At 37.6% G+C, this 56,897-nt stretch overlaps 7 protein-coding genes and 1 long non-coding RNA gene across 22 annotated transcripts; 2 read left to right on the top strand and 6 right to left on the bottom strand.

Annotated features, from left to right (window-relative positions):
• Positions 1–3,974: 3,974 nt before the first annotated feature.
• LOC147522481 (uncharacterized) lies at positions 3,975–4,875 on the bottom strand. Its single transcript, XM_086560181.1, has 3 exons — positions 4,771–4,875; positions 4,623–4,697; positions 3,975–4,521 (listed from the first exon to the last, which is right to left on the bottom strand). Exons 1-3 carry the CDS (start codon positions 4,858–4,860, stop codon positions 4,030–4,032), a joined length of 657 nt encoding a protein of 218 aa, XP_086416307.1. The 5' UTR covers positions 4,861–4,875; the 3' UTR covers positions 3,975–4,029.
• A 156-nt stretch (positions 4,876–5,031) lies between these two features.
• On the bottom strand, positions 5,032–5,919 carry LOC147522480 (uncharacterized). Its single transcript, XM_086567859.1, has one exon. The coding sequence runs from the start codon at positions 5,917–5,919 to the stop codon at positions 5,032–5,034; it is 888 nt and encodes a 295-aa protein (XP_086423985.1).
• A 3,125-nt stretch (positions 5,920–9,044) lies between these two features.
• LOC147522479 (uncharacterized) lies at positions 9,045–11,142 on the top strand. The gene is made up of 4 exons (XR_015195307.1): positions 9,045–9,324; positions 9,483–9,648; positions 9,945–10,498; positions 10,899–11,142. It is a non-coding gene; the product is annotated as an uncharacterized LOC147522479 (long non-coding RNA).
• A 2,815-nt stretch (positions 11,143–13,957) lies between these two features.
• On the bottom strand, positions 13,958–14,890 carry LOC147522478 (uncharacterized). Its single transcript, XM_086567849.1, has 2 exons — positions 14,690–14,890; positions 13,958–14,545 (listed from the first exon to the last, which is right to left on the bottom strand). Exons 1-2 carry the CDS (start codon positions 14,888–14,890, stop codon positions 13,958–13,960), a joined length of 789 nt encoding a protein of 262 aa, XP_086423975.1.
• A 7,203-nt stretch (positions 14,891–22,093) lies between these two features.
• On the top strand, positions 22,094–32,195 carry LOC147522477 (protein HOTHEAD-like). Its single transcript, XM_086567843.1, has 3 exons — positions 22,094–22,268; positions 29,792–30,436; positions 31,357–32,195. Exons 1-3 carry the CDS (start codon positions 22,094–22,096, stop codon positions 32,193–32,195), a joined length of 1,659 nt encoding a protein of 552 aa, XP_086423969.1.
• Positions 32,196–32,460: 265 nt separating this feature from the next.
• LOC147522476 (myb family transcription factor PHL8-like) lies at positions 32,461–45,809 on the bottom strand. Of its 15 annotated transcripts, XM_086593653.1 has the most exons (7): positions 37,034–37,623; positions 34,038–36,179; positions 33,871–33,947; positions 33,727–33,784; positions 33,567–33,651; positions 33,425–33,494; positions 32,461–33,300 (listed from the first exon to the last, which is right to left on the bottom strand). In XM_086593653.1, the coding sequence occupies exons 2-7, from the start codon at positions 34,168–34,170 to the stop codon at positions 32,716–32,718; spliced, it is 1,008 nt and encodes a 335-aa protein (XP_086449779.1). In that variant the 5' UTR covers positions 34,171–36,179; positions 37,034–37,623; the 3' UTR covers positions 32,461–32,715. The 15 variants fall into 15 exon arrangements, 1 of the variants encoding a protein (XP_086449779.1); XR_015213078.1 differs by lacking the exons at positions 32,461–33,300; positions 33,425–33,494; positions 33,567–33,651; positions 33,727–33,784; positions 33,871–33,947 and adding exons at positions 36,788–36,930; positions 42,717–42,892; positions 45,671–45,809 and having other exon boundaries at positions 34,947–35,693; positions 37,034–42,483; XR_015213081.1 differs by lacking the exons at positions 32,461–33,300; positions 33,425–33,494; positions 33,567–33,651; positions 33,727–33,784; positions 33,871–33,947 and adding exons at positions 36,788–36,930; positions 42,717–42,892; positions 45,671–45,809 and having other exon boundaries at positions 34,947–35,145; positions 37,034–42,483.
• LOC147522475 (uncharacterized protein At5g19025-like) lies at positions 45,625–46,770 on the bottom strand. Its single transcript, XM_086593661.1, has one exon. The coding sequence runs from the start codon at positions 46,454–46,456 to the stop codon at positions 45,815–45,817; it is 642 nt and encodes a 213-aa protein (XP_086449787.1). The 5' UTR covers positions 46,457–46,770; the 3' UTR covers positions 45,625–45,814.
• Positions 46,771–48,697: 1,927 nt separating this feature from the next.
• Positions 48,698–55,848, bottom strand: LOC147522474 (uncharacterized). The gene is given in 9 exon segments (XM_086593629.1): positions 48,698–49,114; positions 49,200–49,326; positions 52,343–52,462; positions 54,692–54,847; positions 54,959–55,060; positions 55,137–55,160; positions 55,162–55,202; positions 55,283–55,458; positions 55,536–55,848. Coding segments are annotated over 9 exon segments (969 nt in total). The 5' UTR covers positions 55,655–55,848; the 3' UTR covers positions 48,698–49,010.
• Positions 55,849–56,897: the final 1,049 nt, after the last annotated feature.

Here is a 56,897-nt window from a genome sequence, read left to right as displayed (position 1 = left end):
TATTTATTTGTTGTAATCTCTTTTGACTATATTTTGTTCTCTGAGATCTCTTAGTAGTTGAGATCTCTTTGTATTTATTTGTTGTAATCTCTTTTGACGTACTATATTTTGTTCTCTATACTCTTTGGTATTTGAGATCTCTTAGAAGTTTTGTTCTCTGTACTCTTTGGTATTTGAGATCTCTTAGAAGTGAATTTTACAACGATAATGAATGAACTCATGTATCAATTAAATCATCTCACTGCAATTTCCATCCATATTAAAATCTCACTGCAATCATCTCACTCATGTAGCCAGCCCCGTACATAACTAGGGTATGCCCGTGCCTACATCCCACGAGACCTCGCCGCGCCTGCAGCGCTACCCGAAAAATGAACAATCATGTTCATATATGTTTTGGGTATGAACATTTATTGTTCATATATGTTTTGGGTACGAACAATCAATGTTCATGTCTGTTTTGGGTATGAACATTTATTGTTCATATATGTTTTGGGTATGAACAATCAATGTTCATATTTGTTTTGGGTTCATGTTTTTTTTTGGTATGAACACGGATTGTTCATACCTTCTTAATCAATGTTCATATCTGTTTTGGATGTGAACATTTATTGTTCATATCTGTTTTGTTCATAACCATTAAGTATGTGGTACACATATCAATCTTTGTCTATCCATTGGTTGCCCAGGTGTGTTTACCAGAACTTTGTCCTTTTAAAATGTGTCCACCTGCTACAAAACAGAAACGTCCACCAAACTTTGCAGTTATGTGCAGGAGCTTTTGATTATCTTTTCTTAATCCCAAGCAAAGAAAATATTATTTTGTGAGTATCCTATATATATTTGGGAGCTAGAATGTGTATGGGTATCTAATTACCTGAGACCGAATCGGAATTAGAACTGTTTATAGCGGTTATGGGTTTAAAAATGTTAATAGCGGAATTAAAACCGAACCGGAATTAATTAATACACTATATATGTTAAAATTTAGTGTGTAATATATATTGATATAGATCGTATGTATGTATGTATAGTATAATGTACTCTTGTTCGATTTAAAATGGAAATTAATACATCGCATCGCATAATTTATGAGTTGTACTTAAAGTTTTTCTAAAATTTCAAAGATTATCGAATTTATGACCATTATAAGTGTTATTGTCGCACTAAAACTAACTTTTTATATCTTACGTAATTAAAAACGTAATTTTAGTAATAATAATATATAACCCAAAAAAACCAAAACCAACTTAATTAATGGGTATAGTTTTGGGTTTTCTTAAAAATAAAATAAAATAACCAAACTTGATAGGAACCATTAAAAATAGAATGCAACTTCGAAAACCAGTAAAACCGACCCATGAAACACCCTATTTGGTACCATGATCAACTGATCTTTGTTTAGCCTTAGGGTGCCCAGTGTGTGTCTACCGCAAATTTGTCCTATCTCATTTTATTATATTTTGTATTTGAAAATGTGACCTCGTGTTATCAAAGAAAAACGTCCACCAATCTTTGAAGTTATGCTCGCCTCTCACGCCCATTAAGACCTCGACGGCCTTTGCATCGCTAACCCGAAAAATGAACAATCAAAATGAACAATGAACATTTATTGTTCATATATGTTTTAGGTATGAACAATCAATCTTCATGTCTGTTTTGGGTTCATGTTTTTTTTGGGTGTGAACATTTATTGTTCATACCTATTGTTCTTAGCCTCTAAAGCACGGACGCACCTCCTAATAGGTTGTGTCCGTGTCTGACGCGGACACGGACGCAGCATGGACGCCCGTCGGACGTGGTCAACATGGTCAGGACGCGGGTCAAGACGCGGTCAACATGGTCAGGACGCGGATTTTGACCTAAAAAAATAAAAAATAAATCAAAATAATATTTAAAAACTCAATTTTTTCATTTTTTTTTTGTTTTGTTAAGACTTATAACATGTTTTTAAAGTTTGATTAGGAAATATTAAACTTAATTTTGTGGCTATTTATCTTTAATAGTTTTGAATTTATGAATGTTGATACATTTAATTAAGTTTTTAATGTTTAATTTATATAAAATAAAATTATAAATATTAATTAATTTTCGCATCCTTTGCCGCGTCCGCGTCCTACTTTTTTGAGATATAACCGAGTCACCACCGTCGATTGAAACCGCGTCAAGCGTCGATGTCCGCGATCGATCCGTGTTAGGTGCAACATAGTTCATAGCTAATGTTCATAATTTGGAGTATGAACAGTTATTGTTCATATCTGTTTTAATAAGCAGTTGATGAAGAACAACTATATAGTTGATTGAGAAGTTATATATGTGATAAAATATATGAAGAAATGGTCACACACCCCATGCTTTCCAACAATAAATATTCCTTATGGGCTTATTAGCGAGTAAAGTGTGTAGGAAAAGATGGCTTTGGATTGTGCTTTTAAAAAGACTTATAGATTACAAGAACTTGAAGGAGAAAAGACAATGGAATTAGAAAGCCTGAAATGAAGTGCACGTCATGTTCAAGTGAAACGTATCAGGGATGGTTAAAGAAGTTAAATGGACTTGTATACAAAAGGGTATGCCCGTGCCTACATTAATGACGCAGCGCTGGGCGCTTCCGAAAAAATGAACAATCAATGTTCATATATGTTTTGGGTATGAACAATCAATGTTCATGTCTGTTTTGGGTATGAACATTTATTGTTCATATATATTTTGGGTATGAACAATCAATGTTCATATTTGTTATGGATTCATGATTTTTTTTTGGTATGAAGATGGATTGTTCATACCTTCTTTAGGTATGAACAATCAATATTCATATCTGTTTTGGGTGTGAACATTTATTGTTCATATCTATTTTGTTTATACCTATTGTTCATAGCTAATGTTCATAATTTGGGATATGAACAGTTATTGTTCATATCTGTTTTGGGTTCATGTTTTCATAGCCACAATCAATGTTCATAGCTGACGTCCAGCATGGGTAGATATGAACAATCAATGTTCATACCTATTGTGGGTATGAATGAAAATAGAACCTGTCAAGTCTCACAGTTCAAACCAAAAACCAACTTCATTCTAGGCATTTTTCACCATAAAATAATAATAATAATAAAAGATTCTAGTGCCTCTTCAAAGGAAACTAAGGCATGTGTGAATATGAATACTAAGGAAGCTTTTCATCACGACAGCAGCAATCCGCTGAAAATTTCCCAGACAGGGTAAATTGCACCATACAAAGTGACTTCTAACATCCAACAACCAAAACTAGGCGGGACATCGGGATCATCATCATGAGAAATTCAAAATGTGGCTATAAAGAGATTGTAGCATTCGCATGAAATTTCCGTCTCAAGCACATTGGCAGCAGTAGTTGAAACTTGGAACCGGAGAACACACTATTCCCAAATTGAGAGTGAAGAATGCAATTAGTAACCTCTTCAACAACCCAACCAAGCCATCCATGCATGAACCTCTAGCTGGTGGACATTAATCACTTATCTTAAGTTGTGGGTAGTGTTGTAATCTCTTTTGACTATATTTTGTTCTCTGAGATCTCTTAGTAGTTGAGATCTCTTTGTATTTATTTGTTGTAATCTCTTTTGACGTACTATATTTTGTTCTCTGTACTCTTTGGTATTTGAGATCTCTTAGAAGTTTTGTTCTTTGTACTCTTTGGTATTTGAGATCTCTTAGAAGTGAATTTTACAATGATAATGAATGAACTCATGTATCAATTAAATCATCTCACTGCAATTTCCATCCATATTAAAATCTCACTGCAATCATCTCACTCATGTAGCCAGCCCCGTACATAATCATAAAGATAACAGAGATCTCAGGATAACAACACTGTCATAACATTGAGTTCTCCTATTTCAAATGTCATAAATATAACACTTCCAAAATAAAGACTACAAAATAAAAACATTGAGACTTCACATCTTGACAAATCATAAAGTTTAGGTTCCATAATCCAAAACATCACACATTGTCATAACAAAATGAGATCAACATGTCAAACAAGAGACATTACTTCCAAGGTGCCCTAACTGTATTAGTTGTTGACTTCTTCAAACCCAAAGTCTTAGTCCTAGGTTTAGGTTTAGCTGCTTGGGCATCAGGTGCTGCAATTGGTGTTGTATTATCCCTTTCTGGTGACTCCATCAACAAAGCTGGCAACCTTCTTCTAGCTTGAGGGTCAAATAGTTGTTGAGGTCTAGCTCTAGATGGTGTACACCTTACTTCAAGAGGTTTAGGTTGAGCTCTTCTGGGTGGTGGAGTCCTTGTTGGTGAATTACTAGTATTCCTTCTTGGTGTAGACCTCGTTGGTGAAACATAAGCATTACTCTTCCTAGTTGATGGTTGATCTCTACTTCTTTTCCTCGAGGAAGAAGCTCCTGGGGCAGATGACATGGTAGTTGAAGCTTGCGTACCTTGAACCACTTGAGTATGATCAATGTCAGTAGTAGTTTGAACACCAGGTTGTTCATCAATATTGACAGGTGGTCCTTGTCCTGACATCTGTTTAAACAACACCACCAATATTGAGATCGATACTGAGATCTTTAAATTTGACCTCCAATAAAAATAAGAGGTCTCAAAAAAAATAAAAGAATACTAACCATATAAGTATTCCCAGTTTGGGGGTCATCAAACACACCAATTCCATTTGGTAAACCTTGTTTTCTCTTGTATTTCTACATAAGAATGGAAACACATTAGTGATTGCATAACCAAGATATGAGCTTCAACCCTAAATGATAAACTTACCCTCCTGCTTGTTGATGGTGCATTGTTGTTCTTTTTAGGTCTCCCCCTTCCTCTACCACTCTTGGCTTGTTCTTTATCTTTATTTAGCATAGGTCTCCCTCTTGTTTTTCCGTGCTCTTTTTCGTGGAACATAACAACCCCTTACTCCAAATAATGACTTAATGAAGAACAAATAAATAGAATATAATAACATAAAATATTAAATGAATAGAATAGAATAGAATAACATAAAATCTTACAGTTTTAGGTACTGGTTCTTCTTCAATGTTTGGGCATCTCCTTTTGTTGTGTCTTGGCTGGTTGCAATGAGTGCAAGTCATAACCCCCGTGGGTCCTCCTTACTTGAACTCTAGGTGCTCCCGGTTTTACGACCATTGGGTTGTTCATGCATTTCCCTTCTCCTTTGCTTCTTAGGCCTTTCCTGTGCATTCTTACGTGTCTTGGAGGTAAAAACTTCTCACCACTACCCACTGGCCATAACAATTCACCATTAATGGGCTGCATGAAATGTCCATAAACCTTCAAGTTTGTCTCCTTCTTAAACCAGTGTTCCACATAATCATCAGGGTCCATATTAAAAGTGTACATGCATGAGATAGCATGAGGGCAAGGTATTCCACTCAATTCCCACATCCTACAAGAACATGTTCTCTTATGCAAATCCACAACATATTCTTCCTCTTTATACTTCACCTCAAACTTTTGTTGCCCAGTGTGAAATGGCGACCAAAACCTATGATTATCCTTGCTCTTTTCAAGCTTCTCTTTGATAATTGGACAAATTTCATCAGTCCATGAAGCCATTATCTCCCTTCTGCTCTGCATTCTTTTCATAGCATTCATCCTTATCTCTTCAAGCATCCCAATGATTGGTTTGAATCTAGCATCTGCTATAGTGGAATTAAAACTTTCAGATAAATTGTTTTCAACTGAGTCACAAGAGGACTTGAAGCTGAAGAAAGCTCTAGACCATGCCTGAGGAGTCTTTCCCATTATGGGATCCCTAGCCCTGAAGTCAATGGCATTCATTTCAGCCATCACCTTGTCAAATGCCTGAGGTGTGGAACTCTTGGTAGACTCGGAAAAGAGACTTGGTTGTGCACGGGGTAGGTTTTTTCCGAAGTTGGCATAAATATGCCTTGCACACATTCTGTGCTCAGCAAAAGGGAATAAGTCAGCTATGGTGTGCACAAGACCCTTCTGCTAAAAGTGATTCTAGTTCCATCACCTAAATCCAAGTCATTGTCCACGTTCAGTAGAAACCACCTCCAACTGTCCTTGTTCTCACATTCAACCACTGCCCAAGCAATTGGAAACATTTGGTTATTCCCATCTCTTCCAACATCAGACAATATTTCCCCCTTGACAAAACTTTTCAAGAAGGCCCCATCTAAGCCAATGATGTTCCTGCATGCCTCCTTCCACCCACTCTTCAATGCATGGAAACGAACATACATTCTATGAAATCTACCCTTTCCGGTTCCATCAGGACTCTCTTTAACTTGAATTTTAACAGTACTACCTGGGTTGCTCCGTATGATTTCTTGAGAGTAGTCCCATAATTTACCATAGTGCTCGACCAAAGATGCCTCAACCTCACCCATGGCAAACTTCTTGGCCCTATAACACTGGATCTTACTAACATGTATCTTATAATTCTCTCTCACATCCACTTTAAAGTCTTCCAACTTCCAACATGGATTAGCAACAATTCTCCTAACATACTTTGTACACAACCACCTTGAGTTTGCAATTTTTATCTTGAAATGCTTGATACATTTATGTTCATTGTACAAACTCTTTATCTGAAAACTCTTCTCAGCTTGCATATAAGCAGCCTATAACCTCCACTTGCACTTTCTACCACACTCTACAAGCAACCATTTAGTAGAGCTCCTAGTGAACCTAAGAGGACAAAGATTGGCCACTGCATAATCAATTAGATACTCCTTAAGTTCTTCACAACTACTAAATCTCATTCCAAGAACAGGTTTCATCTTCATTGAGTCATTCTTTTTATTGAAAACAGGAAACCTTGCTCGATTCCTCTTAAGCACGCCATCCTCATCACTTATAGGACTATCATCATCAGAATTAAAACCTTCATTCACATCAACTACTACATGATCAGTGACCTCTCTTCTGGTATCTTCTTCTTCAACGATCACTTCAGGTGCCTTCTTCTTAGGTACCTTCTTAGCAGCTTTCTTAGCTGTATTTTTTTCAATTTGGGATCTCCTATAATTAATCAACACCTCATCTGCATCACTACAATTCCCCATGCTATCAATCTCGACTCATTTGTCTCATCAGAGTAATAGTCATCAATCTCATCATCATTATCGGTCCGAACAAACATCCCCAAAAATTTTCTCTTCAACACAATTCTCAACATAAACTTCAATTGCTCCTTGTTTTTAATTTCCTCAATCATCAAATTTATTATGCGACATCATTGGAAACTAGTCTAAGACCATTTTCCAATGATTTCCAAGGAACATTGTAATATAGAGAAGCAAATGTTTGGTAACCCAACTCTTTAACAATGCCAACAAGTTCAAAATATAATAACTTATCAATCTCCAAGTCGTTATAATACATAGTCTTCCCATTTTCATAAGATAAAATAGGACAATGCAAAAAAAGCCCCACCATGGTGCAACTCTAGTGAATATGTATCATGAATCACTGCAAACAAGTTCAAAATATACTTTAAAGAGAATATAAACAATGTTTTTGGAGACTTTAAACATTGTTTCACATGCATCCAATCAATATTTTAATGTAAACCCCTAAAAACGGAGATAGTGCTTTCATAAAAAAAAAATATATGCTTTATAAACAATTCAAGTTTTATAAGCAATTCAAACAACAAAAGAGACAAGAATCTGCTTTTATAAATCAAACAAACCTAGAAATCAAACAAATCAACCAAAACCATTTTTATTCAAACAATTCATGCATCATAAAACAAAAAAAGGAGAGAAAAAGCTTACTCTCGAATTAAACCAACGATTTTAATATAAACCCTTAAACAGAGATAGTGCTTTCATAAATAAAAAAATATGTTTTATAAACAATTCAAGCTTTATAAGCCATTCAAACAGAAAAACAAACAAGAATCTGCTTTATAAATCAAACAAACCTAGAAATCAAACAAATCAACCAAAACCATTTTTTATTCAAACAATTCATGCATCATAAACGAAAAAGGAGATAAAAAAGCTTTACTCATTCGAATTAAACCAACGCATTTTAATATAAACCCTTAACCAAAAGAGATAGTGCTTTCATAAATAAAAAAATATGTTTTATAAACAATTCAAGCTTTATAAGCCATTCAAACAGAAAAACAAACAAGAATCTGAAAAACAAACAAGAATTTTTATAAATCAAACAAACCTAGAAATCAAACAAATCAACCAAAACCATTTTTTATTCAAACAATTCATGCATCATAAACGAAAAAGGAGAGAAAAAGCTTACTCTCGAATTAAACCAACGCATTTTAATATAAACCCTTAAACAGAGATAGTGCTTTCATAAATAAAAAAATATGTTTTATAAACAATTCAAGCTTTATAAGCCATTCAAACAGAAAAACAAACAAGAATCTTTATAAATCAATCAAACAAATCAAACAAAAAACCAAATTTTTTATTCAAAAACAATTCATGCATCATAAACTAAAAATGAGAGAAAAAGTTTTTAAACAACTCGAATTAAACCAACGTAATCCACTTTGAAATTCCCAAATTTATTGGGCTACTCACCACCAACCAATTTAAAGTTTAGGATTTTGGCGTTCTTTAAAAAGAGGGAAGATGAGTTTCTTTGGTTAAGTCTTTGGGTTTTATTTTTTATCTAAGCCCCTTTTATTTCAAATCTCAATTTCATCAAACATCTTAAATTTCGATTTCACTATAATTTCGGATTTTAGTTGACATTTCAAGAGTTGGTGTGTTGAAATGTTATGTGGATTTCTCAAGATTAAAACTAATGCCACATAAGCAAATTTAGATTTGGGGAAAATTTTAACGACCCACGTCAGCATGCCATCCAATTAATTTGACGGTTTGACTAAATTGAAATGTTTTGAAAGTACAATGTTTATTTGAATAAAAAAAAAGTACATTGTCTGTTTTGAAACCAACTGCAAAGTTTGATGTATTTTTTGGTCATTTTCTCTTTCTTTATACTGCATTTGACATGGCCCATTTGACATCATAACTGTTTGATACAGATCTTTCTAAAACTCAACCAATCAGCCCATTTCGACTATGAAGAGTTTGCCACTGTTCCTAAGCTAGGACTATCCTGGATTAACTCAAGAGGCCTAGTGGCCAAGAACTTTTTCTCATATGATTTGGATCTCATGTATGTCCTTACGCTATTTTTGTAAGGAGCACAGACCTAGTTGGGATGTTGTGGGTCATATAGATACTCCCCCACGTAACATGTCCCTATAAAAAGATCTCGTTCAGGCTTTACAGAACTCTCGTCTGATTTAGTAGAGGCTGATGTTGCTCACTGCCAGTTGATTGTGGTTTCCAAGTAAGCTTCTCTGCCTTCTTTTTGCTAATTGGTATTTCTGTCTCCCTAAAGTAATTAGTATAGTGAAGAATAAGTCTTGCAGAAGCTTGTTGTGATTCCTCACAAACTTTGATACACAATCTAATTGTTTGATTAATCGTGTGAGTCATATTGCACAGATTCAAAGAGAAGCTACAACAAAACACATCTGGAAAGGGGGTGAAAGAACAGCTACAGTTGTTGTTTGGGATCTATGCCCTCTCTCTACTTCATAAGCATCAGGGTGATTTTCTTTCCACTGGTAGCACAACACCTAGGCAAGCCTCACGAATGCAAAGCTCTGATGTCTGTGATTCCAACAAATTTTAAATTGTAGAATAATCTTGCATTGCATCAACTCCCAACCACAGATACGGTTTAACACTTAGCTCTATTGGACTATAAACATTCCATAAAACAGTGGGTAGTAAAAGTGACAGTAACAGGCTAGCATTTGGAATTGCTTCTATGGCTACATAATTAGCCTTGATCTTAGGTCTCTATAAGCCTAGTAAAAGTGACAATATGTAACAGGCTAGCATTTATAAGTTCGTTTTTTAAGGTATTTTGTTTATTATTAATGTGTGTTTAAAATTGTATAGGGGAAAGTTTGAGTTCGGATGTTGGATTCGGATGATGATGAATTGGATATTGAGGAGGAATCTAGAAAGATTGATGAGAAACGGGCGAGGGAACAAAAGGATGCTAAAGTTGAGCTTCAGCATAATATTAAAGAGGAGTATGATGAGTTTCGTTTGCCAACATAAGAGGTTTGTTTATTTTAGTTATTAGTGAGTTATGATTTTTGTAAATGTAGTTTGAGGTTGCTTTTTGGATTTTGGTAATGTAAAAATTGGATTTTGTAACCATTCAATCGTAATTATTATGATCACGACATACAATAAGATGGTCTCTGCATAATTTGGATAGTACAATTAGTGCTTTATATTTACACAAATATAACTTTCTGCAGGTGGGACGGCAAGTACCAAAATTCCTCCAATACTGAAGACTTCAAAGTCCACGGGTGGATTAGCACAGAGCACGGATCCACCAGTGGGATTTTGACAAATTACACCAAGCCATGCATGAGTTACGTTCAGGAGGGCCTTAGAAGCAGCAACTCACCTCTCATGCTGGTCCAACCACTCTCTCGGTAAGAATCTCCATCATCTCATCTTTTTATGTACATTAGTAGAACATGTGGCATTACCTCTCTGGAGTTTCTGGACATAGCTTATAGAAATTAGAAATATATGTTACGCACTTATACATGATGAATGCGACTTGATTAGATACAATTAGGCAATGTATAGCAACCCACGTTCAACGAGTTATGCAGAGTAGATATCAAGCCCAAGTTATTTTATTTTCTTCATATGGTATTTTTTAGAGCAAGTAAAAACAAAGTGAGATGCTAATTTAAGTTTTAATTGTAGCACATAGAAATGCTTTTGCTATGTGCTATGGGTTTTTTCCATTCAGCTAGGTTCTGACTTTTAGACTTATGGGATTTTGACTTTAATATCATTTTCTTGTAATTCATTTGTATGTAGGTATTTGTATGCAGGTGGATGTTCATGAAAAGGTTATTAAGGCTAGAGTTTTGTGAAGCTAGGACTTCAAATCATTTTCGAAAGTATCTAAGTGCAAGGGAATGATAAAACATAACGGAGAAACATGCGCGAGGTGAACTAAGGCATTATTACTTGTATAGGGTGATGAAATATATTGAAAAATATTTGGAAATTCATCTTATATTGAGCTTGTGGTAATAAATGCTACAGATTTTTTATTTTTTTTTTACTTGTATGAATATTCATCTCTTTATCTTCTTTTCGGCAAAGGAATTTTGATTGGGAATGTGGTTTCTTTGTAATATTGTTATTAGGATGGATGGATTATAAGTTGGATTGAAAGGCAAAAGTGGATAAAACTAGTATATATATTTTTTCTTTTTCACGTTTTTTTTTTAAATTCTAAAACATTTTAGCCACGGCTTATGTCCATAGATAACGCAAAAAGATGTGTGGCAGAGGTATTTTTACTACGGATTATGCCACAACTTTTATCTCTCACAAAAATAATTGCTACGGATCTTGCCACAGTCATTCTCAGTGGGGCTTGCCACGGCTTATGCCACGGTCAAGAGTTGTGGTAGTTCCTATGGCTATTCCCATAGTCATTATCAGTGGCCCTTGAGACGGTGTTTGCCACGGTCATTCGCAGTGGCAAGTTCCTACGGCTTGAGTTGTTGTGTGGACCGTCACAGTTACCCACAGTCATTCGCTATAGCTAAACTTTTCCCGAAGGTCAAAACCCCATGAACTTGCGACAACAGATAGCTGTGGCTAAAGCCTTTTACCCACGGTTTTGGTCCATGGCTAAAAGTCAGCTAACAGTGATGCCTATTTTGTTGATGAGGCTTCTGGTATCAAGGTGAAATTTCGTGGCAACCAAATAACCTTGCAAGTATGTCTTCATATCACTTATAAGTCGAGTATAAACTACTTGCCAAGATTGTGATGTGTTCTGAAATCTCGTCGAGTTTCTTTCAGACCATATGGAATAGACTGCAACGCATACAAACACTTTGTATATCTCGGCGACTATAGAGTTAGATGAACATGATTTCAAAATGTTGTGCCATTCCCTATTTGAAGTGAGAGTAGTGGCATGCAACTCCAGAAAAGATTTGATACTGCTCCAGATGTTGTTCGAGCATGGGCAATCGAAGAAAAGATGGTTTGAGTTTTCTCTTGAGTTGTTATAGAGACAACATGATGAGTGGGTGAGTACTTTTTTCTTGATCAATATGTCTTGTGTAGGCAGACTATTGGCAAAGAGTTTCCAAGTTGTAAAAGAATGTTTTGGCATAACAAACTTTCCCCAAACCATGTTATACCATACCACTTTTTCTCTTGGGACACTCAAAGCATCATATACTGTTTTTAAAGAAAAAAAGCCATTAACTGAGGGTGTCCAGATTACCTTATCATGCTTCAAGTAATTGTTAATCTCAGTTTCTAAGATATTCTTTTTGAGAGCCCCTTTAGGTAAACTATGAACAATAGCATTCCAAGATCCATTAGTGATAAGCTAGAGTGCTCACTTTTGGATTGAGAGGGACCAATAGAAGATCAGTTGCTCCTGGCATATCAATGACCAGGGCAGATGTACACCATGGGTCATACCATACCCAAGTTCCTTCTCCATTAGTTATGCTATACTTGATAAGAGACTTTGATGTTTCTCTTGTTTTTAAGATGTTGTGTCAGGACCAAGAGCAATCTTGAGGTATTTTTTATCTTCGAGAAGTATTGATCTTTGATATTATTCTTCCAAATCCAGCTACTCCATACAAAATCTTCTTTAGACACTAACTTAATTGAAAACTAAGCAACAGTAAGATGCTTTGTTACATAGTCTAAGGTCTATTAATCCCAGACCTCTTTTAGTTTTTCTCAGAGCAATTCTTCCTTTACTTGCATGATGCATTCCTTTTTCCATATCTGGGCCACATCACAGAAATTTGTTGCAAATTCTAGTGACTTCATCAAGCACTATCATAGGAAGAACAAATGTCTTTGCCCAGTACACATGAAAAGAGGAGAGTACATAAGAAACTAACTCAAGTCTTCATGCATGAGACAAACATCTAGACTTCCAGTTTCAAACTTTCTTTGTTATTTTCTCAATAAGGGGTTGACATTCCCTTATACCAAATCTTAATGAGACTAGGGGGAGTCCCAGATACAGCACAGGTGGTGTAACCAAATGTACTCCTATAATGCTTGCTAAGAAAAGACTTTCTTCATTATTCAACCCTCCAATGAGGAGAGTAGTTTTGTTTGTGTTGATCTTGAGTCCTGTTATTTGTGCAAAGGAGAAGAGAATAGCTTTAATTGTAACCATTGATTGAAGATCACCTCTAAAGAAGAGCATCAGATCATCAGCAAAACAAACATTAATGGTTTTTGTTTTTTTGCATTTAGGATGGGTCCTTATAAAATTAGAGTAGTTTAAGTATTCCTTCAAGAGAATACTTAGGATCTCCATAGTAAGAACAAAGAGAAAAGGGGACATGGGATCACCCTGCTTGAGACCTCGCTTGCCTTTGAAATAACCTTCAAGAGTTCCATTCACAAGCACTGAGTAATATGGAGATGAGTAGCACATCTTAATCCATTGGAGCATAGAAGATGGAAAGTTAAGACATATAAGCATTGCTTCAATGGCAGACTAGCTCATAGAATCAAAAGCCTTGCTGATATCCACTTTAAGAGAGCATCTCGGAGATATACCTTTTCTTGTGTATTTTCTCAAAAGCTCATGTGACAGTAAAATATTATCTTGAATAGATCGCCTTGGAATGAATGCAGCCTGGTTCTTGTCAACTAGAGAGTTCATGACTTATCTCATTCTCTTAGCCAATATCTTAGTGATGCATTTGTATGTGGTTTTACAACATGCAATGGGCCTAAAATCCGTGGCTTTTGAAGGGTTTGGTATTTTTGGTACCAAACATATATAGGTAGAGTTGACTCCCTTAGGAACTTTCTTTTGAATACATCATATATTGGATAGCTCTGGGGAAATCCTGACCAACCAGAGACTAGCAAAACTTGTAAAAGTGAGCATTGTATCCATCTGAACCGGGTGCTTTATAGCTATCCATTTCAAAGTGTGCTTCCTTAATTTCCTCTATAGTGATGTCTGCTTCCAACATAATAACTTCTTGTATACTTACTTTAGAGTGAACTTTGAGGTTTTGGAAGAATTCCAAGTTGTCCTCAAGAATAGGTTCTTCTCCAAGTATAGATTTGAAGTGATCAACAAGAACTTTCACCACTTCAGTTTGATCAGACATTGTGATCCCTCCCTCATTCTGAATGGACCAAATCTTGTTAGTGCATTTCCTTTCCTTCACCAAGTTGTGAAAATAGGCATTGCACCTATCTCCAAGGACCATGTATTTGTTACCTGCTCTCTGTCTTATATATTTGTGTTCCATGTCTAGAAGGTCACAATAATCCTTTCTCGCCTTCTTTTCAAGTTGAATCATTACTGCATCATGTGGAGAAGCCTGAAGCTGTAGTTGAATAGAGTGTAGTGAGATTCTGGCATCTTCCACTTTACTTGAAAGGTCAGTGAAGTGTTGCTTTGACCATGTCTTTAATGAATATTTTAGGGCCTTAAGTTTCTATGAAAGAATAGATATTGGGTTGCCAAGAACATGACAATCCCAAGCTTGTTCCACCACTAAAGAAAAGGATGAGTGTAGAGTCCAAGCATTCGAGAACCTGAAAGGATAGGACTTCTTAGTGTTTGCATACCATGTGAGGACCATTGGGGTATGGTCAGAAATCCCTTGTGTTTTAGCAGAAGTAAGGAAAGAAGAACTCCAAAGAAGGTTAACAAGACATCTATCAATTTTAGAGCTCTTTTGCAAGCTTCCTTCAGAGTTGTTTGTCCAGGTGAAGAAACTGCCCGAGTACTGTAGATCAACAGTACTAGTTGCATTTACACAGTTATGGAAATCAACCATGTCTCTAGGGTGGGGTGGGTCTCCTCCTATCCTTTCATTTGAGTGTAAAACATTGTTGAAATCACCTCCTATACACCACGCCTGGGATATAGAGAGTGAGATGGTTTGAAGATCTTGCCATAACTGAGCTCTTTCCCTTCTTGAGTTGCTAGCATAGACTCTATTGAAAGGTTGTATGTTCTTGAAGTAGGTAATAAACACACTTCACAGTGTACCAACTTATCAGTTTTCTTCAGAACTTGAATCTGCACATAACTCGGATCCCAACACAACCAAATTCTTCCACTTGGATCTGCAACATAGTTGTTAGTATGGGACCAGAAAGGACAGCATAGTTCTCTGATAACATCATAATGACTTTCTCTTACTTTAGTTTCTAAGAGAGCAAAAATACATAATTTATTTTCTAATCTAAACTTATTGATTTCTCTTGCCTTTACAGGCTTATTTATACCCCTAACATTCCATATACTAAGACTCGACATTTAAAAAGGTAAGGATCACCTCTTGGAGGAGCCATCATGCCTACTCCTTGTTTTGATATTACTCTGTGGAATAGGTTGCTGAGATTTGTTTTTGCCTCTTGCTGCCTTGCCATTGGTATTTGAGTCATTTGAAGTGCTCTTTGTTGAGTTAGTTGATGTTGTTACTGTGGCTTTAGGATTTACCTCTAGTTGATGTGGTACTAGAGGAGCCTGTTGATGCCTTTTCCCTTTAAGTTTTTGATGGAATATGATCATCAAAAAATTCTTGTTGTAGCATGAGTGGTGGCCATTACTATTGTAATAACTTGTTCCTCCACTTCTAAGAACTCATTCATGGTGCCTGTGTACTGTGTATTTTCAGTTCCTTCTACTTCTGTAGTGGCAACTACAGTATCAACCTCTTGAACTCTGTCACAAGTGTACTCTCCTAGTGGCACATATTCAAGAAGTAAAAGGAGTAGCTACTGGCAAAGGATTTTCTGCTAGAGTAGCCACATTTGTAATAATGTGGTCTTAAACTGGTGGAACAATCAGTGCCAATTGTGTGGTCTTGGCAGCCACTAGTGTTGGTGCTATATGATGTGTTTCTTCTTGAGGACAACATGTGTCCTCTATAGATGGGGCTGTTGTTACTACTACATATACTTGTCTATGTCTTCTGTTTCACACTTGTTGCCAAGGCCTCAGGTTTGTATCAATTTCATCCTCTTGGGCAATGATTGGAGTAACCTGTGGATTAACATTGTGGGTAGCGTCCCTCTGAGTGGTAACAATATTCACTGATGAAGTGACATTTCTTTGAGTGGTCGCATTCCTATTTGTTCTAGCTGGGTTGTTAGGACATTTAGCTAGGTTATGTCCAAATTTCTCACAATGTGAACAAGATGGGGGTTTCCATGTATATTCAATACCCACAATAATGATTTTTCCATTACCCAAATCGAACTTGAGCTATTTGGGGTATTTGGCATTAACTCGAACTTCAACACAAATACGAGCATAATATAATCATGTTCCTCGTTGGGTAGCAACATCCCAACAATGCGGTTTTCCCAGCTTAGTACCTATCATGCTAAAAGCTTTTTTAGTCCATAGCACCTTAGGGACATCATATAGTTTCACCCAGATGGGAACTAATTTGAGGTGTTCTCTCTGATACTGCAGGTCCTTAGACCAAGGTCGTATGATGAAGATCCTACCAGCTATGAAGATAGGCCCCCCATCCAACACTTTTTGCCTATCCTCATAGTCCATGAATTTGAAGTAGAATAAATCTCGATCAGTTGAGATTGCAAGAAGCTCGTTTCTCATATTCTTCACTCTTCATATATATATATATATAATAATAATAATAATAAATTACTGTCTAATTTCTCAGAGTCTTCTCTTCATATTTGTCATCCCCTACAATGGGTAATTTTTTGCTCCCAGCGGTTTTTCCCTAAGGGTTCCAAGCCCAATCAAAACCTACCACGTATCCAAATAATTTAGGGAGCCAGCTAGCGTTTTTTCTCTTTAAAAGTGGATTTCCTATTATAACACCCCGTCTTTTATTTTATTTTTTCCTACAATAATAATAAATATAATAATAATGAAAATAGATAAAACAGATATAGGATATCGAGCAGTTACAGATAAAATCCCGTAAGTAAGTAGATAAGTTTCAACCCTTATTTTTCGGGGAGGTTTTAAAAACTAGAAAATAGAGTATTCTCACGTAGAGTTTCGAGGAAAAAAACCTAGCGAGAGTTTTAGAAAAAGGGGGGGTTTTACTGAAAGAATAAAGGGTTTTGAACGAGGAAGATCGTCCTTTCGCATGAACAATCGACTTCGGTCTTTTCGGGATTATTCTCATTTGTTCGGGTTTATAAACGGTGAGTAGATATTTTATGAACTTCTTTTATAAATAAAAATTTCTCGTTATTTGTTGGAGGCTGGAAAATGGTCTGTGCTCATACTGTGTTTTGATACAGTTTTGATCTGTTTTTTTTTCTGTCTTTATTCTATCTTTCTCTCCTCTTGTTTAACTATTGAATTTGGTTATATGTTAGCATAGGGATTTGATTAATAACCGAAACTTTGGATTGAATCTGCCGGAGCTCGGAACAGGTCGTTAATGGCGGCTTAAGTTAAACCAATAAATCGTTCTGATTATATTTTTTTGTGAGTTGGACTCTTGTGGTTGTGATTGGAACGGTTAGGGTTATAATTGGTGATAATTGGTTGTTGGTGTCGCAAGAGGGGGTTGTTGAAGCTCCGGAGGAGCATTAATGGCGTCCCAACAAAACCAAACCGTCCTGCGTTTTTTTTTGTTTGAATTAGTGTTTTTGTTTGGATTTTGTTGTGAGATTGTTGTTGGGTTTATGTTGATTGTTGGTGGTTGATTTGGGTGCTCAAAGGGGGCGATTGAAGCTTGAAGGAATAGTAATGGCCGTAGATCGCGATTTTTCCAATATAAGGGAATCGCGATTATTTGTTAGTATAGATGTGTAGGGGTTTGAAAATGGAACCAAACCGCGGGGTTCATTAGTGGTGGCGAGTGGCTGATTGGTGGTGGCTGGATGTGGAGGCGCTGGTGGAGGCGTTGGTGAGGAAGATGAACAGTGAAGTTATTTTTTTTGTTTTGGTTGGGCTTGGGCCCGAAAATCGTGGGTGGGCTTATTTTTAAATTTTAGAATTTTATTTTTTTGACTTAAGTTTAGACTATGGGCCTTAGGCTTTGGGCTTTTGGGTTAGAGGAGTTTAGGCCTGGTTGACCAATGTTGACTGTTGACTAGGGTTGACTTTGACCAGTTGACCCAAATTTGACTTTTTCCTAAAATTATGATTCGGTCTATTAGGATAAGTCTAGGACTATTAGCATGTTTGACTTAGGCTAAGACCTTTCTAAATATACTTGTGTACGTGTATTTACTGCTTTGTGATTTTTCAGTCTTTTACGATACACAACGTTATGACACTTATATATCCATGAAATTAATAACGCGTAAACCAAAAATACTTGAATCAAGATATTCCTTCGTTCTCTGAAATAATATATGAAATAAAGTTCAATAATGTGTAAACCAAAACTTACCGCACCCTTTTAGAACTCTCCACACCTCAAGTTTTGGAATTTAGTTTTATGACTGATGATGTCATATGTTAGGAGGGTATTCATTGAATGTGCCATGAATGACCTGGGTATTCATTGAATGTGCCATGAATGGCCCGTTAGTGATATGATAGATATTCCTTGAATATGGCGGGAATGACCTAAGGTATTCATTGAATGTGCCATGAATGACCTGAGTTTTTGTGCCCAATGAGGCTGTGAAATACGTGTATGAAAGCCAGAGGTGGCTATGATATTGTGGTATTCGGTGGGAGAGAGGCACACAGGAATGTGTAATTTGGCAAATGTGTGGAGTGCAAATCGTGGAGTAGGTACTAAAGGGTAGGTGTATAAGAAAAGTAATTGATTAATTGATAAGAGAAATTGATTTGATTATGCGAGTGTGTTTGGGCTTACTTTTGAATACATATAGGATATCTACATATGTTATATACAAGTTCTAACTTTCTTTTGCAGGAGGGTAGGACTTAATAATATTTTGTGCAGGGACACGGTCCTACCCTTATACAGCAGTGGATATCGGTAAGTTGTAATTCAATTATTTAGATGTTAAAACGAGTTATTAGAATGAGTTAATATAATGGAAGTTTTGCTTGGGAAGAAACTATGCCGGTTGAGATGACGGAACTACCTTTCTTCCAAGCTGAGAATGATTAGGTTATGATAGAGTTAAAGTGTTAGTTGGATAAGAAAAGATTTGAAATGTTTATATGTGGTTAGTCTACTCATACCAGGAAATTCCATTTTGCTGACCCATGTTTGCTTTGTTTTGGCAACGTGGGTGTGTTCTTGGGAACATAGGTGGAAGGCAGTGGAACCGCGGCGTGTGATTGGGATTCTTGCCTGGAGCAGTCCAGTTATCTTTTAGGTCTGATTCTTATTGGAAGGATGTAATAACGTAGTTTACTTTTTGCATGGCATGAGAACATGGTAGTAAGGACTATTATTAAGAGAGTTTGTTTGATGTTTTGTTTGGATGGGATGATATCTTAATAAAGCAATGGCGGATAATTATTGGGATTATTTTAATTTAAGTTGATTCTTTTATGACATGGCTGTTAGGGTTGTATGTGTAGTATCCCCCGTCATAGTCTGGGTTTTTAAACAAGTGAACCTAGTGATGTTTGAGATATTTATATTTCAAATATTCACTTTGTTATTGTTTAGAAATTCGGGCTGTGACATTTTTGTATCAGAGCCTAGGTTAGCTTAGATTTAGAAAGTCTAAGTGATCCTCGGATGTGGAATATGGGTTATAGTGTTGAGAGTTTTGGATATATGTGAATATTAATGGGAGTTTTGTTTGAACTGTAGATCATGGTTGAGACACGTAATGGTAATACTACTAGACCTGCAGTGAACACTCCAGTACAGATGTCTGGAGGACAGTTGAATCAGTTGTTGCAGGCTATGCAGAATAACCATCCTGTTCAGGGAGATTCTTTTGCTAAGCGCAATAAGTTTGGTACTCTTGGTGGGCAGCGATTTACTGGTGTTGGGAATGCGATCGCAGCGGAGTCTTAGATTCAAAGTTGTGAAAATGTATTTGAGCGTATGCAGCTTACTGAGGTTTAGAAGCAGGAGTTGGCAACTCACCAACTTGATGACGCTGCTAGGTTTTGGTGGCGAGCTCTCACCCCTAGTCTGGACACTAGAACTTTGACTTGGGAGGGCTTCAAGGTTAGATTTGAGAGTAAGTTCATTCCTGAGGCAGTAAAAGAGCAATTAGCTCAACAGTTCTCTGAGTTGACTCAAGATGGGAAGTCGGTGACTGGGTATGTGACCAAGTTTAATGAGTTATCGAGGTTTGCTCCCTATCTTGTGGATACTGACAAGAAGAAAAACCAAAAGTTCATACGTGGGTTAGAGAGTCACTTGTCCAGCAAGTTGATTCCTTTTGATGGGGACACTTTTGATCGTGTGTTGGACTTGGCCTTGAGATATTAGGAGCAGAATGCAGCCCTAAGAGAGTCGAGGGGGAAAAGGAAGTTTGGTGAGATACCGGTTGTTGGTCCTAGGCCTTTTGAGAGTCGGGGCCCGAATAGGTTTAGGCCTTATGATATACCCTCGAGGGTCCGTTTCAAAGACCACCATCCCGGGGTTTCGGGGAGGATTTCATCGCCAGGTGTATTCCGACCCGGGGAGGATTTGCACAGCCAGGTGGTTATAGGCCACCGGGGCGACCGGAGGCTATAGACCTCGGGGAATCGATGGTCGGGCGGGGTCCCCGGCTTCGTGGTCGAGCTCGCTTCTTCAGATCGACCGGCGGCATTATTTTACCCCGCACCAAAGACCAATGCTCGAGAACCATAGTTCCTGTTGAAAGGCTTTTTGGGAGTGTAAGCAGTGGGGCATTTATCTCGTTATTGCCCTACCAAGCGGGTGGTAATCGCCAACGAACAGAGCACCAAAGACCACCGTGCTAGGCCTATGCAGCCTATGCGGGACTGGAATGTTGAAGGTACATTTAGTTCATCTCGGTTTACATTGAGTTTTGTTTGATTCGGGTGCTTCACATTCCTTTATATCTCGTCAGTATGTTGAGAAAGAAAGTTTTAAAACTACTCTTTTATCTAAGCCCTTGTGTGTTGAGACACCGTTAGGAGGTTCTGTTACCTTATATGACGAGTGCAAAGGTTTTAAGTTGTGTTTCTTAGACCGTGTCTTTATGGTAGACTTGATCGTGTTGGGGTTTGAGGGTTTCCATTTCATACTTGGTATGGACTAGTTGACGCGTTATCATGTTACCTTGGATTGTGCAAGGAGGGAGGTTATAGTGAATACACCTGGCATGCCGAGGTTGATTCACACCTGTGTTAGTAAGGAGGATCGGTGATGTCTAGTTTCCTGTGCTCTATAGAGATACCCACAAGGGATATCAGCGATGTGGAAGTAGTGAGAGACTTCGAAGTTGTTTTTCAGGAGATTCCAGGGTTGCCACCCAAAAGGGAGGTGGAGTTTCGTATAGACTTGTTATCGGGGACTGCACCAGTTTCAAAGTCGGCTTACCGGTTGGCACCTAAGCTATTGGACGAAATGAAAGTGCAAGTCGAGGAATTACTCAAGAAGGGGTAAAAGTTTAATGTTTAGTGATTTTGTTTTTTTGGCTTAACCATATCTTTTGAGTATATGGGTTTGAATCTTTTAAGGTGTGTATGACCAGGTTCATACGACCGAGCAACTCACCATGGGGTGCGCCTGCTATTTTTGTTTCAAAGAAGGATGGTACTTTGAGGATGTGTATTGACTTCAGGGATTTGAACCAGGTGACTATAAAAAAATAAGTATCCGCTTCCTAGGATTAATGACCTGTTGGATCGGTTGAAAGGGGCTAAGATATTTTCAAAGTTTGATTTTAAAATTTGGTTATTATCGATGGGAGTTGAAGAGAAGAGTATTTCTTTGACTGCATTTAGAACTCGGTATGGGTTGTATGAGTTTTCTGTGATGCCTTTTGGGTTGACGAATGCACCTGCATTCTTTATGGACTTGATGAATCGTATTTTCAGGCCCTTTTTAGATAAATTTGTGATTGTTTTCATTGATGACATTTTAGTGTATTCACAAAACACAGAAGAACATAAGATACATTTGAAGATAGTGATGCAGACGTTCCGGGAACAGAAGTTGTATGCTAAGTTTAGTAAGTGCCATTTTTGGGAAGAAGAAATTCGTTTCTTGGGACATCTGGTATCTAGTGAAGGGATTGTTGTAGACCCTGAAAAGGTTGCTGCAGTGAAAGAATGGAAACAAGCAACCACTGTTACAGATATTAGAAGTTTCTTGGGGTTAACTGGATATTATCGGAGATTTATTGAGAAGTTCTCGCTTATTGCAGCTCCGCTCACAAAGTTAACTAGGAAAGATGTGAAGTTTATATGGACTAATGATTGTGAGAAGGTTTTCCTAGAATTGAAACAGAGGTTGACTACAGCTCCAATTCTAGTAATCTCGACTAGAGGCGGAAAGCTGGTGGTTTTTACAGATGCTAGTGGAACTGGTTTGGGTTGTGTGTTAATGCAAGACCAGAAGGTGGTGTCGTATGCTTCACGACAGTTGAAGATACACGAGAGACGTTATCCTACTCATGACCTTGAGTTAGCAGCAGTGGTTTTTGCTTTGAAAGTGTGGAGACATTATTTATATGGTGAGAAGTTCAAGCTTTACACAGATCACAAGAGTTTGAAGTATCTTTATTCACAGAAAGAGTTGAATATGAGACAGCAGAGATGGATGGAGTTCATAAGTAGTTATGACTTCGAGATTCAGTATCACCCAGGCAAGGGCAATGCAGTTGCGGATGCACTTAGTCGATTGCCTGGTGTTTTGGCCACTCTTATGGTGCAAGTGGAAGAGTTTAGAGACTATAGTAGCTTATGATGTCCGGACTACACCAGAAATACAGATGAGGGGTATATATGTAGTTTGGAGGTTAGGTCGGTGATTTTCAGTAGAGTGATTGCCATGCAGCACAGAGACCGATTTCTTTTTAGTCGGTTAGATGATCTGGTCATTGATATTTTAGATGATTGTCCGTCTGATTGGGCAGTTGATTCTGAGGGAGGATTGAGATTTCATGAGAGATTGTGTGTACCAGATGATGCAGAGTTAAAGAAGGAGATACTATATGAAGCTCATCATTCTCGGTTTACAATTCATCCTAAAGGAACGAAGATGTACCAAGACTTGAAGAGGACCTTTTGGTAGGAAGGAATGAAAAGAGATGTCGGAGAATATATTTCTTAGTGTTTAACTTGTCAGCAGGTTAAGGCAGAACATCAGAGGCCATCTGGATTATTGCAGCCATTAGAGATACCGATGTGGAAATGGGAACACATTTCTATGGATTTCATTGATGGCTTGCCTAAGTCTCGGAGAGGTAATGAATCTATTTGGGTTATTGTTGATCGTTTAACGAAGTCTGCTCATTTCATTCCTATTGACGTGCGTAGATATACAGATAAGTTAGTTTCCTTGTACATTCGGGAAGTGGTCAGGTTACATGGGATTCCAGTGAGTATTGTTTCAGATCGAGATCCTTTGTTCACTTCCGAGTTTTGGAAGAGTTTTCAGCATGCTATGGGCACTAGTTTGGCGATGAGTACTGCTTATCATCCTCAGACAGATAGACAGACAGAGAGGGTGAATCAGATATTAGAAGATATGTTACGGTCTTGTGTAATGGATTTTGGTGGAGGATGGGAGGAGCATTTACCTTTGGTGGAGTTTGCATATAATAACAGTTTCCAATCGAGCATCGGTATGGCACCCTTTGAGGCTTTGTATGGGCATCCATGTCGATCACCTGCTTGTTGGACAGATGTGGGAGACCGAGTATTGCTTGGGCCTGAGATAGTGAGAGAGACATCTGAACAGATTAAAGTCATTAGAGAAAGGATTAAGATAGCACAGAGTAGGCAGAAAAGTTATGCAAATTTGAAGAGGAAACGGGTTGAGTTTTCTGTAGGCGATTTTGTATTTTTGAAGGTTTCCCCTATGAGAGGAGTTATGAGGTTTGGCATGAAAGGAAAGTTGAGTCCACGATATATTGGACCATATGAGATAGTAGCCTCCGTTGGTAGTTTGGCGTACCGTCTTGCTTTGCCTCCTAACTTAGCGATGATTCATGATGTCTTCCACATGTCTATGCTACGGAAATGTGTGAAAGATCCTACTGAGGTTGTTCAGCCAGCAGAGCTAGAGTTGAACGATGATGTAACTTTTATAGTGAAGCCTATCACGATAGTAGATAGGGATGTGAAACACCTTAGGAGGAGGATTGTAAACTTGGTAAAAAAGTGGAGTGGAAAGAGAAAATGACGTGACCTAGGAACTTGAAGATAAGATAAGGCAGATGCATCCTGAGCTCTTCTCTGACACTCTACCTTGAATCTCGGGACGAGATCCTTTTAAGGTGTGTATATTATAACACCCCATCTTTTATTTTATTTTTTCCTATAATAATAATAATAAAGATAATAATAATGAAAATAGATAAAACAGATATAGGATATCCAGCAGTTATAGATAAAAGCCCGTAAGTAAGTAGATAAGTTTCAACCCTTGTTTTTCGGAGAGGTTTTAAAAACTAGAAAATAGTGTATTCTCACGTAGAGTTTCAAGGAAAAAAACCTAACGAGAGTTTTAGAAAAAGGGGGGGTTTTACTGAAAGAAGAAAGGGTTTTGAACGAGGAAGATCGTCCTTTCGCGCAACAATGGACTTCGGTCTTTCGGGATTATTCTCGTTGTTCGGTTTATAAATGGTGAGTAGATATTTTATGAACTTCTTTTATAAATAAAAATTTCTCGTTATTTGTTGGAGGTTGGAAAATGGTCTGTGCTCATACTGTGTTTTGATACAGTTTCGATCTGTTTTTTTTTTCTGTCTTTATTCTATCTTTCTCTCCTCTTGTTTAACTATTGAATTTGGTTATATGTTAGCATAGGGATTTGATTAATAACCTAAACTTTGATTGAATCTGGGCCGGAGTTCGGAACAGTCGTTAATGGCGGCTTAAGTTAAACCAATAAATCGTTCTGATTATATTTTTTTGTGAGTTGGACTCTTGTGGTTGTGATTGGAACGGTTAGGGTTATAATTGGTGATAATTGGTTGTTGGTGTCGCAAGAGGGGGTTGTGGAAGCTCCGGAGGAGTAGTAATGGCGTCCCAACAAAACCAAACCGTTCTGCGTTTTTTTTTGTTTGAATTAGTGTTTTTGTTTGGATTTTGTTGTGAGATTGTTGTTGGGTTTATGTTGATTGTTGGTGGTTGATTTGGGTGCTCAAAGGAGGCGATTGAAGCTTGAAGGAATAGTAATGGCCGTAGATCGCGATTTTCCCAGTATAAGGGAATCGCAATTATTTGTTAGTATAGATGTGTAGGGGTTTGAAAAAGGAACCAAACCGCGGGGTTCATTAGTGGTGGCGAGTGGCTGATTGGTGGTGGCTGGATGTGGAGGCGCTGGTGGAGGCGTTGGTGAGGAAGATGAACAGTGAAGTTATTTTTTTTTGTTTTGGTTGGGCTTGGGCCCAAAAATTGTGGGTGGGCTTATTTTTAAATTTTAGAATTTTATTTTTTTGACTTAAGTTTAGAATATGGGCCTTAGGCTTTGGGCTTTTGGGTTATAGGAGTTTAGACCTGGTTGACCAATGTTGACTGTTGACCAGGGTTGACTTTGACCAGTTGACCCAAATTTGACTTTTTCCTAAAATTATGATTCGGTCTATTAGGATAAGTCTAGGACTATTAGCATGTTTGACTTAGGCTAAGACCTTTCTAAATATACTTGTGTACGTGTATTTACTGCTTTGTGATTTTTCAGTCTTTTACGATACATAACGTTATGACACTTATATATCCATGAAATTAATAACGCGTAAACCAAAAATACTTGAATCAAGATATTCCTTCGTTCTCTGAAATAATATATGCAATAAAGTTCAATAATGCGTAAACCAAAACTTACCTCACCCTTTTAGAACTCTCCACGCCTCAAGTTTTGGAATTGAGTTTTATGACTGATGATGTCATATGTTAGGAGGGTATTCATTGAATGTGCCATGAATGACCTGGGTATTCATTGAATGTGCCATGAATGGCCCGTTAGTGATATGATAGATATTTCTTGAATGTGGCGGGAATGACCTAAGGTATTCATTGAATGTGCCATGAATGATCTGAGTTTTTGTGCCCAATGAGGCTGTGAAATACGTGTATGAAAGTCAAAGGTGGCTATGATATTGTGGTATATATTCGGTGGGAGAGAGGCACACATGAATGTGTGATTTGGCAAATATGTAGAGTGCAAATCGTGGAGTAGGTACTAAAGGGTGGGTGTATAAGAAAAGTAATTGATTAATTGATAAGAGAAATTGATTTGATTATGCGAGTGTGTTTGGGCTTACTTTTGAATACATATAGGATATCTACATATGTTATATACAAGTTCTAACTTTCTTTTGCAGGAGGGTAGGACTTAATAATATTTTGTGCAGGGACGCGGTCCTACCCTTATACAGCAGTGGATATCGGTAAGTTGTAATTCAATTATTTAGATGTTAAAACGAGTTATTAGAATGAGTTAATATAATGGAAGTTTTGCTTGGGAAGAAATTATGCCGGTTGAGATGACGGAACTACCTTTCTTCCAAGCTGAGAATGATTAGGTTATGATAGAGTTAAAGTGTTAGTTGGATAAGAAAAGATTTGAAATGTTTATATGTGGTTAGTCTACTCATACCAGCAAATTCCATTTTGCTGACCCATGTTTACTTTGTTTTGGCAACGTGGGTGTGTTCTTGGGAACATAGGTGGAAGGCAGTGGAACTACGGCGTGTGATTAGGATTTGTGCCTGGAGCAGTCCAGTTATCTTTTAGGTCTGATTCTTATTGGAAGGATGTAATAACGTAGTTTACTTTTTGCATGGCATGAGAACATGGTAGTAAGGACTATTATTAAGAGAGTCTGTTTGATGTTTTGTTTGGACGGGATGATATCTTAATAAAAGCAATGGCGGATAATTATTGGGATTATTTTAATTTAAGTTGATTCTTTTATGACATGGCTGTTAGGGTTTTATGTGTAGTATCCCCCGTCATAGTCTGGGTTTTTAAACAAGTGAACCTAGTGATGTTTGAGATATTTATATTTCAAATATTCACTTTGTTATTGTTTAAAAATTCTGGCTGTGACACCTATTTTGCCCCCAATAAAATAAAAGGAAAAATATAGAATTGGGTATGACGCCGTTTTCTTCCTAAGCGCCGCAAGCGAGAATTTGTCTTCTCCATTCAGCAACTTTTTGAAAGGGTGTTAATATGTGTTTCTTGTCCTGCTCTTAGGTTCTCAATATGAATTCATTGAAGTTGTACTAGTAGAGGGTACTGATGATGGGTAGTATAAAGACTATAAACTATAAAGGCATGCATAACAAATCATGCACGTGAACAGATGAAGTTTCATGACTAGTTGTATTTTTTTTTTAAGTGGAAATTTTATTTATAATGATAATGAGGTTTACAAATAATTAGGACAAGCGTGCAACAAGCTGCACCGCAAGTCCTTTATGAATAGCAATCCTATCCTCCTAAAAACAAATTCATTAGAACCAGTTGTCATTACGTTGCAGTCCATAACTTTCTACAATCTCTTAAAGAGCTTAACAAACTGCTGTGCCAAGAAACCAAAAGTGTCGAAACTAAACGGAATGAAACAATGCTGGTTAACCCTACAAGCTTCCTCGTGTTTCTTAATCTTCCCTGCCACTGCTCTATTAGCTGCTTCTCCCACCTCAAAGACTCCATTCCCAAGCCCTACCATCGGAGAGGCTCCAGTTACATCAACACACGCATGCCCCCTCAGACCAACTATAAATCAATACATCTGCAGGACGAAGTGTCGATTTTCCTCATTCGGATCAGTGATAAAATTGACGGGAGCCTCCTTCTTCACTTGTACCCCAGCCCTCCAAAATGCATCACATAAAATATCTCTAACATGATCATGTCGGTATTTGAAACCTAGGAAATGTCTACAATGTGCTGCATGGTCCCTGAAAGCATCTAGTTTACTCTTTTTGCATACAAGGCATAGACCCCCATCAGAGTACAAAGGAATCATGAGACGGTACTGGAGAATAGAACGATACTCCACTAGCGACATGCATTGTCCAAGTCCCTCCATCGGAATAGCAAGTAGAAAATCCTTTGCGTGTTCTGACTGCAAGCATCTAATAATTGCCTTTTGACGAGTAGATAACTCGAACTCCCTCTCAAGACCTGCAGCAATCTTATTGTAGAAAGCTTCCGCCAAAACTTTTTGAGGTTTTGAGGGGATGGTAGCATTCATAGCTAGAGCATTAAGGTCAAGATCGGGTAGACAGTGATGCAAAGCAGTGCTAGCATCATCAAGAATCTCACTCATAAGCACTATATCACAACTCCTAAGAATGTGGTTCTAAAGCTCAACAGTTTGAAAATGGGAGGCCACAAAAGCAAATGCTGAGACATCAGTGGCACAATAGATACCTAACCCACCATGACGTAAAGCAGGAAGAGTTACTAAACGCCACTATAAATCACCGAAACCAGGACCATCAGAAACTATAATACCCTGAAGAACACTGCGGAGATGTCGATCAAAAGTCTTAGCTGCCTCTCTAAACAAGAATGGTGGACAAGTACGAATCGCAAAAACCAGCTTAGAGAGCCCAATACAAGCTCGCAAGAGTGCTAACTCACACTGTGGATCCTCCAAAACAACTTGACGGTCTATCAAAGTCATAGCTTTTTCAACACGCTTGCGAGCAAGGCCTATGACAAAGGATGAATCAATGCTGACTGCCCCTCCAAACAACTTGACCCCCTGCTGAGGACGGGATAAATCTAAAAGAAAGAGACTGGGAGCGGAGCGACGTAGATCTAGTGATGGCCAAAATATCTTAGTTTTAGCCACATTAAGAACCAACCCATTTTGCATCAAAAAAAAACCAACTCGTAAGAAGGTCCTTCTTCCTGAATCATGCGCAAAGTTGTTGCCACTTGTTCTGTATCCCAATCAGAGTTTCATCGTCTAAGTACCAAGCTTGTAGCAATAACTGACATCTGGACTGGATTTTTTTATTTTTATTTTTTTGCAAGCCTGTTTTAAATGAGATCAGTAACTCTTTGATGCTGGGCGGGGTTCGAGCCCCATACCTCTAGTATCATCACCCAAAAGGTTTTACCGACTTTGCTAGTCGGCACCTGGAAGGAAGCACTATTACTAAATTAAAATCTTAGTAATCAAAATAATTAACAATGTTGATTACCCCAAATTTTGAGTTGATAGTAGCATAATGTTGGTGGAAGTGTTAACATTAAATTGTGATCCCACTACATAATATTTAGTGAATTTTGACACTACAAATAGATTATGATTAAAGCCAAAATCTAGAGTACGGTGGATTATGGGTGCGCAGTCCATCTGGGCCCTCCACCAGCAAAAGGTGAGGGTGTATTGCATGGCAAATTACTGCATCTAGGTTCTCTTAGGCCTGCGTACCGGTACAGCCAGCAAATGCTAGAATCCTGATTAAATTCGATCCTTTCCTTATGGTCTTATGGAGAAAAAGAATCCCACTTTTAAATAGGAGCAAAACAGGAAGTTCACTTTTAAAGAGAAATATTGGCTAGCTGGCTCCCCAATTTATTTGGAAACGTGGTGGGTTTTGATTGGATTTGGAGCCATTGGATCAAAAACCGCTGGGAGCCAAAAACCGCTCATTCGTATAATGTTCATAATATTCGATTTTCATTGTAGGTCATGGAGTCCTCAACATTATTTCTGACGTCCAACAAGTGCAGTCTAAATATTTTGACTATATTGTTGTGGGTGGAGGCACTACTGGTTGCCCCCTCGCCGCAACATTGTCCAAAAGATACACAGTGCTTTTAGTCGAAAGAGGTGGATCACCATTTGAGGACCCCTTCATAATGGAAAAGAAGAACTTCTTTCGTTCTGCGTCACAGGTCAATGAATTCACTTCGATAATACAAAAATTTGAATCAGAGGAGGGAGTAGCTAACTATAGAGGAAGAGTGTTGGGAGGAACAACCGCGATAAATGGCGGCATTTACACTAGGAGTAATAAGGAGTACATAGAGAGAGCTGGATGGGATGGGAAACTAGTGAAGGAGGCTTATGAATGGGTGGAATCTAAAGTTATATTTGAACCAAAAGAACTGACTAAAGAGCAAAGTTATGCGAAAGATATATTTGTTGGGGCTGGAATTTTACCATTTAATGGTTACAGCTTAGAGCATGTAGAAGGAACAAAAATAACAGGTACCTTATTTGATGAGAATGAAATAAGACATTGCTCTGCTCATCTGCTAGAGGCTGGAGATCCAAAGAGGCTTACTGTTCTTTTGAACGCGACCGTTAAAAACATCATCTTCTCCCAAGGTAAATGAAAAAAACCAAGTGAGGATATTCATCAGTCCTCACAAACGTCTAGAACTGATGGTCCGCATAGAAATTTTCAGTAGTAAGAGATTTTATGATTAACTATAATCTTCTCTTGACTTTCTATGGAATATAACCGTATCAGTGTCTCATCTTTTGAGCATTATTATGCTGAAATTTTAAGAAATATAACCATAATATGTGTATTGCAGTTCATATTGATTTTTTTAGTTAGCAAGTATGCAGAATTTCTTTCGGCTCTTGGGATGTGGTTCTTAGTACACATTAAAATTTAGTGCATCAAAGAGAAAACTCACGGGCGTCATGCATAACAGTTTAGGGGTATTCTGATGAGAGTTGTTCTATATGAACAAACAATTTTGAACAAACTATGTGAACAAATTGACGTGGCAGTGCAATATTCATGTTGCAGTGTCAATTACCATTGCCACATGGATGTTGTAGTGTCAATTCTCATTACTATGTTGCACTGTTTATCTCTGCAACATAAATGTTGCACTATCAAATCTCACTGCAACATGAATATTACACTGTCAAATTAGACTATTTACCTCTGAAACATGGGTGTTGCACTATCAAATCTCACTGCAACATGAATGTTGCACTGCCATAGCATTTTGTTAAGAATAATAGTCATGTTGCCCTATCAAATATCACTGCAACATGAATGTTGCATTGTCAACTCTCATTGTAACATGAATGTTGCACTACCATGTTAGTTTGTTCAAAGTTGTTTGTTCATATAGAATTTTTTATTCTAAAGATGCTTTTGAGCATGATCCTAATCTATATGAGGTGGTTTTTGCCTTTGGGATTTGGGAGAGATCCTTTTAGATTGTGTTCACTCAATTCATGCTTAACTTAAATTGTTACTTAACACATAACACTTGCGGGTGAAGGAACTAAGCCCAGGGCTTGTGGCATCAGGTTCATCAAGAGTCATGAAGATTTAGAAATCTCCTACGAGGCCTATTTGAATTGTTCGTTCGATGGAGAATCATGGGGTGATGTAGTGTTGTGTGCAGGAGCAATGGGGAGTCCACAAATCCTCATGTTAAGCGGAATTGTCCCCAGTGAACACCTTGTTCAGTTCAACATCACACCAATGGTCAATGCACCACAAGTGGGTCAAGATGTAAAAGACCATCCTGGTATAATATTTATGTTAGATGTAATAGATGTACCTCAGGCATATGGAGATCCATCTCAAGTTATAGGAATTACAAATAATTCCAAGTTCTTATTTCAATATGGTGGTGGACGTTTAAAAAAGAACAAACAACTAAGATCCATACTGGGAAAACTAGCTTATCCAAGGTCTAAAGGAATGGTAAAGTTAAACAGTGTTGATCCCAGAAAAAATCCATCAGTGAAGTTCAACTATCTTTTAGAGGAAAAAGATTTGGATGAATGTGTTGAGATGGTTCATGAGATGAAGAAGATTGCTCGGTCTATGGATTCCCTTCTAGGGACTAATTACAGTGAAAAGATTGATATTGTCAGTTCAGGTGATAAAAAACAAGGGAATGATGGTTACTCGAACGGCATCTTTAGTGAAGAGAGATTGAAAGAATTTTGTAAGATGAATAAAGGGTCTTATCTACATAGCCACCGAGGATGCAGTGTTGGATCTGTAGTCGATAAGGATTATAAGGTATTTGGAGTTGAAGGATTAAGAGTAGTGGACACCTCTGCATTATCTGATCTAATGAGTCCAATGGGCACTTTGCATGGTTAGAGAGGGGCATGGAATGATCATTACTTGGTGTTGCAATTTGCCCGTTCAAGTGTTATCAAGTATAGCGCATATGTGTTTGCTAAGAGTTCGCGCTGCACAACTGTACTGGATATATATGTATTTGATGTGCTTGTATTTTCCTTCTCGTCGATGTTTCTCTTTGTACCATTTTTCTTTTGTATGCTTGGAATTGGATTTCATATTTATGAAGGATATCTGTGCGCGTGTGAGAGAGAGAGAGAGAGCACGTACCACATGCCATATCTTCACAGTCAATTTTTTTTTATTACAAACAGCCTTACATATATACACACAATATCTATATATATGATAGGATATACTTTGAAAAGTACTCCAGTTGCATATACATATTGACCTATATATATAGTTTGTATATAAAGAACACATCTCAGCTTACATAACTGGAGGAGTCCATGATGTATAAAATCATATAGACAGTACCTCATATACCTATATAATACTTGGCATCTTGAAATATTTTTCATGCACCAAACTGCTTCTAAAACTCCTCAAATAGCTGAGGTTCAGCATAGTTCAAATCTAGTTCTTGTCGTGGCATGAATTCTCTCTGATACTTGCAGTTCAGATCAAGTTCCTCAGCTAACTTTCTCAACTTACATGGTTTCTCCTCGTCGCATGGAGGTATATAAGTTAACGGCTGATCAACAGACGACTCATCCGAAATAGTGCTACCGCTTCTCTTCCTCCCTGCAAGACTATAACTTGATCCAGCATAGCAATGGTTGCTTCTACTTGCATTTCGCTCCACTTGGAGTTGCTTCCCATCCTTTCTTCCACTGCTTTCAGAGGATGTTAAGGAACTCTCAATGGAGCAATCTGTTGCTCTGTTTGCTTTTTTTCCTGCATTGTCTAACACAAAGAAACCAGTTTTTGTGAATTCCGAGGGTGAAGAATTGAAACACCTGGTTTCCACCATGGAGACCAACTCAGAGACTTCCGTCTTTGCAGCTTCAAGTCTCTTCGATGATGATTTATACCCAGCAAGTGTTTCCTGTGCCTTCATAAGTATTGACTGTAAATACATCCCTTGAGCTTCAATTCGCAGTTGCAAATGTCTCTGCACCTAAACAAAAAATTGCTTTGTGATGGTACCAATTGTCCCTAAACAAAAAATTGCTTTGTGATGGTACCAATTGTCAATATTACGTAAAATGATCAGGAATTCAAAATGGTTTTTCAGGTATTACCTCAATCTGTTCATTAAGTTTGTTCTGCACGTCCATTTGCATCTGTAGAGTCTGAGCAATATGCAAATTTCTGTGAAACAGTGTGTTCTATATTAGCATCACCTATAAACTTAAACAAACAAAGAACAGCATTGATCCTTACTCATCTATCGGTCCATTTGTTCCATCCATGACCTTCCCACTAATAATATGGCCGTCTTGAATCTCACTCTCCGTGTAATCAACCACTAGAAAAACAATGCACTACCATCAAGACCCGATTAGAGAAACGCCGAAAAATCTATATTGGACTAGTATCTCACCTTCTTGCTCATTGTCAATGCTGGTTTCTGATTGTTGGCTCTTCCCAAGCCTGTATTTCTGCAGAAGAACATCGATTCACTTCAACAACAAAAATTTTCATGCAATGATATATGAAACAGAGTTGCATATAAAAAAAGTTATGCCTGTAAATGGCTCTTTAAGTGGTATAAAGTCAATCCAGGAATGCCCATCACCCTCATTACACTCTTTGGGGTTGCTTCTGCCCAAATTAAAACAAACAAATGATTCAGGATAAATGAAAAGAAAGAGTACTACATATATAACTTGATAAAGAAGCCACTGCACTTACTCTCTGCCCCACCGAGGTGAGTTACGGCTTCGATGAATCGTTGGTGAAGCACTGGAGTCCATTTTAACCTTGGTTTTGCATCTGTAGACAGAGCTAAATCCATGTCTTGGTTTTGCATTTCTTGCAGACCCATTTCAGTTTTGCTTATCAGAAACAGTTTTTCAAACTAAGATGTAAGAATGAGATACTTGGTTCTTACTTATAACTCTCCTTCAACTGTGTGTCAGCTTTGATTCTCTTTATAACTTCGGGTGGTTGTCTTGTCCACAGTTATCACTCCAAATTTTGAAACAAGAAGTGAGTTGTCTTGAAGAATATATGCAATGAGCTGGGGCTCTTTCTTTCTCCCATTTCCCACTCCATATCATCTTTTTCATTTTTTTTTTTTTTTTTTTTTTTTTCTTCTTTGACTTGAGAGACAGAAGAGAATCTCTGATGCAGCAAAAACAGAGAAAGTAAAACAGTTTCAATTGAGTCTCAAAAGGAGAGAAAAGAAGGAAAGTGCATGGATTGTTTTTACATGCTATTTCTCCACTTCTCAAGTATTCACTTTGGCTGATCCTCTGCTTCATTAGGTAGCCCCACCATTTTGAATAATGGGTGCAACTTTTCTCCTCACAGGGTGAAGCTTTTGAAGGAATTAATGTGAGTGCTTTATTTGATGTTTTTTTTTTCCTTCTTTTAAAGTTTCTTTCAGTTATGAAAGATAAAAATAAAATGAATTCTTGTTTTTTACCTTTATTTTTTGGGGAGGATGTGGAGTGGTTGGCAGATTCTTTTTGTTCTTTTTGGGGATGAAGGAATCAAAGAATCTAGTCTTTAGATCTTAAGACAAAGCTTATCCTAATGTGAATTATATACTTGAAGGGTACTCATACTTGGATACTACTTGATTTAGTCACTGAGCCATTATAAATCAAGAGCAAAATCTTATTTTATGCAGCTCTCCTGCGCTTTCTTGGAAAGTAATCCACATAATATCACCCTATTCCTTTGACGCACCAAAAAAATATGTACAACCAAATCAGTGACATTCAAAGTTCAAACATAATACCATGTCTGGTGATTGTTTAGATGAGTGGGTGACACACCTAAGTCAAGTCCTGCACTGAAAATGAAGCTGATCAGAAGATTATACTCGCCTACAATCAAACTCTGACAGTTTGAAAATGAGCAGCCAGCTGGAGTTTGTGGCATCAAGCAACACTGGAGTGATCACAATAACTTTCACATTAAGAACCAGTACAACCTATAATCACAATATACTGGATCTTGTTTGTCGGTTATACTGTAAAACTCTGCTGTAGATTAAAGAAAGAGATAATAAGAAATCTAAATATTTAGTGGCAACGTAATCAAATCCGGTGCTGTAGTATATATCTACCGAAGTATAGTAACCAACAAACCATATTTTCTTCTCTGTTTTTTCCTGCATCAGTTTTTTCTTTCACCTCTTCCCTGTGATTTTGAGAACCCTGGGTTAAATTTTGTCAGCAATTGCAATTATTCGCTATCGTGGAATAATGGGAATTTTATTATTGATCATCGTAGTAGTTCTGAAAACATTTGCCTCCACCCGTCTCCTTGATAAATCAAACCATGCCATTATCAGATAGATCGTGTGTCTTTATCACTGAAGATATGCATTTCGTTTCTCTAAGAAAATTGAACACAAAACAACAGGTTACATGACCTTTGATCAATAAAATTGAACAGTATTAGTGTCTGCAACATCAACATCTGCAAAAGATAGCATCATGGAACAGTAATATCTTCCCTCCATACAAATAACAACACACTGTGATAATGACAAAATGGGGCCCTAAAGTTACTGGTTTGCACAGTTACTTCTAGCACGAAAGCTACAAATATTGATTAGTGCACTTTTAATATACCATTAACCAAAAAGTCAAATAAGAAATATTCCAACGAGAGATCTAACTTTCAGTCTGGAAAACATATACTAACGGAACTTAAGGAAAGAAAGGGAGAGCATGGCCAACAGCAGATCAAAAAAGTGATCAGAACAAGCCTCATGGCATATTTCTTGATTTGCGCTCTTGAGTTTGATTGCCGGAATCAAAACTTAATGATTGTTCTTCAAAGTGCTGCCTTCTCAGTGCCATACATTCAGTTGGTCTGCTGCAGTGATCAACACTTTAAATGACTCAAGGGTGACGAGGGTCAGATACCAAGTGTAGATAAAAGCAAGGATCAGCTTGAATCTTATATTTTTTGTGAGAAAAGATAACTGATGGTGTAGACTAACTCCAGTATTTTATTATATGGTTCAATCCACTTAAACTCCTAACTTAGTTCAAAAGAGCAGTGGCAACAACAAGCACCTTTACTGCCACTATATCCAATGTCTGAATTTTGGGTTCACTACATTTCGTTGTTGGTGGTTTGATTTCCTTTTTCAAATGGTTGGAGTAAACTAGACGGATCTTGTACATACATGGGTACATCAAATTCTATTGACAGTTTCTGCCGACTCATTGCCGATAAGTTTGATAGCAAGGCATACATAAGCAAATTAACAGAATGTAGACATTTCAGCATAAAAATGAGTTGAGTTAGTTTGGTCTCACTGTAGGGGATATTCTTTTTCCTTGTAATGGTTGTAACAAATCATGCAAACATTTGATAGGGCCAATCACCATACAATGAGACAGCCAGAAAAAAGAAAAAGAAAGAAAAGCATAACAAAATAAAATAAAAACAGTTGGGTCACTTAATCAGTTAATCACCTATATATTCTCCTTATGGACCCATCAAAAAAGTTGTTGTTCCACTAACCCAACCTGGAGAATTGGGTTTCACCCCATCCTCCACCTCAGGTGCAAGTGTAAGCTGGGCAATCATTTTTTCTCCCCTAGTTTCCTACAAGAAGCTTTTATAGAAGAATCTTTATCTAGCTATTCAGAAATGGAGGGGGGCAAATCCGTAGCCCAAACGTTTGAAAAACTTGAAAAGGATGAGAGTTATTGAAGTACCTTTCCATATAACCAGCTGCTGTACTTGCATATGCTTTCTTGCTTTAATATATTCCAAAACAAGAAAAGGAGATTCTGGGATGATGTCCAACAACCATCGCATGTGTAGGTTAGTAGGAGAAGGATCGGTGAATCAAAAGTCATATGAGTAATCCATTGAATCAAAAGTTATAAGCAAAGGCAACCCCATCAATTATTATTCTCCAATGGGCCCTTCTAAGGAGATCTACCGAATTCAAAAGCATGAAAAGAAGATGTGAGGAATATTGGCCACAGGAATCAGAAAAAGAGCAAAGAAATCAATTAATCAGCAACCACTGAAAATAATTAAACCACTGAAAATGATGTGAGCAATAGGTCACTCAAAACAATATCTGTCTGCAGTGTGTGCTAGTCCTGACTCCTGAGAGATAACAGTTCAATGCTGGCAGAGCTTTAAAAAGCAAATGATTGCAGGGCAAAACATTAGTTAGCAAATTGGATTAGTTCATCTGGTTACTTTTGCAGAAAGCTCCTTCCTAAATGACAGCATGGTGGAGGCAAACTTCTATCAAGTTTTGCAGCCAAGATTTGAAGTTTTTATGCAATTATGCCTCCTTAATTAGTAAATATCTGTAATGGGTACCAGAACTTGCCCTGCAACCATTTGCAACAATGAAGCAAAAAACAGCACTGTAACTAAAAATTAGATTCCATACTAGTCCCATGTTTGACCAAACTTGAGAAAGAATATCAACTAGTATCCTTTTTTGCGATAACATTACCGTTCAGTAAACAAAGTAGACCTCCCAAGAATGCCCTGAATAATAACCACAAAGTTGATGTAATGTTTAATACCATATCCAGAAATTCAGAACTACCAATCATATGGTCTGAACCGAATGACAATACAATGGCTATTACTGAAACTCTTCTCAACTGATGAAGAAAGTAAGACATCCCCTACATACAGACACAGATATTGATGTATGAAAAGTGTTCGTTAGCTCACAAACAATCAAGAATCGTTCTTTAACCAAGAAATGATGAATAAAATTGATAAAATCCAAGAATGTCTTATTACAAACCTCAACGGCCCTTAAATAGGCGTTTAAACCCTAAAGATCAAGACTGCGGTGATCCTTAAGTTCACCAACTAAAACCTACAGAAAACAGAAAACCTGACTACAAATAGCACGTGCGTGCCTGACATAAGGCTAAGCTGAGGGCCTGCGCTCCTTCAACTAAAAATGCCTGAATTCAAAAAGCCCAGAGGGCGTGCACCCCTGTCAGAAGGCTACACCAAGGGCGTGCGCGCCTTCAACTAAATACAACCAAACTACTAAACCACCGAGACATCACCATGTGCATCCATATATGTATCTGCAAGATCCTGTACTGCATCATTCCCTCCTGGATGGAAGGAATTTGTCCTAGAATTTGAGTCATCATCGGAGGAGTCACCAAAGTAAGGAAGGAGATACTTCACGTTGAAAACATCAGAAGTGCGAATATGACTAGGTAATCGGAGACTATAAGCATTCGGATTAATCTTCTCAATCACTTCCACAGGACCGATCTTTCGAGGGCCCAGCTTGTTGTAAGCACCCACAAGAAATCGCTCCTTAGTGAGAACCGCCCAAACGAACTCGCCAACCTCGAACTACATGGAACGGCGATGCCTATCAGCAGCAGCCTTATACTTGGCATTAGATTCTAAGAGATCCGTGTGAACAGCAGCATGAATATCATGGAGATGTTGAACAATGTCAGAGGCAGTAGGATGAATAGGCCTTAAGCCGGAGATGGGAACAAGATCGGTAGCAACCCGAGGGTTAAAACCATAAAGAACTTGGAATGGACTGTACCCGGAGCTGTGATTAACCAAACGGTTAAAAGGAAATTCGGCTTGCGCAAGAAAAGAATCCCACTGCTTCACCTTAGTGCCAACCAAACTACACAGTAAATTACCCAAAGAATGATTAACCACTTCTGTCTGTCCATCAGTCTGAGGGTGATAAGCACTACTAAACTCCAAATCGGTATGCAACATTTTCCACAAAGAACGCCAAAAGTGACTCAAAAACCGAGTATCTCTGTCGGAAACAATGGAGTCAGGCAAAACCATGCAAGCGATAGACATCACGGAAAAATAACTGAGCAACATTAACTGTAGTCTACTTGCAAGCAATAAAGTGGGCCATCTTTGAGAATCTGTCAACCACCACAAAGATGGAATTGAAACCCCGTTGAGTACAAGGGAGACCAAGAACAAAATCCATACTAATAACATACTAGGGACGGTTCGGCATAGGTAATGGCATATATAAGTATATAACCCTGCGTTCGTAGCGTGCCCCTTAGAAACCTGGCAAATCTGGCAACGCACAACAAACTTTTGAACATCCTTGCTTAAACCTAGCCAAAAGTATGAATTAGAGACCAACGTCAGGGTCTTGTCACGGCCAAAATGCTCCTCACAATGCAAATCTTGAAGAAGACGGAGACGAAGGCTACAATTGGGAATACAGAGGTGACGACCCTTAAATAAAAACCCGTCCTGTAAAGAAATTTCCGATAACTGACCCTCCTGTATAGCAACAAATATAGGAGCAAAATAGGGATCACTCTAGTAGAGGTCAGGGAACGAATCAAAACCCAACACCGTGGTGCGTAAGGACACTAAAAGAAAAGAGTGCCGACTCAGGGCATCAACCACACGATTCTGTACGCCAGACTTGTGACACAAAACAATAGTAAAGTCCTGGAGATAAAGATAACTAGACCACCGCAGTTTAAGGATTGCCTGGATTGGTGCCGAAATTAACTTGGTCTTGAGCACTTGAAAACTCCCCTTTGCGGCCTGAAGACCAAAAGAATTTACCACTATGCAAACAATCAGTAATAGGTGCAGTAATAGTACTAAAGTGAGGAACAAAGTGGATGTAAAAAGAAGTAAAACCATGAAAACTGTGTGCTTCAGTGAGGGTTGTCGGGCTAGGCCAAGATCGAACGGCCTCCACTTTAAAATTATCAACAAAAAAATTCCTTCTTTCAAAACCACATAACCCATAAATAAAACTGAGTCAGTACATAACACACACTTAGGAACCACAGCAAAAAGTTGAGCCTGACGTAAAACAGACAATACATTGCGGAGATCTTGGAGGTGAGATTGGATGTCTTTGTTGTAAATCAAAATGTCGTCAAAATACACCACCACACACTTGCCCAAGAACGGCTTCAGGACCTGGTTTATGACATGCATAAAGGTGCTAGGTGCATTAGAGAGGCTGAATGGCATAACTAGCCACTCATAAAAGCCTTCCTTTGTCTTAAAAGCCGACTTCCACTCATCACCAATACGAATACGGATCTGATAATAGCCAGACTTCAAGTCAAGCTTTGTGAACACGGCAGCACCATGTGTAACTGATCAAGGAGGTCATCTAACCAAAGAATAGGAAAATGGTACTTCGTAGTGATCTTGTTAATAGCCCGGCTGTCGACACACATACGCCAAGTACCATCTTTCTTCGGTACTAATAAAGCGGGCACAACACAAGGACTAAGACTTTCTCGAATAAATCCCTTAGCAAGCAAATCGGTGACCTGTCTCTGTAATTCAGCATGCTCTTTCAGACTCATTCGATAATGCAGACGATTTGGCATTTTGGAACCAGGGACTAAATCAATTTGGTGTTGGATATCCCGCATAGGCGGCAACCCATCGGGCAAGTCATCGGGGAAAAGATCAGAGAATTCCTTTAACAAACCCAGTACGCATTCTGGGGTGGTGGCGTTTAAGGAATGTGGCTCACACATCAAAATAAACACACGATCCGCGGCTAGTAATTCAGTCTCAAAACTACGCATAGCTAAACAAGACGACTTCGGTGCTGGAGGAGTAATCGGGGCTGGCTCTCTACTGGGCACGAGTACGATCTTAATACCACTAAACAGGAAGCTATAGGTGTTGTGCCAACCATCATGGGATACCCGGCGATCAAACTGCCACGGTCGACCCAATAATAAATAGCAGGCATCCATAGAGACGACGTCACACCATACTTTATTGGAGTACTTAGAACCAATGGAAAAATCCACCAAGCAGCGTTTATATACAGTAACCTCAGTTCCCTTCTTCAGCCAGGACAAGGAATAAGGAGCTGGGTGTTTCTCCGTCAGTAAATTAAGCTTACGCACTGCCTCAGAAGAAATCACATTCTCACAACTGCCAGAGTCAATAACCAATTTACAAACTTTCCCCTGAATGGTGCAGGTGGACTGAAAAATATAATTGCGGAGCCACCCATCACCCTCAGTGTCTTTTAGAGCAAAACACAAGCGCCTAACAACCAGAAGGTCCCCCTTGTCACCTTGAACAATCTCCTCAGGCACGTCATCAGGGCCAACATCAAAAATAGGTGCGCCTAAAATATCACCCACATGGTAGTCATCAATATCTTCATTTTCAACAAACAAAATCTTACCCGGAGCTAGCGGTTTAGAACACCGGTTAGCATAATGCCCGACCTCGCCACAACGAAAACACTTAACTGAAGTAGGGTTGCGACCAACAAGCTCTTGTACAACTGGTGGTTTAGCAATAGGTGCATTATGAGGGCGGTAGGAAGTAGTACTACCCCTTCGGTTCAGTTGCTTCTCTAAGGTCAAAGCGCACTGATGCGCTTCGGAGACAATAACGACATCAAACAAGTTAAGTGCATCCTGAAGGTTATTTCGAACACCCCCAATATAACGTGCTACCAGTTGATCACTAGATTCAATAAGGTCTACCCGAGCCAAAAGATGATAAAACTCTTTGGTATATTCATCAACCGTTTTCGAACCCTGACGTAAGTTCTGGAGACGCTGATATAGCTCTCGAGTATAATTAAAGGGTAAAAAATCTGCACGGAGATGTTTCTTAAGATTTTCCCACGTAACAAGTTTAGGTTTACCTTTTCTATAGCGGGAAACTTTCAACTGTTGCCACCAAGCAATAGCACGAACCCGAAACCTGGTCGCCACCAGTGCAACCCGCTTGTCCACTGGAACTTCCTTGAAATCCATGACCTCCTCCACTATACCAATCCAATCAATTAGTTCAACCGGAAGTAAACCCCAATAAAATTCGGGCAAATCGATTTTTAACCCAGATTCCCAACGTCTGTTCTCCCGTGGCGGTGGAACAAGCGGAAAAGTTTCATCTTCTGCTAAGTCGGCAAAGGGATTAGCATCCTCTGCCTCAAAATCGTCCTCCACCAGCTGTGGTTCACGATTTTGTGGGTGTTCGGTCAGCCGTGTTAGGGCTGCGCCCTGGCAGGTTAGCGTTGCTACCTGCCTTGAGAGTTCGGCCATGCGATCACGTTCATACACATCTTCCAGAGTTGCTTCTCGCTGTGCTCTACCACGCCCTTTTCCTGCTAGACGAGGCATGTCCAGTTTATTGCTGATTCTGATACCAACTGATGTATGAATTAAGTGTTCGTTAGCTCGCAAACAATCAAGAATCGTTCTTTAAACAAGAAACGATGAATAAAATTGATAAAATCCAAGAATGTATTATTACAAACCTCAACAACCCTTAAACAGGCGTTTAAACCCTAAAGATCAAGACTGCGGTGATCCTAAAATTCACCAACTAAAACCTACAAAAAACAGAAAACCTGACTACAAATAACCCAGAGCACGTGCGCACCTGACATAAGGCTAAGCTGAGGGCATGCGCACCTTCAACTAAAAAGGCCTGAATTCAAAAAGCCCAGAGGGCGTGCGCCCTTGTCAGAAGGCTGGCCAAGGGCGTGCGCGCCTTCAACTAAAAACAACCAAACTACTAAACCACCGAGACATCACCATGTGCATCCATATATGTATCTGCAAGATCCTGTACTGCATCAGATATGCATGCCCATAAAACAATGCTATTCACAATGAAGCTCATGATATCACTACCATAGTAATGGCCAAGAACAATCCAGTTTGGTGTTCAAAGGTGCTAAACCATGGATGGGAAAAACAAAAAGTTGGACACTAGAGAGGATTCAACCTAAGATTCAGACCTAACCACCAATAAGTTGGATCAAGCACCTGACTGGAAAACAAATCTACAACACAGTTTTCAAACATTGCAGCAAGCACTCTTGGCCCTGGTCACATGCGGCAATACCAACTGAACTGCTTGTCAGTTGGCCCAAGTATCCAGGAGCAAAGAGTCCATAGACGATGAGCTATTCAGCTTTGTCATATACCTATGTGTGTCTAGTGCTTGTGTTTTAATCATTGTCTGCTTCAAATATAAATTTTTATAGAGGACAATCCATATTATGTTTTCTTTGATTTGTGAAGTCAATGTCAGAAATAAGATGCTTGCATCATATTCCTGGAAGACTAAGAGATCAACTCAGAAGATAGCAAGAACAACATGGGCGTATGTGCAAGCTTTCGGGAGATAAACTTGCTTTTTTCCTACTGAGAAAGGCATAGCAAATAACAAGCCCATGGAACTTAGTTTTTCGAAGTAGGACCAGAGCAGGGAAGCAACTAGTCTCAAATTAACTGGACAGCTTGTGTTTAGGAAGACAAAATACAAATGAGGAACAATACTCAAAAAATTTAACATAAATTTATCTATCAGTAAAGGATGTAGGTTAGTTTTCCAACACTAACAGGAAAATGGGATTTTACCATGCTAAGGAGAAGTAGGACAAGAACCAGTTCCTATATGTTCCAAGGAGTAGAGGACACCATTTTCTAACTTGCATTGATGTATTGTGTGATTGTGTCACTCCAAGTCTTACACGGCTATAAACAGGCTAAAATTTTAGACATTGACATACACTAAGTTTGTGCCAAACTGATCATATCAATAAAAACCGAATCTAAATCATACCGTGAGTGAACTCAAAAATAAAAAAATAATAATAATAATAATAATAATAATAATAATAATGCTTGAAAATTCCCTTCATCCAACAGGAATGAGCCCATTCAGAAAGCATTAATATATGTGATTAGCAGAGATTTTAAAAGTAACTTAGAAATGCTTGAGTTATAGTCATGTATTCCACTATGAGGACGATGGAATGTAAAATCAAGAAGATATCACCTTCTTCAAAATCAGGTATCAAGCTACATCTACCATCTACAAGTCCAAGTGCCCAACATAGACCAAGACATTCTTTGATTGTGTACTAGCTCTAGTGACCATGCAAATCCAAAGCATAACACCCTTTTTTTTTCGAATAAAAGGTTATCTTCATGTTGTAAGCGGGTGTTGTTCTAATGCAAGAAAAAAAAATAACATTTCCAATTTATGTAGAAAGATGGGCATAGGATCTCATACTGCATGATCAGAACTTTGGATGTTCAGCAGTCAAGTGCATGTTCAAAGAATGAACATAGAACATATATGGAATTATGGATGTACAGATACATTAACCATAATACCTATTTCAAATAGAAAGAAAAACATTTTTATCAGAAAAACAATAAAGGTAAATACATAATCAAATAGACATGATTCAGCAGATGGTTCAACAGAGTGGCTAAAAGTGCTTGAGTTCTATTCAAGTTTTCCAACAAGGAAAGACAAAGGTACATACAGGTGAATGACACCTTACTGGAAGAGAAACCAAATCAAGGCCCCAGGTTTACATAAAACATCCATGAGAGCCAACCCATGTCGAAAACTTCATTTGGTTGCACATAACGGTTCGGACATATGTAATTGCATATGTACTTATTTTGTGTTTATAGTGGGTCTTTTTTTAATGAAGAGGAAAGAAATATAAAACCACTCTCGTTCTTTACGTAAAGATTGATATTGCGAGACAATATATGATTCGAGGAGTTATATGTATGGCATTCAAGAAACCACATTTTAACATAGTGCAACATATCAAGCAACAACATGTTCATAAATCTGAAGAGAAACTAAAAGACAACCACATATCTTGAAATCCAGGAATAGGTTTAAATAGAAGATAAGAAGACTGAAGTCCCATTGAGATGATTAAACATTCACAAAAAATACAAACGATTTCACAAGCAAACACAAAAAAAGCTGTTGTGAAGCATATTAAATACAAATATATGCACTTGCCAAGGTTATGGAATATAAATCTATGCAATAGAAACACTACTGCGGAAAAGAGCAGAAAGATAAGATACAGCTCTAGACAGTGTTAAACGTTTAACAGCGCTAAAGGATCAAAGATGTAATCGCCACAATGACTTACAATGGTGACAATGAGGATGAAATGACATCAGCATAAAAAAATGATGATGAAATGTCCCTTAACTTTTATCAACTGAGTAATATTCTCACTTCTCTTCTTCAATAGCCTTTGTATGATCCACATAGTTAACAAATGCAACAAAAAGACATTTATGATTAAATAAGAAAGACTATGATTCCATCTTATACTTTCTGACCATATAAAAGATACAAAAAAACCATAGTGTAAGAATTAAAGTGAACCAAAATAAAGAACAGAGATTGCTGTAGGGTTGGAATTCAAAAGGTTTAAATAACATACTAAAGAAAAAAAAATCAATTCTATGCACACCTAAAAAAAATAGAGTTTAATCAAAGAATAGCACAATGGTAAAATAAAGAGATGATGCTTATATTCATATATAAAGAATCCTTACAAGTTTATTCCCATGCACTTATTTAGACACAGAAGAGATTCAATGACCTTCATCTATAAGCAGTATTCTTCTTCATATATGAAATGAAACTAGCCCCATAACGAATTTCCTTACGACCACCAATTACCAACAACCTTCTTGTCTCTATTTCTTAATCTTCTTAATCTTCTTCAACCCCGGAACTTCCATTCTACCAATAGGACATCCACACCTTGATCGAAAAACAAGAACAGCTCTCCCATTAGGTGGTGCCATTTTCTTAAGCTCGGCTTCCAATTCCCTATGATGATCTTGTGACAACTTAAATATACCCTTTACACCTCCATCAGAAGTAGTTGAATTCTTCACAATGTCTTCAGTCTCAAGCTGAATATCAAACTCCGCAGCGTTACTCAATCCCCGACAATTCGGTTTCCCACATTTCTTATCCATACATTTAAACACCACTAAAGCAGCCATCATTGCAAAAAACAGACTAAACCCAATAGATATATAAACCAATGGAGCACTACATACTTCATATTTCACCATATAAAAAGCAGCAATACCAATATCCATAATTCCATTAAAGAACATCTTAATGGAAGGAAATATCAAATATCCAAAAGCAGATATAACAGCAATCAAGTATAACACATCAATTGCACCTGTTCTTGATTGTTCACAAAATGGAACCTTCATTGGCTGTTTTGAAGACATGGGCTGTTTTCTATTTCTCTGAATTTGATTAATTTGCTTTGAATCTGTCAAATTTAATGAATTTGACATGTAATAGACCATTTGCATCAATACACAAATCAAAAGAACCAATTTTGATCAACACCCAATGATTTAAACTCCAAAATATTAATGAGATCAAATAATAAGACTTTTGAGTTCACCTGATGTCAATGTTTTGGTAAAATTGATATGGCTGTGATGGATTTTTCGAGGTGGGAATGAATTTGATGATGGATTTAGGATGTGAGAATTAAACAAGGAATTGAGATTTTGATTGAGTTGTGCCGGCTTAATTGAAAATTTAAGCCATGAGAAAATGAGAAAAAAAAAAAGGAGTCGTGTTTGCTTACCTCATTTTATCAGCTCACTATAAATATATATATTTAAATAGAAAAAAATTTTAAAAAAAATATATATTGGATTTTGACTTTTGAGATTTGCGTCGACTAATTTTGGTAAAGTCCCTTAAAAATAAACTACTTGCCTACATTTTTTTTTTTTTTAACATTAATGAATTTTTGTTTCTTTAACTATTGTTGATTTACCTTTGAAATATTCGAAATATGATATATTGAATTATAGTTGATCAAATTGTTTTTTAGGAATAAAGTTTCACAATGATGATTATCATTATGATTGAGAGAATCATTGTATGAATGTATGGTTTAGTGCATTAGTATGAATGTGTCACTGTACAATAATATGCTTCCTTTGGGCATTTTTATATTATTTGTGAAGACATAGAGCTATGCAAACTTTTGATCTATATACTTTACCAAAGCTAAAAAAGAATAATAATCCAAGCCAATAAAAGTTTTTTGGAAACAATTAACTCTCATGACATGGTGATAAGGATACTCTATTTCCTTTTTTTTTTTTTATCTGGTGATGTTTTTCTTTAAATGAGAACAGATATTCACAAAAGTCTTTGAAGAAGTCATTTTGAATTTCAGACTTGACAAACACGCTATTCAGTGCAGAGTGGAGACTTAGTTCAAACTTCAGAGCTTCTTTCAATTCTTCACTCAATTGATGAAATTTCAACTATCACTGAATTTATTGACGTTGCTAGCAAACATCCGTCACTGACCACTCCTCGACAGAGAAATCTGGTCATTCCAAGAACTTCTCAGTGCTTACTTTCTTACAATGACGCAAAATTACAAAATAGGTTCGTTTTCTATGCCAACGCATTGACATTTTGGCTGTGCAAATTTGTAAGCTTTTCCTAAGCATAATTTGAAGTTGAATACGCGTGAATTAAGGACCACCAAACCTATACAAAACTACGCAACCAGATATAAAACTTTGCAGTTTTGAGATGGAGGTAAAGTTCCAAGTTCTAACTGTACCCCCATCTCCTTCAGTAGTATTTTTTTTTTTTTTTTGGTGGAAACAAGTCAACAACTACCGAGCGATATATTATACCCTGGGTGAAAACAAGTCAACATTATGCTACGTGAAACTTTGCGGGTTAACAAGCACACTTTCAAAGGAGTTAAAAAGTGAGTATGTGAAAGTGAAAGCACCATTCATACTTCCACAGTTCCACTTGAAAATAGTCTATAAAGAGAAAACAAATGCCAAGATAAGATTCTTAGAACAGTTCTGTCAAATTCTTAATGACTTGATCTCCCCAACCTAACCTACTTTTATGCATTCTCAAGTCATCCAACTTCTTTTTAACCAAAATTAGTAGACAGCTTCAATAAAAATAATTGCAAACCCAACAGTTTGGACGTATTCCTTTATCACGTACAAACAAAACCCGAGCAAGATTGAAAAGGATATCAATGTAGTAGTTGAAAAGTAAGTGACCACCACCTCATCCCCACTTCCTCCACTTGTGAAAGATGTGTCAATGCCTATGTCCCTGCCTTCAACGTAGAATTTTAAAGTGGTTCATCTGTAGCTTTTGTAATACTCATATCAAACTAGTTGACTTATCATCAGAAATGTTGTTAATTGTGGCTCGTCTAATACATTAGAGGAATCGCCATTATGACAATTTCTTGTAATTATAATTTTATATAGCTTATGGTTCAAAGTCGTATTGAGTGTAAACCATATAACTTTTTAAGTGCATGCGCATTTATATGCAACTAGTTCGTTTGCCATAAGTGGAAATCTGAAATGATGCATGCATAGCAGCCCATTGATTTCTTTGAGTGTGGTGAGCATTGAATTTTTTTTTGTCCAGAGGTCCGAAATTCGATGAGAGTTTCAGTGTACGGAGAATCGACAGTGAGATGCATGACATTCTGACGTCGTACAAGTGTACAATCAGAAAAGTTGAAACTTTGGATCTGCAAAGCTGAAGTCCCTTGATCTTAAACTCTTTAACAATCAATTATAATAGAGTACAGTAAAATCTTGTCATTCCAACTCACCTGAATGCAGCCCTACTAACTAGGGCATATCCAACTATTCACTTTCAGCTTTGTGTTTTTCTTAAATATATAACTGCTAACAGCAACATTCATTGTATAACACTATAACAGAAGCAACTCCCTTGGGCCTTGGGGGACATACCCCTACAACCTTCCCTGACCATCCCCAAATCTCTATGGTAACTGGAATTCCACCCTAACGGTATCGGTCAACCACTACACAATGCTACTTACAGACTTACAGTCCTGACCGAGTCCGTTTCAGAAAGAAGTTCGTCCTTGATAAATGGAACGGTCTTCCACACTTTCAATAGCGGTGGATCGTTCTCTACACCTGTAGATAACAATTCACTGTTAATATATATGTCATTATATTCTTAGGCTCTAAGATTGCAACTGAATGAAGATAAATATCGCACCTTTAATTCTTTTGTTCTCTACACAAATGGCAGCATAATGAGAACTGGCCAGTTCAAGGAGAGTGAATCTCCAGTTTGTTGTGACGTTTTTGGGTTCGGCAAGAGTTTCCACAATTATTTCAGATTCCTGATATTGAAATACGTCACGACTAAAAAGAGAATTGGATAAGAGATCCAACAAAATTGCAATATAAATAACAGAACATATGCTGCCTCCCAATCCCATAGCTCTCCGACAATCTTTCATTGACATACTGATCTTCACAGAATAGCTTCATCCAACACAAACATTCATAGTTATCTAACTGTGGCTTATATTACTCATCATGGTGAAGTGTTTATCACTATATACAATCCTGAAAACTCGATTCCCAAGCATATCTTTCTCTATGCTTAGATTTATTGACGACAGTCAGCCACTACTCCTCAAGATCAGAAGCTGGCCCACATTACAAACTGCCTCTGGATGGGTGGTAAAATAAAAATCAACCATGACAAGCTATTCTGGGTAAATTTAGGGATATGTCAAAGTGGATTAGTAGATCTGGTTACTTTTGCAGAAAGCTCCTTCCTAAATGACAGCATGGTGGAGGCAAACTTCTATCAAGCTTTGCAGCCAAGATTTGAAGTTTTTATGCAATTATGCCTCCTTAATTAGTAAATATCTGTAATGGGTACCAGAACTTGCCCTGCAACCATTTGCAACAATGAAGCAAAAAACAGCACTGTAACTAAAAATTAGATTCCATACTAGTCCATGTTTGACCAAACTTGAGAAAGAATATCAAATAGTATCATTTTTTGCGATAACATTACCGTTCAGTAAACAAAGTAGAGCTCCCAAGAATGCCCCGAATAATAACCACAAAGTTGATGTAATGTTTAATACCATATCCGGAAATTAAGAACTACCAATCATATGGTCTGAACCGAATGACAATACAATGGCTATTACTGAAACTCTTCTCAACTGATGAAGAAACTAAGACATCCCCTACATACAGACACAGATATGCATGCCCATAAAACAACGCTATTCATGATGAAGCTCATGATATCACTACCCACAGTAATGGCCAAGAACAATCCAGTTCAGTGTTCAAAGGTGCTAAACCATGGATGGGAAAAACAAAAAGTTGGACACTAGAGAGGATTCAACCTAAGATTCAGACCTAACCACCAATAGATCGGATCAAGCACCTGACTGGAAAACAAATCTACAACACAGTTTTTAAACATTGCAGTAGGCACTCTTGGCCCTGGTCACATGTGGCAATACCAACTGAACTGCTTGTTAGTTGGCCCAAGTATCCAGGAGCAAAGAGTCCATAGACGATGAGCTATTCAGCTTTGTCATATACCTATATGTGTGTCTAGTGCTTGTGTTTTAATCATTGTCTGCTTCAAATATAAACTTTTATAGAGGACAATCCATATTATGTTTTCTTTGATTTGTGAAGTCAATGTCAGAAATAAGACGCCTGCGTCATATTCTTGGAAGACTAAGAGATCAACTCAGAAGATAGCAAGAACAACACGGGCGTGTGTGCAAACTTTCGGGAGATAAACTTGCTTTTTTCCTACTGAGAAAGGCATAGCAAATAACAAGCCCATGGAACTTAGTTTTTCAAAGTAGGGCCGGAGAGCAGGGGAAGCAATTAGTCTCAAATTAACCGAACAGCTTGTGTTTAGGAAGACAAAATACAAATGAGGAACGATATTCAAAAAATTTAACATAAATTTATCTATCAGTAAAGGATGTAAGTTAGTTTTCCAACACTAACAAGAAAATGATATTTTATCATGCTAAGGAGAAGCAGGAAAAGAACCAGTTCCTATATGTACCAAGGAGTCGAGGACACCATTTCCTAACTTGCATTGATGTATTGTGTGATTGTGTCACTCCAAATCTTACACGGCTATAAACAGGTTAAAATTTTAGACATTGACGTACACTAAGTTTGTGACAAACTGATCATATCAATAAAACCCGAATCTAAATCATACCGTGAGTGAACTCAAAAAATAAAAATAAAAAAATAATAATGCTTGAAAATTCCCTTCATCCGACAGGAATGAGCCCCATTGAGAAAGCATTAATATATGTGATTAGCAGAGATTTTAAAAGTAACTTAGAAATGCTTGAGTTATAGTCATGTATTCCACTATGAGGACAACGGAATGTAAAATCAAGAAGATATCACCTTCTTCAAAATCAGGTATCAAGCTACATCTACCATCCACAAGCCCAACATAGACCTAGACATTCTTTGATTGTGTACTAGCTCTAGTGACCATGCAAATCCAAAGCATAACAACCTTTTTTTCCGAATAAAAGGTTATCTTCATGTTGTAAGCGGGTGTTGTTCTAATGCAAGAAAAAAAAATAACATTTCCAATTTATGTAGAAAGATGGGCATAGGATCTCATACTGCATGATCAGAACTTTGGATGTTCAGCAGTCAAGTGCATGTTCAAAGAATGAACATAGAACATATATGGAATTATGGATGTACAGATACATTAACCATAATACCTATTTCAAATAGAAAGAAAAAAATATTTATCAGGAAAACAATAAAGGTAAATACATAATCAAATAGACATTATTCAGCAGATGGTTCAACAGACTGGCTAAAAGTGCTTGAGTTCTATTCAAGTTTTCCAACAAGAAAAGACAAAGGTACGTACAGGTGAATGACATCATACTGAACGAGAAACCAAACCAAGGCACCGGGTTTACATAAAACATCCATGAGAGCAGACCCATGTCGAAAACTTCATTTGGTTGCACATAACAGTTCGGATACTTGCATAGGAGACTGGGTGCTTCAGAATATATTGCAAGAACACTACTGAATACCCTTGGGAAACCTAAATTATACAACTAATACGGAAGGTTGAAAATATAGAAGACCATATACACTTTGCATGGAAGATATACAGATGAAGAAGCCATCCCCAACTACGATAAGCTCTTGCCTTCTTAAGCAAATATGTAATTCATTTAACTAATCCCAGCACATACATATCAAGTAAGTCCATGACAAACTCTAATTGAAAAGCCGAAGAGTGTCAGTCTGTCAGACAGTACGTCTTTATTTAACAAAAAAATTTATCGGGGGTGGAGACTATTGATGTACCTTGGAATTGGAATCTCCACGCTTTTGCAAGCTCGATCTACTAGTGCCTCTGAATCGGATAGTGAAAGTGTTGAAAGGTGCTGCTGAAAAACCCCTCCCCAGTGCTTTCACGTATGCTTCCTGGAAGTAAATGGCATCTCTAAGTTAAGTGAACCCACTACCCATCTAGAAAGATAAGAGTTAGAATTCTAAGAGCATTTGCAATGTAGGTGATAGAGGGGGGTTTGTGAAAACTATCACCTAGTTGGGTCAAACATTGCTGCAATTCGGTGATAAACTTCGGTGATAGTTTTATTCAAAACAAGGTGAAACCTTCCAACCCGAATTTTTCAAAGTTTGTTACCGGACGGGATGTTGGATTCCGTCTCATGTTTTTTTAAAAAAATGGGTTTTTTTGGGGGGATGTTAGATTCGGCATGGACTTTTTTGGTTTTTAAAAGGCGGGATGTTTCATGGAGGAGTGTTTTTTCAATTTTTACAAGGAGAGGGAATCCAACATCCCGTCCGAGATATTTTTATCACCTTTGTATTGCCGCGGCTTCACCTTGTTTTTCACGGGTTAGTGAAAAAAGGGTGATAAGTGAAGAGATGATAGGGGGGAAAATTATCACCTGCATTGCAAATGCTCTAAGAGGACATCTCCTGATGAGATTTAAGGACTGGGCCACATTGCTACTTTCGTTGTGTGCGGGTGGTTTATTGGGGCGTTGCCAACCCGAATTTTTAGAAAGTTTCTATTATTATTGTAAACTCTTATAAAGTTTCTATTATTATATACTAGTTAATGCTCGTGTCAGTCGGCACTCAAAACGCATTGCGTTTAAATAACTCTCCAAAAGACCATCTCCATGGTAGCAGTAGATCGATGCTATAACCATTTCTAGCAGTTTTATATTTCATAATCATTTCATGATTACACTAAAGTGAGGTTATGGCAATCCTATGCATTTCATTTCTCACAAACCAACTCATTACACATACCCCTTACATTTTGATAATTCAACACATAGAATGAGAAACAAATAAGGGGAGAGAGACTTGAATTAAAAGCATCTCCGTCCCTGTTAGAAATCGAATCTTAAAAACCCCAAATTTCTTAAAATATAGGATTCACCTTCGCGGAGAGTGTATTTCTAACACCTTCGTGGAGAAGGCTACACTAAAAGTGTATTTATGGCAATCCGATTTATTTTGAATATTTAGCTCATTTTGATAAGTCCGTTTAAGGACGAATTCTTTCCAGAGTTAGAAATCGAATCTTAAAACCCCCTTAAAATATAGGATTGACCTTCGTGAGTGTATTTCACCCGATATTTTGAAATTGACATCCTATCTTAAGTCGGGGCTACCTTCACCACATCCATTAGATTCCCACATCCATCCACCCATCCAACGCCTAGATCTTGTTCCCATTTAATAAAAGGAATTCCAAGGGTAACTTGGTCATTTTAGTTTCTTTTCTCAAAATTAAATCCAAAAACCACCGTTCCATTAGACTTAGATGCTTGTTTCGTGGTCACTCTCCAAAAGAATCGGAAGCAATCCAACCCAAAAAAATCAGTAAAGTTCATGATACAGTGAGTCAAACCCGCGACCCAGATGGAAACAAAAGCCGTTCCCATTAGTGCCCGATTCTAACAATTCAAATTAGCGTACAGTAGCCGTTAGATTTTCCTCAAACAGATTTATACCGTCCTTTGTGTGTTATTTTGTCTTTTAGTGAGAAAAAAAACCCAAATTAGATAGATATATACACTGAAGTGATACAAGGCCGTAACTAATAAGACTGTTTCCTCTTTCTTCTCTTTTCTCTCCAAAACTTCCTCTCCATTAACAACAATACAATTTCACTAGAACTTTTCCACATCCTGAAAGTTCTAACTTTCTTTATCTCAATTACCCAAAGTTTGAAGCATCGCATGTGTACTTATAGACAAAAATACTATAAACTCCTCTCTATTTGAACTCAACAGCAGACCTGTTGTTTGAAGAAATCAAAAACCATTTTGTAGAATGTGGCATTCCACTACAATACCGGTGTTGTTACCCAAACTTAATTGTAGCCTTGTAGGGGTAAACAATATATATTAACAACCACCTTACCGTCATGGAAGAGAAGTTTCAAGGAATTAATGTGGAGTTGTGGACATTATAAAATTAAAGTCCAGAGATGGACAAAGAAGAATGTTAATTCACTGATTAAGTAAGGAATGTTAATGGCTGTTATGATTACGTTGGTTTTTCCCTGTTATGATTAGGTTGGTTTTTCCTCTCTTTTAACTTGTAAGACCAGCATATATAACAAAATAATAACCACAACAAGTATCAAATCAGCTTTAAAATCCTTACCTTTAGTGTCCATAACTTAATAAACTCCTGTCTTTGAATCTCTGGGTTCGAAATTGTGTTCAAATAGTCAACTTCATCCAGTGTAAAGTAACGTTGCGCCAAAGATAAGAGGTTGTTCCTTGTCTTCCTCTGCTTCTCTTCCACATCAATTCCTATCTGTAATTTAAAATTTTGATAACTTTTGTTTCCAAATTGCAGTTGTTATCAACCAAATTTCAGCAGGCTAGCATATATAGCTAAAACGTGTTTTGTGAATGAAGGTATTACCGGCATGTCTACCGTCACTCCGCAAGCTATCAAAGATGATGTATGTGACAGGTTGAAATGCAAGGGCGGTGGTTCCCAATTTTTATCACATTGCCAGTCCACCTGCACATTTCAGAGTGTGCATATAAAAAGAAGAAATTTGATAAGCAACCAAGTAAAACCAAGGTAGTATGCTGACCTCTGGCTTCCCAAAATTGTTCTTTCCTGAACTTGAATAATGATGGGCTTACTACCGAGTTTGTATCTGATCCAACGCCAAACAAGATAGGTTATCAAACTTATGCGCACCTAGAATAAGCAAAGGAAAATATAATATGCAAATACATCTTGCAAGAGTAGTGCGCACGAGTGTACGCGCTAGAATGGCACTTCTTTGAAGCTTATCTCCTCGCAAACGAAGAACGTTTTCTTTTTCACAAGGAGATAACACATTTAAATATTGGTCAAGGAGTGATGCATCTTTCACTTGATCAGGTGTAATATACCACAAATGTGTTTCCCTGCCATCAAATTTTAATGATCAAGTAAATATTAAAGTTGTATAAGTAAGAATAAATAAGAATAACAAGAAACGCACCGTTTAGATGGAAGGGGTATGGTGGTCAAATAGGATGATGATGATGATGAAGGTGAAGAACAAAACGACTTGACTGTACAGAAACTTGTGTGCATCGAAAACCTTCCTTTGCAAAACATGTGGGAAGTGGTTGTTTGTTTTTTGGGTTTTCAGCATTAAGAGGCGTTGAACATCTTCCCAAATTTTGGAGAAATAGCTGAGAGAGAAATCGAGAGATAGATAGAAATACTCGAAACTCACGGGGTGGGTTGAGCTGTTGAACACGATGGAAATTCCAAAAGCTTTGATATAGTGAACCAAGGTCTATGTGAAACTCTTGCTACAGCAGCTATGCTCCATATATTCTCATATATATTTAAACAATAAAATAATAAACGATGCAAAACTAAAAAATAAGGGACAACACATATCTTTAGGTGAGGCGCTCTTACCACCAAACATAAAATAAATAGAAATTGATTTTAATTGTTCAACATTGAGAAGTGAAAAATGAAATAGACTATTTTTTTAATATTTAAATTTCTATGACATAAGTTCTTTTAAATTGTATCAAAATCTAATTCAATTGATACAAACACCATACGCCTGTATTTTAGTTTTAGATACAGAGAGTAAAGTGGCCAAAATAATTTGTATTCGGCATTCAGAGTTAGGTCATTCTGACATAAAACAAACACGTTTTTATGAGTTCAGCATTCATATCACATTTTGGGCCTTTGATCTTTTTTACCAAATTTCGATATACATTTTGAGATAGGGCTGGTCATTAGGCTCGATGTTCATGAGCAACTCGGTGCTCGGCTCGTTTTGGGCTCAGCTCGAGCTCGCTCATTTAAAAATATGAGTCAAATATGAGCACGTTTTAAACCTCGAGCTCGAAATCAAGTAGCTCGCAAGCTACTTGAAACTACTCGTATTTTACATAATTTTGTTAAAATATAGGATAATTGTTATAATAGTGTCATTAGTGTGTTGAATTATAATAGCTTATCACATATTAATTGTAACAATAGTGTGTTCATCTTATAATACTTGTTAGATAGAGATTCATTGTTATTTTAGTGAATTGTAATCACACTCACGTATATTGTGAGATTATTTCTACATGTTATTTTGATATTTAGTAAGTATTATATATCTATTTTTGCTCATTTCTCATTTGTATCTAGAATATGTTCGAATTCAAACTTATGCACAAAACAAATCAAATCAATATTGAAAACTTGTGATGGAGTTCAAACATATAGCTCTGAACCGTCAAGATCCATACTCGAGAGCTACTCAGATACTTGATGAGCCAACTCGAGCTCGACTCGAGAGACACACGTGCTCGACTCGACTCGCTCGATGACCATCCCTACT

Source organism: Coptis chinensis, chromosome 1 (genome assembly GCF_015680905.1).
Source record: "Coptis chinensis isolate HL-2020 chromosome 1, ASM1568090v1, whole genome shotgun sequence".
Classification (NCBI taxonomy): domain Eukaryota; kingdom Viridiplantae; phylum Streptophyta; class Magnoliopsida; order Ranunculales; family Ranunculaceae; genus Coptis; species Coptis chinensis.
Note: the sequence above shows the minus strand (reverse complement) of the source record. Positions and strands in the feature narration are given on the sequence as shown.

Excerpts from the sequence above, each read along its gene's own strand:
- LOC147522478 (XM_086567849.1), bottom strand. The coding sequence starts at position 14,890 with ATGGTTGATTTCCATAACTGTGTAAATGCAACTAGTACTGTTGATCTA. Across the intron at positions 14,546-14,689 it reads TTTCTGACCATACCCCAATG|AAACTTAAGGCCCTAAAATA; the intron begins GTCCTCACATGG and ends ATTCTTTCATAG.
- LOC147522476 (XM_086593653.1), bottom strand. The coding sequence starts at position 34,170 with ATGGGTCTGCAAGAAATGCAAAACCAAGACATGGATTTAGCTCTGTCT. Across the intron at positions 33,948-34,037 it reads TCACCTCGGTGGGGCAGAGA|AAGCAACCCCAAAGAGTGTA; the intron begins GTAAGTGCAGTG and ends TAATTTGGGCAG. Across the intron at positions 33,495-33,566 it reads ACAAATGGACCGATAGATGA|AAATTTGCATATTGCTCAGA; the intron begins GTAAGGATCAAT and ends ACTGTTTCACAG.
- LOC147522477 (XM_086567843.1), top strand. The coding sequence starts at position 22,094 with ATGCAGACGTTCCGGGAACAGAAGTTGTATGCTAAGTTTAGTAAGTGC. Across the intron at positions 22,269-29,791 it reads CACTGTTACAGATATTAGAA|GTCATGGAGTCCTCAACATT; the intron begins GTTTCTTGGGGT and ends TTTTCATTGTAG. Across the intron at positions 30,437-31,356 it reads AAACATCATCTTCTCCCAAG|GAACTAAGCCCAGGGCTTGT; the intron begins GTAAATGAAAAA and ends TTGCGGGTGAAG.
- LOC147522480 (XM_086567859.1), bottom strand. The coding sequence starts at position 5,919 with ATGTGTGCAAGGCATATTTATGCCAACTTCGGAAAAAACCTACCCCGT.
- LOC147522475 (XM_086593661.1), bottom strand. The coding sequence starts at position 46,456 with ATGCAAATGGTCTATTACATGTCAAATTCATTAAATTTGACAGATTCA.
- LOC147522481 (XM_086560181.1), bottom strand. The coding sequence starts at position 4,860 with ATGCTAAATAAAGATAAAGAACAAGCCAAGAGTGGTAGAGGAAGGGGG. Across the intron at positions 4,698-4,770 it reads CACCATCAACAAGCAGGAGG|AAATACAAGAGAAAACAAGG; the intron begins GTAAGTTTATCA and ends ATTCTTATGTAG. Across the intron at positions 4,522-4,622 it reads AAACTGGGAATACTTATATG|ATGTCAGGACAAGGACCACC; the intron begins GTTAGTATTCTT and ends TTGTTTAAACAG.